Source organism: Podarcis erhardii, assembly GCF_964252035.2.
Source record: "Podarcis erhardii genome assembly, chromosome: 14".
Taxonomy (NCBI): domain Eukaryota; kingdom Metazoa; phylum Chordata; class Lepidosauria; order Squamata; family Lacertidae; genus Podarcis; species Podarcis erhardii.
In genome coordinates this window covers 37118092-37179039 of record NC_138503.1, presented here as the reverse complement: position 1 = coordinate 37179039, position 60948 = coordinate 37118092, and the positions used below count along the sequence as shown (strand labels likewise).

Below are 60948 nucleotides of genomic sequence, written 5' to 3'. Positions count from 1 at the left end.
GGCATCAGCAAGATGAGTGCAGCAAGCTGAGTGCTTGCTCCATCCTGCCTGTGACCGGAGTGGAATTGGCAAACTGCCCCCCTGAGGCCAACAACAATGCTCACACCAGAGCAAGACCCAGGGAAAAGCAGACACAAGAAAGAGGACATTCATGAGAACTCTCAGCAAATTAAGTAAAAGTGTGAGAGAAATTAGAACGATTTATGATCTCCATCCTGCAATGAGCATGCACATACGAAGATATTTCATTTCCATCGGGATGGTTCTTCTGTGCAGTATTGGAGTCTTGTTCAGAAACATGGAGTGTGTGGCTTTCCGAGTGTGTTTCTTAGGCCCACTGTGCATACACAAGACCACATGCATACAGAACAGGGCTCTATAACTAGGCACAAGTGTCACGGCTAAAGGTTGTCTCTGTTATGGCTTAAGAATATACACAGTGGCTATGTGGCAACATCAAATTCAATGCACATCTGTCAACATAAAGCAGGGAAATACAAATAATGGCCTCTCTCCGATGGGAGTCCATATCGTGAAAGAGAGACATGGAGGTGCTGCAAGGTGCACCCATGCTACTAAATGGGCCTCAATCACGTCACATCAAATCGCAAGGATGGGCAACACTGTGTATTTGGCTGTTGCTACATGAGGCTGGCAGCACACCAAATGAGTCCGGATCCACAGCTAAGCAAGGGCCAGCCAGCTTCATGTTTGAAGGGGTCCCCTAGTGCCCCATCCTTGGCAGTGTCTCGAGGCCAGGGCCTGCTCCACTGGCCTTGCCAAAACCACCTTAATTCCCCACTCAGGGCATTGCTGTTTGCCTGAGGATGAAGTATGGAAGCACCGGCATGAATCGTGCCCTGGGTATGTCGTCACTGTCTGTCCTGAGTAGAGAGTAATGTTAATGCTAAAGTGTGTGTGTGTGTGTGTGTGTGTGTGTGTGTGTGTGTGTGTGTCACACAGCTGGAGGCTAGTGGTTGTGCTATTAAGATTGGCAGGTACCACCTGCTATGAGGCATGGTGGAAACAGAAATGCCAATGGGTAGGAGGAAGACATGTTGGAAATCAAGGACTGGTGGTGAAATGAACATTAAAGCTTTGACTTAAAAAAAGGTTTTAAAAAACAGGAATGTTTTTGGCCATCATAGAGCCTTGAGAGGTACACCGATTATTGCTTTGTACTGTGGCACGTAGAAATGGCTCTTCAGTTGAAACTTAATGGCAAGGCAGTGAGTACTTTGGGCCTTCATCTTACAGAAACACACTGACCTAAAACTGTTCAGAAAGAATCTGCCCCAGGGACTTTCAATGGAGCTGACTTGAAAAGTGAAGTATGCTTCCAGTTCCTTGTCTAGGAATAATTTCCTTCACGTCAAGTTGCCTGAAATACAATAAAATCCAGCTCCCAAATTAAGCAACAGATAAGAGGCTATCCTGCGTGCACTTCCACCAGCTTCTATTAGGGTGCTCAAAGCAGATTTGCCTCCAATATAGAATTCAACGTCCAATAAACTGGTTTAAACCTTTTTTAAAAATCACCAAGTACATGGATCCATCATCTGCTTACTAATTGTTCTAAGCCTCACTAGGGCCAAATTACAGTGGTGCCCTGCAAGACGAATGCCTCGCAAGACGAAAAACTCGCTAGACGAAAGGGTTTTCCGTCTTTTGAGGTGCTTCGCAAGATGAATTTCCCTATGGGCTTGCTTTGCAAGACGAAAACGTCTTGCGAGTTCTTGCGATTTCCCCCCTTTTTCCCCTTTTTCTAAGCCGCTAAGCCGCTAATAGCCGCTTAGCCACTAAGCCGCTAATAGCCGCTAAGCTGCTAATAGCGCTAAGCCGCTAAGCCGCTAATAGGGGTGCTTCGCAAGACGAAAAAACCGCTAGACGAAGAGACTCGCGGAACGAATTAATTTCGTCTTGCGAGGCACCACTGTATGTAATAGGGAGCTCAGAATGATCAAATACTAGATAATAAAGATCTTCTGCGGTTTCTGGTATAAAAAAGCATGGCAAATGTGTATTCTCTACTAAATATTTATATATCAAAGTTTTCGGGCAGTCTACATTTGTCCTAGAATTATCCTACAGGCGGTGTAATACAGGCGGTGACCATTTTAGACATGTCCAACTGATGAACGATCGCCTACGCACAGGTCCTTGGACCCAGAAGAAGGCAGAACGGGGGCGGGGTGGAACAGGCTTATATGCGTTCCGCCAACATGTGCGGGGGCAGGGAACGGAACCCTTGCACAAAATGGTCACTGCCTGTAATGATTCCCACCCTACCCCCTTTTAATGGACATATCACAATACGCTTGTAGAAGTGCTGTGACAAGCTGAGTGGGGCTACTTTTGAAAACAACAACCATGTCATATAATCTATAAAAGAAAGCAAAAGTCTGGGATGAGTAAAACTAAATGTCGTGACCTGGGAGCATATTTACATAATTTCCAATGCATTTTTTTCCAATTTTGCATAATCTGCTATGGGTTTCTAGTCACTTGCCAGGGGCAGGGGAGGCAAGGAACTCTGTAATTAACTATGGGCCAGACTAGACACAATGTTTGTCATGTAGTTTGACATTGTATAGCTGATTCCTTTTCAACAAAGAGCTGGTGTGGGTGGGAAATGGATCAGGAGTATGCCAGGGAGAGCATGTAACCCCTTGCCCACAGAATTCCCCCCACCTGCTATCTTCAATGGGAATAAAGCCCTATTAGCACCCATGAGAACTTTCTTCCTTTTGCAAATAGCAGATGTATATGGGCTCCATTCTAATCAGGATGGCAGAGGGTTAAAGATGCCATGGTCCTGATTCAGCTTGTCCATCTCTCACATCCCACCATGGCAGGTATTTGTCAAAGAGAAATCAATCACATAAGCTACATGATACATTTCAGAGCTAGCTTGCCCATTAATTCATAATACTTTAAGAACAAAGTCCTCCTGGATGAGGACATGGCTCCAACCAGACCAGCATCCTCCTGTCTCTGACAGTGGCTGGCCAAATACTTTTGGGAACCCTGCAAGCAGGGTATAAAAACATTGGCTCTCCCCAGGTGCTTGTCCCCCAACAGGAATTGATTGGAGCTGGGCAGACTCTCCAGACCACTGGAGGTCTTACTGGGCCACCCCTCTGGCTCCCAAGCTTGTGACAGGTGTTACCCATGCATCTTTACCCACATCATCACAATCACATGGGCTAGACACTTGTATGTCAGGAGTGGGGGGGAAGTGAAGCTGAAATTATCAAGAAGTGGAATTGTGTGTCAGATACCACACACTGGGCTCCTGCAGAAATGGCAGCTTACCATAAGAAAACAAACAAACGAAAACAGATTTCCTCTCGGCTGTCACGTTAATCTGGCCACCTGATACTTCCAGGCTGGCAATTTCTAACTCGGGATTAGATAATGTTTTGTTGAGTGGTGGTGGGGAGAAGGAATTCCCTCAATCCAGAGGAAAAGGGGAGCCCATTCCTGAAATGAATCCCTCCCTCCTTGGAAACTGACCGCCCAACACATTCCTGGCAAAATGAAGCATCCATCGGGTACCACTCGGCAGCTGCTGTTTCCAAGGTGTCTTTTGCCAGGAGTAACAGCCCTGCCTCTCCAGTGTTCCTTTCTGGCTCAAGCATTTGCAGTCCACCTCAGCTGCTGCGAATCAGTCCTGCTTCTCTCCTTTATGCTTCCAAGGGTAGATCAGCTCCCCAACAAGCAGCTTCTTGCACAAAGAGCCCCAGGAGTCCTTGGGGTAGCAGCTGTATGTTGGGAGCTTGTACAGCTGCACCACGCGGCCGTAGGTCAGAGGGTTTATCTGCCGGGAGAGAAGGAGCAAGAGGGACAGTTGCAGCGGCTGTACCTGGACAAGGCTGAGTCATGCGCACAGGGTGAGCGGTGTGCCTGTGTGGATTTGTGCGTGCAACTCCTTTCCTGCGTAAAGAGTTGCTCCTCTCAAATTAAAGCTTCACGCCTGACCGTTTGGTGATCTATTTCACACTCTTGGAAACAGGAGCGCAGAAGCTCAGCATAATGTGAGATCACAACTGACATGAGAATACCAAAGAAATGGCACTCTAAGTGTTTTTTCTGACATGGCTGTTGTTGGAAGACAGAATTAGGAGAGTGGAGTTCTTAACAATCTCTAAGCCACTGGAAATGGCTAGAGGATTCATAATTTGAGTTGACAGCACAAGGCTATTCTATATTCACTGCAAGTCTCACACTACATGTTATAGTAAGGGCTCTGGCCCTGATCCAGCAAGACACTTAAACACAAGCTTAGCTCAGCATCTTAGGGGGACTGAAGCCAGTTCAGACTGGACAGGATCCAGAGTGCTACAACTGATACCTTCCTTGCTGGGCTAAATGTTTTACAGAAAACTGAAGAGGAGTCCTGTGCACTCTCACAGAAGGGAAATTTGGGGAGCAGATCAATATGAAAGAGCAAAATGTTGTTCTAAAAAGCAGGGAAAGTCCTAAGCACAGGCCATCAAGCAATGACATGATTTACCTGCATTAGTAGTCGAAGAGGTTTCCCAGCTTCCTGCTCCAGAACTCTGAACTTCACACCAGCTGAAAATACACAAGAGTAGGTAATGGAAAGATACAGTCTGTATTGGCCGATTGGTTCAGTAGTCAATATGGTGCCCTCCTGATCTTGTTGGGACTTCAGCGCCCATCACCCCTGACTATAGGCCAAGTTGGCTGGGGCTGATGGGAATTGGAGTCTAAGAACATCGAGAGGGCATTATTTATTTATGGCTTGCATTTATACTCCACCTTTTCTCTAAGGAGCTCCTCCTCATTTAATCCCCACAATCACCCTGTAAGGTAGGCTAAGCTGAGAGGCAGTGACTGGCCCAAGGTCACCAACTGAGCTTTATGGCTAAGTGGGGATTTGAACCCTGGTCTCTGAGGTCCTAGTCCAACACTCTAACCCCTACACTACACAGGCTCTCATGGCTCCTCTTGCAACAAGGCTTCTCTAAAAGATGCAGGAGAAGCCAAGCTAGGAAGATCACAGGGAAAGTTGAATGTACTAGGGAAGAAGTCCAATTTTTCCATTCACTTTGTTCAGGGTTCAAACAAGCTGGTGTTTGTTTAAATGCCCTTAGCATTTCTGAACTTCTTTCATGTACAACATGATGGCACCATAGCTCAATGGCAGAGCACCAACTTTGCATATGGAAGGTCCCAAGTTCAATCCACTCTTGGCACCCCCAGCTAACAGGATCAGGAAGCAGGTGATGTGAAAGCCCCCCCTCTTCATCTGAGACTCTGGAAAGCTGCTGCCAGCCTAAGTAGAGAATACTGAATTAGATGGGCAAAGAGTCTGACCTGGTAGAAGGCAGATTCCCAAGAAACAGTCCACTGGGTTTTGGTGATCTCCCTTCTAACCTGTTTGTCAGTGTGATCCTACTGATGTATGTGGCAGGAACACCAGAAAACCAGTGAATGCCCATAAGGTTTCTTAGCTGTTGGAAGTGATAGCATCTTGTTCGCGAAGCATAATGACAGGTGATAATTTGCCTGAACTCCCCACCAGCAACCAATTAAACACACAGCCTTCCCAGTACCATGCAAGCCTTATGCAAACCATTGTTATTGCAGCAGTGGTGAGTGTTTCTATGAAATTGAACCCTGCTTTAAAGTACACATGACCAGTCTTCAGATGCCTGTCACTTGCTTCTAAGCAAAAATTTCCAACCTCTGTCCGCGCTAATATGCAACTTCTGAAGTCTTGCCTTGACTACAGTATGGAGCTTACATGCAAGTCTGTAGGATCGGCAGAGCCGGAGAATGACTGAATAAAAGGGCAGTGAGTTGATGAGGTCCACTAGCAGATGGATTAAGCCTTGTACAATCACCACCAGTAGACGGAGCTAGGAGGAAAAAGGATTTTTTTTTAGTTCAATCTACGGCAGTACAATCACTGGACAAATCACTGCAGAAGGCAGGGAGACAAACAGCAGGTGAAGCCAGAGCCAAGGACAATTAATGGTATATTTGTCCCCCTCCCACTCCTACCTGCAGAATTCTCACAAGGGCAACGTTGAGACTAAGGAGGAGGAGGAGGAACTGCTGGTTCCTAGACTGGCAGCAAGCAGACATCTAAGAAGGCAAGCAGGTGGAAGCTGGCTGAAGACAGCAACCACTGATTGCAACAATTGACACAACTGTTTTAATTGAGTGCTACTCAGACACATTTTGAGGTGGACCAGCATATCAACTGACCAATCATCCCAGACTCTTTTCTGGCTCCTAGGAGAAGGGGAAGGAAAGTCCTCTTTCCCCTCCCAGTCTTGCATCCTGTCATCCAGCCAAGTGCTGTTTGGACCATACAAACCCAACTCCATTCCACTTCGGCCAGGAACTGTTCAGCCACCCTTCATAACTTTTGTATATCCCTTTGAGAGCATTCCTATATAAAAGCAACCAATGCATTTATAAGTAGCAACAAAATCAGCAGCAAACTTACCAAGGTAAAGACCAAATAGTACAGTGCAGTTGTGGGCAGAAGAAACAGCAAGATGGTAAACAGCAAAGTGCCGATGAATAGCTGGAGGAGGAAAAGGACACAAATCAATCCTATAGCAGCTGAAGCCAGCTATAAAAAGAGATCTAAGTTATGAGTCAGTAGCAATACAAGGCTGAAATACTCTGAGAGCAAAGAAGCCTTATCCTTCCTGTTTTCAGATACATTTCATTCTGGGCAACCTTCTGGGGCCACATGCCAGTGGAGGGCAGGGCCATAGGCAAAAGCAGGCAGAGTGGGGAAAGTAAATTATACCTTGTACCGCAAGCTATCTTCTATACACATTCATACACCAGCCAGGGAAGCGAGAGGCATTATCAGAACTCAAAGACACATTTCAGCCAGTGAAAATGTTTACAGGTTTGGCGTATGATGTCAGCAATATCTGCAGGTGTGGCAGTGATGGGCTGGACTGTTGTCTTACCTTGGTAATGGACTGGATGAGAGCCAATAAACTGAAGCTCAATCCAGATAAGTCTGAGGCACTGTTAGTGGGTGGTTCCCTAGACCAGATGGCTAGGAGATTGCCTGCTCTTGACAGGGTTACACTTCTTCTGAAGGTATGCAGTTTGGGGATACTTCTAGCTTTTTTGCTGTTGCTTGAGGCTCAGGTGGCCTTGGTGGCATGGAGTGCCTTCCATCAGTTTTGGCTGGTGGCCACTATCTGGACAGGCATAGCCTAATTACAGTGGTACCTCGGTTAAGAACTTAATTCATTCTGGAGGTCCATTCTTAACCTGAAACTGTTCTTAACCTGAGGTACCACTTTAGCTCATGGGGCCCCCTGCTGCTGCCACCACACGATTTCTGTTCTCATCCTGAAGCAAAGTTCTTAACCCGAGGTACTATTTCTGGATTAGCGGTGTCTGTAACCTGAAGCGTCTGTAACCCAAGGTACCACTGTACTGTTGTCCACAGTGGCGTAGCGTGGAGGGTGCAGGGGGGGCCGGCCGCACCGGGAGCAACATCGGGGGTTAGGGTTAGGGGGCGCAAATCCACGGGTTAGGGGGTGCAAATTACTTGTCTTGCCCCGGGTGCTGACAACCCACGCTACGCCACTGGTTGTCCGTGCTTTAGTAACCTCTTGGTTAGATTACTGCAATGCATTATATGTAGGGCTGCCTCTGAAGATGGTTCAGAAACTTCAGCTAGTGCAGAATTTGGCAGCCAGGTTGCTCACTGGGGCAAGATGGTTTGACCATATTACATGAATCCTGGCCCAAATGCACTGGCTGCCAATCAGTTTCCAGGCCCAATTCAAACTGCTGGTTTTGACCTTTAAAGCCTTAAAGAGCTCAGGGCTGCAATACATCCATATGAACCTATCTGGAGCCTGCAATCATAATCCGATGCCCTTCTTCATGTGCCTCCTCCACAAGAGGTTCGAAGGGTGGCAGCATGGGCCTGGGTCTTTTCTGCAGTGGCTCCCCGTTTGTGTTATGTTCTCCCCAGGGAGGTTCGGCTGGCACCTTCATTATACACCTTTAGGTGCCAGGCAAAAACATTCCTCTTCAACCAGGCCTTTGGCTGATTGACATCCAATGCCCTTTTAAATGTGTTGTGGGACGGGGAAATAGTGGTTTCTTTTTGGTCTTACTTTTATTATATATTTGTGTTTTTTATATTGTAATCTTATGTTGTGAACTGTCCTGAGATCTATGGATGAAGGGTGGTAGACAAATTTAACAAATAATGATAATGTTAACGATAACGATAACAAACACTTGGAGAGTGTGAAGCAGGGCCAGTAGGGCCTGGGGTTGGGCAGGGAATGTGTGGTCCCAGGGTCAGACAGAGAGGCTTGGAAGGGCACATTCAGCCCCTGAACCTGAGGTTCCTGAACTCTGATATAAAAGATCACCAGTTGACGAGAACAAGAAACAACTTGGTTTAAAGCATTTCCCTTGCCTCACACCCACCCCCCAGGAAGGACTGAACAGCAGTGACCTCCTTGGCCAACTCTAGACTGAGAAGAACCTGACAGCCCTCAGACAAAATTCAGCAGCACGCTCTGCTTAAGCAGATCTCCAAAGCTCAGAGAGACAACAGCAGAAGCTGGAAGGAATATTTGCATCTTGCAACCCCCACCCCCAGCAATCTCTTGTCTCCTGGCAGACAAAGGAATAAAACAGTGGTAAGGAAGTTCAGCCCTAGCTTCCTCACTTTTCTCGCTTTGTTTGAAAGCAGGGTTGGGGATTGCGGGGACCCAGCCTCCACACTGGTCATGCTGTTACCTTGACATTTTGTAAAAGGTAAGAAACGGATAGAGCCAGCCCCCACCCTACTTCAAAACATTATCCACATCCTGATGGGAATGTGTGGGCCCAACTCCATCTGATGTGAATTAAATGGAGCCTTTTAATAGAAACACAAAGCAGCAGGTAACTATGGCAACACTGTGGGGTATGGTTGTAATTATTTGGTGTCTTTTACTCAGATTGCTTCCCCCCCTCCCCACCCACCCTTATCACTCCAGCGCTCTGACTTGTATGGCACCAGGCATCTGCCAAAGGAGTCTCTCAGGGATTAGGCCCCCTTCGGCTATAATTGCCTGAGAGCCAGGCAGAAAATTGGCCAGCGGAGAACAGTGAGATTCAGGGTTGAGTGATACACAGGGAGGCCGTGTCTGACCATTGTATGGGCAAAGAGGAAGATTGGGACTGAATGTTCCTGATATGCACCAGCATCCACGGTGTTCAGAAACATGCACAAAAGGTTGAATTGCAGCTCTTTCTGCCAATACACCTACAGATGCACAGCCGGTGACAAACAGCAAACCATTGGAAATAATGCCAAATTAAGCCCTTTGCATACGCACCATGGTGGGGGGGGGGTGAGGGGGTGAGTGTGCACATGCAAATCCACATGGAAATACAGAACTATCTCCCTCCCAGACACCCTGAAAACCTTCACCTGGTCCAAGTCGTAGGAGCAGGAGTCCACTCGTTGCCTCAAGACGTTCCACTTCTTCCCACGGAACAAGCGCCACAGTGACGACAAGCCATAGATTTTGAGGCAGTAGAGCCTGGGTCCAGAGAGGGGGAAAGCACAAAATCGTGACTGACAGAAAATACCTCTGTCTACCCCCAAAGTACCTTTAGGGACTCTTACTTCAATAGGGATCTCCTCGGCCAGCTGTCTAACCATGAGGTTCATTCCTTCTTGTGAACCACCCTGAGATCTTTGGATGAAGGGCAGTATATGAATTAAATAAATAAATACATAAAATTCAAATGGCAGCTTTCTTTGTTCCTGGCTGGGCACTCCACTGCACATCTGGCAAGGCAGGATGTGTACTGGAGAAAGCCAGGTCTCTTTCTCCATCAGCTCATTTAAGGTGATAGTGAGGCCCAAAGACAGAGAGGCTGAGGCAGGGGACCAAACACAGCCTTTCAGGCCTCGCTATCCAGCCCTCACTAACCACGTTCTACGCCTTCCTTGAATGCTTCTACCTGGCTGGAATGAGTGTGAAAATGCTTTTTGCTCGCCCGGAGGGAGAGCTGAGCATGTGTGCAAACCTCTGACTTTGGTGTGGCTGGACACGTTGCCCACTGCATGACATGCCCTGTCCACCTTATGACATGCAGCCCCTGGAAGGTTGCCTACAAGTGAATTCTGGAAAAGGATCTTGGCTCTTGCGGTAAACGAGTATTCTGCGTCTACCGAACTTGTACCCTAGAACCTATCTTGGAATGCTCAGGAGTTGAGGGGGTGTTTCAATAGGCCAGTAGTCCCTGTGGAAAAGGTTTTCTGAAGATTGAAGTTTGAAAACTTAGTAGGCTTCAGAACAGGAACACGGGAAGCTGCTTCACACTGAGTCAAAGCACTGATCCATCGAGATCACTGTCTATAATGATTGCCAGCATCTCCCGGGGTTTTCAAAACAGAAGCTTTTCCCAGCCCTGCGGGAAGGTGCTGCCAGCGACAGAACCTGGAACTTTCTGCAGGCGAAGTAGATCTTTCTTTGCCCTACAATTTACTTCTCTCTCTCCTGCCTCTGATTTTCTAAAAAAGGAAGGAAGGAAGGAAATGAAGAAAGGAAAGGAAAGGAAAGGAGTAAAGATGGTGATGATGCTATTGGTACCACCCATTTTAAGCCAGAACATGAGCACCTTATAGGCCCGGCTCACCCAATTGAAGTCTTTTGCTGTATACGAGGCCCAGGCCTCCTGTGCATAACTGTTTTTAAAGCAGCCACTTCCCACTCCTTATAAGCCATCAGGACGGATCTCTGGCATCCAAGTTCACCTGAAGAGTTGCTAATTGGGTTCTGGGAACGAACCACCTAAAAGCCTCCTCCTTGGTGGAATCAGTTTTGCAAGTAAAACTCCTGCAAGTTTTGCAAAGCTTCTCCTGCACCAAATGCTCTCTGCAGCTCTGACAACCTTATACTCCCAGTCTCCCGCAGCCCAATAAAACGCTGCCCTTTTATTCCCCAGCATGGTATCCTTATGAGAACTTGCTTTGTTTCCCTGGGCTTCTTTTCTCCAATTGTCCTCCTTGTCTTTGGATACAAAAGATGCAGCAGAGAACATTTTGTTTGGAAAGGCTATGGTGAAAGTAACCCTGACATATTGGGTATGAAATGTGATATACGCTGTGCATACACATTCTCCCCGTTTTTTCCTGTTTGCAACAGTAAAGAGTGCAGCACCCTCTGGTGGGCCAGACAAGTGCAGAAGGCTAGGAAAAAAACGTATTTTACCTGGGACGCTGGAAAGATGCTACCAGTCAGAGGAGACACTACTTGCCTAGATGGACTCTGAAAAAGTTCGCTTCGTATGTTCTCTTCCAGCCCACCACAGTGAACGGTGACACAGCATGCTGACTATCCCACAGATATTCTTTGGTGCATAGTTCTTAACCAGTGGGTTACCAGTGGCCCCCCCAGATGCTGTTAGACTCCAGCTCCCATTAGCCCCAGCCAGGATGATGGAAACTAGTTCAGCAACTTCTGGAGAAGCACAGAGTCCCCCAACCCTGCTTTATAATAACTAAATTACTTGGGTATCATTGAGACTTCATAGCTCACACTCTTCAGAGTTCACATTACACCAACACCTGATACATTGTACAAGATGTTTTACAATCTTTGGCCTAGTTCAGATAACACAACAATCCTGATTCAATGAGCCATGATTTGTGGGACTAGGAACGAGCCTTGTGCCCACACTCTCTCTTGCGTGCCTTCATCCAACATTACTCCATTTTCTAAAAACACACTTTTCTGTGACCTTTGTATTAGGAAACTGCTGCTTGAGTGATCCTTACAAACTAGGAAACCAAACTATGGTCTGATAATCTGGTTTTGAGGAACCTCATTTTCCTGGCTTGCATGTACATGTAAACTGTGATTTAACAACCCAGCAAGTACTGAATTAAGATTAGTGATAGAAGGGAGAAAATGCATGGACACATGCTCATTCCTGATCTGACAAACCATGTTTTGTTGGATGGGGCCATTATGTCTGAATCAGGCCAATATCTGGTTCATATTTTTCACAGTTCAGAGTGATAATCAGTCTCCACATTGTAAAGTTGGAGAAGCTACCTGCCCAAAGGCCTCTCAATTATCTCTTGAATGGTGAGATATAATCTCAGGCCTTACATGCTGGTGAGTAATGAGTTCACAGTGGTTCTTAGCACATGGGCATATGCCTAGCTGCAGCAGATAAACCACACCCACCTGGCTCCATAGACATAAAAACAGTAGATGTGAAAGGTCATGAGTGCAATGATATCAGAGACGATGGAAAGGGCCACTGTCAGGCCTAGACAGGCTGATAAGCCAACATGCCAGAGGATCATCTCAATGAAAGGAGACATCAGATGGATATAACCTGAAAGAAAAGGAAAGAGCAACACTGAAAAGAATATCACTCCTGTTCATTGAGAGGCTTCTGAGACACAGAAGGAAACCAATGTAGCATCAAAATATCCCCACTACCACCACCTTCCTCAAAAGGCTAAGGACAAAACCCAAATGTCTCATATGCTCTCTTCTCCAAGGGGTGACCCCCTAAGGCAGTCTTCACCAACCAAGTGCTCTCCAGATGTTTGTGGGCTACAACTCCTGTAAATCCTGACCAATAGCCATGATGGCTGGGCTATTGGTCCAAAACATCTGGAGGACGCTGGGTTGTGAAAGATTGCCATGGAGGTTTGCATGGGTCTTAATATGTTCATTCAGAGCACAAATCCCAGTAAGGACACATTACCTTTTGCCTGACTCGCATGGCAGGTGCATTTCAGCCTGTCAACATAAAGGAAGTAGAGTGGTGCATAGTTGATGAACAGCACCCCTGCAACTGATTTAGTTAAGCACAGGACAAGGATGAAACAGATTTAGTCTTTGCCATTCCAGTGCCCTCCTGATACATTGGACTACAACTTCTGCATGATTTGCCTTGTATCTTGGGTCCTTCAAATGCTACCAGAACGTGGCAATTTTGCTGGCATCGCTAGTTAATTTGGGGAAATCTACTTCTCCAAAAGATCAATCTTTCTGCAATAAGGAAAGTGATGAGGAAACGCAATGGAAACAGTCTGACAGCACTTGCTCTGATGCAAAGTCATTTGCAAACAAATCAGGAAGAACGCTGGATATGACCTTACTTTAAAAGTGAAAGTAAAATCCTTTGCATTTGGAAAAGTTCACAAAATTCTTTCTCTCATTTTAAATCACAGGTAAAAGCAGGTGCACTTACTAATCCAAAGGTGAATGTGATAAAGGAAGAATCGCCCCAACACTTGGTCCAGAGCTCTGTTCATTTTCAAACCAGCTGGCACACCCATCAGCCACTGCAGAAGGTCCTGGAGCTGCTGGGCCACATGCTACCATAAAGGATAAAACAGCTGGGGTTAGCAGAAAGCTGTTCTGTTGTGTGTGCAACGTGCTCCCCGCAAAAAAGATGAGATCATCTGAAAGATTCTGTTACTCTTTCCTTTGTGGAAGGAAAAATAATATTTTCATGGTTGTACTGGAAACATTCAGCTTGTTTGGAGTACACAGTGAGATTTGTTGGTGGGAATGGATTTAATTTTTCCATGTTGTGGAGGGAAAAAGTTGTTTGATAGTATAAAATGAAGACCACATTTCCAGAAACTGGATCACCAGTTGGCGAGTCAGCAAAACATTCAGCAGCAGAGGAAAGCATCTGGTCTTCAGAAAAAGAACATTGCACAGTAAAGAACATCTTAGGAAGAGCTATGTGTGCAAATTAAGGCAAGCAGAATGGATACTTGGGTCAAGTCCATCAACATCAGTGGGCTTAAGAACACACCATTCAGTAGACTTGCAAAAGAGAGGGAAACAGGAAAGTTACCACCATGGGAATGAACGCCAGAGGGGACATGAAAGGGGCATTAGAAATAATTTATCAGGGCCTGACACGTCTCAAATGGTAGGAGTCTTACAAGAGAACAGAGGAAGAGCCCTGCTACATTAGACCAAAGGCCAATCTAGGCCAACATTCTGTTCTCACAGTGGCCAACCAGATGCCTATGGGAAGCCCATAAGCAGGACACACGTGCAATAGATCTCTCCTGCTTGTGATCCCAAGCAACTGGCATTCAGAAGCATATGGCCTCCCATAATGGAGTTAATATAGCCATAATGACTAGGAGCCATTGAGAACCTTCTCTTTAGTGAATTTGTTGAATCCTCTTTTAAAGCTTTCCATGTTGGCGGCCATCACTACATCCTCACATAGCAAATTTCATAATTTAACTATGCATGGGGTGAAGAAGGATTTCTTTTTGTTTTAGCTGACTTCTGAATGAAATTCAAGAAGAGAACAGACAATCCTGCATGCTATCTGACCTTTGAGGTATCATATTTCTTTCATCCTCAGTCTTGCAAATAGCCACATGCCTGGTTGCCTATAGTTGGTTAAAATGACCTCCAAACCGGGCAGGATTCCCCCCACCCCCAGTACTTGGTTTTCTATTTTCATTCCCATAATGACTAACACGAGGAAGTGTAGTAACGTATGAGGAATAAATACTTATTTTGCGCTTATTTTCAAGGCTGATAAATAAGATAATATATTGAACATGTCTCTCATATATATATTTGCCTTTTCTCAAGTGTACCTGATAAGACAGAGTCTCTTAAGATTCTTTGAAAATGCATGGAAGACTCGACTGGGAATCCCAGAGACCAACCTTTAGAAATCTGCTACCCTTTAGCACATTGTTTTACTTACAGCAAGTGTTCTATTTACAGTAAAGTACAGCTCATCCCTAAAGACATACTCCCAAGATAAGTAGTTCTGCTCTACTTATCAGCTGACCTAGAGACATTTATGAAGGGTATTCTGCAATTAATCTGGAGCCTCAATAGTGGCAGTTAAGGATTCTTTCCTCCGTTAAATATTTCATTGTCTTTAAACCTTCATCTGAAGCATCAGTGATGGATACAGCTAAGATGGACTTTTGTTTAAGTAGCAAGAACAATTATCTTGGGATGGGCTTAGCAGCCAAGTTTTATGTCTACACTGAAGGCCACTTGCTACACTACCCTTTGTGTTTCCAGAAGTGGCTGACATGTCGTTGCCATTAGCCGTTCGACTGCTCAGCACCTCTGGGTTTTGATGCTGCTTGAGTGGAGCTAGCTGGCAATACTTTACTGGAGTGGACCATCACACCTGAGGTGCCTGGGATGGAGTTGGGTATACAGCACCCATGTCTTCTTTTACAATTTATGGCCTTCACATAGCACAAAGTTAAACTGTGGCATTCGCTATTCCAAGAAGTAGTGATGGCCACAGACTTGGACTACTAGTTGCTAGGAATTTCAGGTGGAGAGAGTGCCTCTTGTGAGCTTCCCATAACGGATTTCTGGTTGGCCACCATGAGAACAGGATGCTAAACTAGATGGGCTGCTGGCCTGATCCAGCCTCATAATGCTTCCTGGAGAAAGAAAATCACATCTGTGCCTCCTACTATCCCCACACTGCACTATCACGTTGAAGTGACATTGGATCTGCTATGAAGATTCTCCACCCCACTCCTCAAACATGCAGCCTTGGTAGCACACTATCCTTTCAAACACCGTCCACAATATTCGAGTGCCACCCTGCTATTACCTACTGCAAAATTCAACAAGGGAAGAATCTGTGTGCTTCTGGCCACGAGACGGAAATGGCAGGAAGAGAATTGCAAAATGGCATGGAAAGCTCATGTATACTGAAAGAAAAGAAGAGACAAGCACAGGAAATCCTTTCAAGGTATTTAGTACTCAGGAGCACTCCTGTGCTGATGCTGTCAAGTGGCACAGCTGTTGTGAAGGCAGCAGAAGGCTGATGGCGCTGGTGGAGGAGAGCCTGGTATAGGGACTAGTGACAGGAGAGACTGAATGCTGCCAGTGGGAATGACTGAAGGCCAAGGAGCCTGGGAGGGCTGGATTTCGTGTTCTGATTCAAAATAAATGAACCGAGCATTTGGCTTCAGAACTCCAGTTTCTATGATTTATGAACTTGAGGTTATCTCCATGTTTGCCACACAGCATTTGGCATTCAAGATTCAGCCACAGGCTAGAGCAGTTTTCATTAATAACCAAACTGACTGTGCCATCTCCCTCGGTTTCGCTCCCATCTGAGGCCTGGCTGGCTAGGATCCAGGGCTGATCTGTGCCACCGCTGACTTCCACTGACTTGCTGTTCCAAAGGGAAGTGCAAGACACTTTAGAAACAGATCTCATATAATATTTACAGCATCCACCGGAATTAAAGATTTAAACATCCAAGATAGAGGAAAGCTATTTTGTGGCATGGCATGTGTTTGAATCTCTTGGTGCCTGCAGCTTTGCATGTCTGTCCACAGGATTGAAGATCCATAAAACTGTGGTTTTCAACTTAGCCTAGTATGAAACCCACAGTGCTTAACCATTTTGGAAAGGATCAGAGGTGGGGAACCCACAGCCTGAAATAGACTGTGTCTTTAGCTGCAGTCATTCATATTAAGGATGCCTGACAATGAAAGAATTCAGGGCTGGTCTGAAAAATGCTGGGGCCTGGGTTGGAATATCTCAAAAGTATCTTCTTACCCACTGGCTAACAAGGGGCACAACTCCCACCAGACCCAGCAAATATGGCAAATGGCTAGGAACAATGGGGGTTGTAGTTCAGCAACATCTGGAGGGCCAAAGGTCCCACACACCTACACTAGAAGGTCTGCCCACACAAGCTCCATTGAAGTGTACATGGGGGCTGTACTTCTTTTGGAGGCAGGTAATGCAAATCATATTCAGTCAACCCAAAGTCTAATCAGAGGGAGACTTGCCTTTGCAAGTTGCCAGCTTTTGGACAGCTCTTCAGAAAAGAGATGTAGGAGAAGCCTCATTAAATGTCTGACCCTCAGCCCTCATGTGGTCCTTGGCCTACTTTCATGCTGGTATTGAGAAAAACATTGGGGGGGGGGGAGGGAGGCAGAGAGGGAAGTGGAGGGACGGGACCTGCCCATCTTCAGTTTTGGCACAACCTATTTTGGGCTCTGTTCCTGCCCATTTTACACTCCGGTTCCACCCACTTTTAGTAGGCAGCCTTGAGAAATCACCACCAAGAGACTGCATCTCTCAATGACCAAAAAGAAAAAGATTTCCCACCCAAAGTCTAATCAGAGGGAGACTTGCCTTTGCAAGTTGCCAGCTTTTGGACAGCTCTTCAGAAAAGAGATGTAGGAGAAGCCTCGTTAAATGTCTGACCCTCAGCCCTCATGTGGTCCTTGGCCTACTTTCATGCTGGTATTGAGAAAAACATTGGGGGGGGGGGGAGGGAGGCAGAGAGGGAAGTGGAGGGACGGGACCTGCCCATCTTCAGTTTTGGTACAACCTATTTTGGGCTCTGTTCCTGCCCATTTTACACTCCGGTTCCACCCACTTTTAGTAGGCAGCCTTGAGAAATCACCACCAAGAGACTGCATCTCTCAATGACCAAAAAGAAAAAGATTTCCCACCCCTGCTTTTGCCACACAAAAATGGGCCATTGCCTAGTAATTTCTTTGTAAAGCAGCTATACTGCCAGATTCTGTAGGACTCTATTCCAGTCTGGGCTGAACGGTTCATTAAGAGAAAATGAGGGGAGACAGAAAAGCAAGAGAGCACTAGTCATTTCTTTCACCGAATTTCAGGGAAAGGGACACTTAAATTAGGTCCTTGTTTTCACATGAACCTTATTTCCTAGGCAACTTTGCTCCATTCAGTGGCTGAAAGCAAACTTGCACCATAAAGAGAGAGAGAGAGAGAGAGAGAGCAGGAGTTCCCAATGCACCATCAAATGCTCAGGACTCATTCCAGAACTGCTTCTGCTGGAGGAAACTGATGCCAGGAAAAGCACATCCTGCCAGGTTGAACCTGCAGTGCAGGCAGTTGATTGCCTCCATGTGTGGCATCATTGGGAAAGGAGGAGAGAGGCAGAAGGGTCTCTCAGCAAGGTGATTAATACTCAAGTGTGTGTTTTGTGCTTTGTAGGGTTGCTATAAAATAGACACGGATAACTGTCTTCTCTAGAAACTGTAGAAGGTAGAAACAAATTACAACCACAGGAAGAGTGGGGGTGGGGGTAGGGTGTCCTAAAAATACAGATCCCAAGTGTCAAAAGACCAGGGTAAAGGGATGAAGAGGTGTGTCTTCAGCATACAACGAAAGCCGTATAATGAAAGTGCCAGACACACCTTGGCAAGTGACCCATTCCCATATTGGAGCTGATGTCATTTTTAGTTAATCCTTACAGTGCTGGCCTCAGGGGTATGAGGCTCAGCCAAAAACTTACATCAGCCATTGGAACAAGGGCATTGGCAAGATGACCAATTCGATTCTTCTGGTACAGCCAGGACATCAGTAGTATCCCAAGAGTCATGTCAATCAGAAGAGAAAGAAATATGTTGGCTTTTCTGAAACCAGGGTAGAAATAAATAAATTCAGGTTCAAGGCAAGAGAGGAATGGCTAGATTATTGGCAATCCATACTCTTTCTCTTAATATTGTTATTGTACTTAATGCTGTTATTGTAAACCAAATTGGAATTAGTTCCTACTAAAAGGCTGTATATAAATGCTTTTAATTAATTAATTGCCTATAGAACACAAACTATAGTTTAAAATTTCCAAACAGGCAGATAAAACCATGGCTTAGAGCTGCTTCTTTACTTACACCTCCAGGTGCTTCTGGAGGTTAAACAACAAAAGCGGCAATGCTTGTCAATTCAGACATTACACCAAGCCACAGTACTAACCATGGTTTGAAGTGGGTTTGCAAACCATGCTTTCTGGTTCTTGGGACTGTCAGCTGATCCAAATGATGGTTTCCCAGTTCAGACTTTACACTAACTCAGCCTCCACCAACCTGGCGATTTCATGATGTTTTGGAGTACAATGCCCATCAGCTTCCTATGGCTGTGCCGGCTGGGGCTGGTGGGAACCGTAGTCTAAAATGTATAGAGGGCACCAGGTTGGCAAAGGCTGTATTGACTCAAGCTCTGACAGCCCAGCATCACTCAGCACTGAGGCAGGCACAGGGGTCAATTCTGATAAACCTATTTGCACACCACCATTATGAGGAAAGACTGCAGCTCACTGGTAGACTGGTAGAGTATTCACCTTGCATGCGGAAGGACCCTGGAGAGCTGCTGTCAGTCAGTGTACATAATACTAAGCTACATGGACATAATGGGTTTGACTCAATACAAGGTATCAGATGTTCCAACAGCTGCGTTATGCCAGCAGATCCTGTATGCATCTGGTAGAGTGGTCCACAGGACTGGATCGGTTCATTCAGTAAAGGTAAAAATATAATTTTTGGATTGGTTTTTCGGAGCTAAGAAGATTCAAAAAACCCAAAGTGATTCAACCAAAAACAACAACAGCAAAAGTCAAATAAAAATATAAGGCATACAATGTAGTCGTTGGGTCATGAAATGCTGGATGTTCTCAAGGGGGTATCTGAGGTCACTGCAGCTGGGGAAGGAGCAGAAGGTAGGCGCTGGTACAAATATTCCCAACAGCTGCGTCAGTGCTTGCCAGGCTTGTTTCCTGGGCAACCTCTTTTTTTGCTAGACAGGAATGGAAGTTGTGTGGGTGGGAATACGGGGGCACACATAAAAATATGCTCTAATCTAAAACTCTCAGGTGCAGCTGTATGGACCATAAGCATCATGGAACAGAAACGCATTTCCAGAAAAAGAGCAAAGCAAACAGACAGCAATTATATTTTGGGCAACACCTCACTTATAAAAACCCCCACAAAGTCAGCCCTAAGCATTTCTGTGCTATAGTTAATCAACATATCCCACAGTTTTTAGCTTCAGGGAGCTCTTTCCAAATTGAGCAAGGCCATGACAAAGAGTGGTGGCTGGTCAATCAGGGTACATGGTACACCCTCACTCTGTCTTTAGCCAGCCTCTACCTGCCTGCCTTTACTTTGAACAGGCCCAGAGGGTGGCACTGCCTCTTCCTTCTTAACCTCAGCACTGCCACTGTAGAACTCTGCAGGGTGGAGGATGGGGACAAAACTAGAATTAGCTGGTTTTGCCTGCCATTGGCTCTGCCTCTGCCTCCTGTTGGCCACCCAACTTTCCATCCTACCAGTCCCAATGGCCACCAGATGACACAATGCTCCTGGCTTTTAAGATTTCAGTAGTTATTGCTTACAAATGTCCACATCTTTCTTGAATGCTGTAAGGGCTGGAAACAGGCTGGGTTTGTGAAGTTGGATTTGCCTACCAGCTTGTCACAGATCAGCATATACAAGAAGGAAAGAGAGAAAGAATATCTCACTGGGCTGTGCCAGGGTGCTTGGGCATGTTTGGAGTAGTTATTTGGTTCCTGGGCAATACTACTAATAGGAACTGTGAGAGTTTTTTTGTGAATCGCATAGTTTGTTTTGATGTATTTGGACACAGACCTGTTCACATCTACCAGGAGAATTCCCATCTCTAGGCCTTACCTCATTAGCTGAGTCTGATTTGGAGCCTTCCGCCTGCTACTGATAATTTGGAGGTGCTGCAGCCGGTGCCCCAGCTGCTCACAAGTTGACAGCTTGCTCCAGATGAAAGACAAGGGCCAAAACGTCAACACTCTAGATTTGAAAACAAAAAAAGGCAAAAATGTCAGCCAATGAAAATGATTGTACAAGATTCCCAGGACTCCCCATGCTTCTTCAGATGAAAACACCTGAAAATTCTGAAATGCTGCAGTGATCACATTATAATGCCTTTACATCCAGAACCCCTGTCTTCTCCACACCCCACAACCAGCCATTTGGGCCTCCATGGAAGGGGATCTCTCATGAATGAAAAAGCTCACATGCCACCAGATTGGATTTGCAGTGTTACACATTCCCATTGTTACCTGGTTGTCACACAAGTGCATCGGCTCAAAGGCATCAGTAATAACCATTAAGCTCGTAAAAGCCCAGCAGAATTCACGGTGGGCAGCCCTTGAGGCCTTTTCAGCTACCCTTCACAAAAGGTTTGTCAGGTTCAAAGCCTCGGAGCTCATCTCTGTCTGCCCCACCCTGGACAGCTGAGGTGCATCCCCAGTAAATGCAGCGCAGGGCAATTCCCCGCTCACATTCCCCGAATTATTCTGCACTTTGCTGCAGCCCACCACCTTGGAGCGAAATGAACGCACATCCGTTCAATTGGCCTGCCTGGTAACAACATCTGAAGTGACAGAGGAAAGAAAGTGTCGCTTGTTGATTGCTCTAAAAGACCCAATGGGTGGTGGCAGCCTAGGGCTAAGTGCTCTTCTTGGCGACATAAATAGGGAGACATACAAAGTCATGTTGGAAAACATAATTTCCTTTTAATATTTCCTTTTATTTCAGAATTACAGTCTGCAGGACCTTATTTTACCACAAGGGAATTCCAAAGCACAAAGTAGAAACAGAAGTATGGAAAATGTTATGCGTGGGGTTTTTTGGGGGTTTTTTTTTACATTTTTAAATCTAATATCTATCAACCTTCAATCAGTTTAATTATATAGGACACTGTTAAACTTAATGATGAATAATGTGGAATTAGCAACCATTTGAATATGACACCAGATTATTCAGAATGGTATAATCCTAAACAGACTACGAGGAGCTCTAAAGTGCTTTTCAGATAATGTTTTTGCTAGTGGCATGCTGCACTGTAGAAAAACCGTAAGTGTCTCTTTTTTTTGCGGGGGTGACTAACCCATTTCCACCTGAGAACACAACTAGGCCTTCTGAATTATTTAATCCAGGATTAAGATTTCTGTTCAATATTTTAAATGCAGAGCAGAAAGACCAGCAGGATTTACCTAGAAACTCTTCAACCCATGTTGTTTTTCATGGAGAATGTGATTACATTTGTAAAAAAACATATCTCCTTATCAAACAGCTTCACAAAGGATTGTGATAATATATTTCTTCTGTTTTATTCCTTATCGGCATTAGTTTCTGCAACACTTATATAAAACCAGTTCACATCCTGCAACACATTAAATAAATATGATAGCTCATGGAATTCTCCTTTATGTTTCAGTGACCAAAAAAGGCTTATTTGGCCTGGATATTATTCCAGAAAATTCATACAATTTTCTGGTAATACAAAAAGTAAAAAAGGAGTAAATTCTGTATAACAGCAATACAGTGGTACCTCGGGTTACAGATGCTTCAGGTTATAGACTCCACTAACCCAGAAATAGTACCTCGGGTTAAGAACTTTGCTTCAGGATGACAACAGAAATCATGCAGCGGCGGCGCGGCGGCAGCAGGAGGCCCCGTTAGCTAAAGTGGTGCTTCAGGTTAAGAACAGTTTCAGGTTAAGAACAGACCTCTAGAACGAATTAAGTTCTTAACCCAAGGTACCACTGTATCACAAAGTATCACAAAATAGTGTGCAAGCATTTCAGTTCTCCCGAACTCTTATCTATCTATCTTCATTATAACTAGCCTGAAAGAGGGTTCTGGAAAACTTTTTTTAAAAAAAGTATACTATTTTGTTATATTTTGTTTACTTAATAAAGGTATTGCTCCAACATAGATTTTGCAATTTGGTGGGAAATTGATAGAGAACCACATTTGCAGTTTAGGGGTGGAAGTCTACTCTCTCGTCCTTCTCTCTGACACTATAAAATAATGAATGCCCATCGATCTGTTCTTTGAATTTTATCCAATGTCAGTCATACCCAGAGTATGCCACAAGGTGGTGCTAAAGAGCAGGATATAGTTCAATGTAGTATTGTGGGAAAACTCCTGTGAGATAGATTTCTATACTTATATTGGCATCCATTTATAGTGTGGTTTCATTTAATTTTCCAAGCAAAAGCTGAAAATTTCCGCTTCAATTGAAAAGCTGCATTACAAGTATCATATAGGAATGGTGTCTATACTATTTATGGCACACCCTGTTTCAGTGACTATACTGTCTTAAACTGTTTTTAATTTTTAATTGTTGTAATCCACCCTGGGACATGCTAATGAAGGGCAGGTCATGAAATAAATAAATAATAGGCCAGCAAAGTTGTGTGTGCAGTCCAATATCCTCTCTTGTGACTTGCAGCCTGCTCTCCAACCTCTTGCGTAGGTAAGGGGCTTCCCGTTGACCCAAATAAGGTAGACAGGAGGCTCCCCAGAGAGTAAGCAGGGATCCAAGGGGTCCCAGCCAATTACAGACCACTTGATTCCTGCAGCTCCATGATCTGACCTTCAACTAATGCTCCACTGAACTGCTAGAAACTGGTCACATCCAGAACTGCTGCAATTGCTTTAGATCTACCCAGCGCTTTTTTTCTTTAAAAAAAATGTTTCGGTGTACTCTCATTTTGACTCAAAAAAATCACCATTTTATAGTTCAAATTGGGGAAAATAAATACAGTAAATGGACAAAAGTAAAAAGATTCACAAAATGTTTAGGGGTATGCATATTCCCGCGTAGCCCCAGAAAAAAAAGCACTGGCTCTACCTATTACCTCTGGTAGCAGAGATTCATCTGCATGCACAAAACCTCCATTCCTGCCCCAGTGTTCCCCCCAGGCATTTGAAGACATGCTGAAAGCTACAAGTTTTACACATCAGGCAGAAAGTATGAAAAAGCTGGCTATAATATTTCATGACAGTATTAGTCGGTTGGAAACCTGTTGAGGAGTTCTACTCTCTATAGCCTGAGGCAACACTTGCTGCAATGGTTTGCTCATGAATGCTTTAGGTAACTAGTATCCAAATGGAATTAATCAAAGCTGCCCTTTGCCAGCTTGGAAACAATACTTCAATCCCCCGGTTTTGGCAGCACAACCTGATCTCACTTGAAAGCCTGCTGAGCTTTACAGGGGAGAGCTTTTAAACTTCACATCCATTCAGAATTACACTTGGCCACCCTCCAGAGGCCTTCCCATTGAAAACAGGGGAAGAATACAACATCAATGGCATTTCAACAGGGCTGGGGATTGGGGCAGCCATCTTCCGGCCATCTTCCCCCTCCTTAGCCTCCGTGTTGCCCCTTGTTGAACTCAGCAAGAGAAGGGACAAATGTAGAACTAGTTAGCTCTGCCTATCACTGACCGTGGCTTCACCTCCTGTTGGCCTCCCTACCTTCCGATCTTCCAGTTCTAACAGGCACCAGCTGCCACTGAAGTCTACACTTTACACAACAACCACTTTCACAGCAGGGACATCTACAGAAAACAGGTCAAATGTGATCCATGTTCAGAAGCCAGGGAGCTCCAGCCCAATCAAGACTACCTGGGGCATGTATACTGGTGTTAAGGACACACTTCTTTCATCGACAGTTCTGACATGTGGCATGAAACGCAGGTGTTGTTGCCAGCGAATCAGTAAACGTGAAACAGTGTTTCACAGCAGTTTCACAGCGCTACTGGATCCAGCTCTGTCACTGCAGGCTCAGGTAGCCTCAGTGGCTAGAAATGCCATTTACCAGCTGCAACTGGTTTGACAGCTATGGCCATTCCTGGACCAGGAGAGCCTGTTGTTCATGTACTGGTTACTTCAAGATTACTGCAATGTGCTCCATGTATGGCTTCCCTTGCACTTGATCTGGAAGCTGCAGTTAGTGCAGAATGCTGCAGCACGATTGCTGATGGGAGTGAGGCCTTGTCAGCATATGACACCTGTGCTCAGAGGTCTGCTCTGCTTGATGATCTGCTACTGGGACGAGTTCAAGGTGTTACTATTAGTATATATAGCCCTTAACAACTTGGGACCAGTTTACCTACGAGATTGCCTTACCCCATATGTGCCCACTCGACTGCTTCAAGTGGCAGAATTGGCACTTTGCGTTGAAATAAAAGTATTGTTGAAATAAATAACTAAACATTGTAGATTAGTTTTGGTTTTTAATCCATTTTAAAGCAATTTCACCACTATACATTCCTAAACCCTAAACAACTTTACTGCTGTACATGTGTAATTCCTAAACATCTTGGGCCCAAAGTACGTTAAGGATAGCCTGATTCCTTATGCTCCACCTTGATCACTGAGGCCTTCTGATGGGACACTTTTTGTGGTCCGACATGCCCCTGGGCTTTGGTTGGTACTTACCAGGGGCGGAGCCTTTAGCATGGGTGGCATGTATTGATCTGTATGTGTAAATTAAGATGGATGTATTGATGTTTATTGTATTGTTAATGTGAATTGATGCCCCCCCATTTTATTTTCCTTTATAAATTTATGCACATATGAGTTTTCTGACAATATGAAGTCTGAAAACCACTGCACTAGGAAACTGCCCAGAAAAACATAATTTTGCATATAAAAATATTACACAGACATTTTTAAAAACCCAACTTTCTGATTTAAGCTATGCATAAACTGTATTTGATTTTGTTCCTATTCACCCCACATGACATACCTGCTTTTGCAGACTCCACACACAAGTGAAAGTAGGAAAGTTATCAGCATACATGCAGGAACAGAGGCCTGTTTCAGCAACTCCACAATAATACTGGCTTCTACTCCTTCTGACTGCCAGTGAGTGAGCTTGACAGGCCCCTCGTCATACCTGTCCTTCATGAATAGTAACTTGCTCTTTGCAACCGTGTCAAACACGGCAACTAATTTGGAAGCCTCCACTGTCTTCTGATCAGAAGAAACAACCTGGTCCTGTGCAGGGTGAAGCTGCGACAGCATCACTTTACGCTGGTCATAATAAACCAAGATATTTTCATCTTCCTCATTGCCATTAGAGTCTTTCCAAGAGGCGGAACAGCTCCAAAACTTGCTTCCTTTCTCCTTGCTGAGTTGGATCCAGGGGTCGTGTGAAAAAATGGTGCCAAGGTCTTCAAGGAACCTGTCCAAACTCTCTTCCTTTGCTTGCTTGGTTTTAGTCCATGAGCCCAGCACAGACAGCTTGACTTGTGTTGCATGTTGCATTTCAGAGAGATACTGCTTTACCTGACCAGGAATGAAAGGGAAGTGGATCACAGCCAGGATAACAGCGGAGTTCTGTTCTGGGATCCATCGTCCAACCAGCAGGCCACTTTCAGCTGCCGAGCAGCAAATGGGGAAGAATATCTTAAGCACCATGATCTGGAAGCTTGGAAATCAGAAAGCCTGGAAATAAAAAGCACACACGTAAATAATACTTAATACTGCTGGGTAGAAGCACAAGGGGCAAACCAAGAGAGTGGTAATGTTAACTAAAGTTAAGAAACAGTGCTAGTGTCATTTGAAGATGGCAGAAGAACGGCAGGTACCTGGCCAGGTTTTGTAAAAACCAAAAGGTTTAAAAACAACTCTAAAAATGTAGTCAAAGCAACCAAATGAAACTCTATAGCCAGCATAGGAATTTCCCTCCAGACATTTATGCTAACCATCATAAGAACTGCCACAGTGTATCAGATTAATCATCCAAATTTGAAATCCAGTTGTGAGTTATACTTCAAAATAAGAAGTGTGTTTTTCATATAGGAAAACATTTCATTTGATATGTCTAGTCAAACACTGGCTTCACTCCAAAAATGTATGTACAGTGGTACCTCGGGTTACAAACACCTCGGGTTACAAACACTTCGGGTTACAGACTCCGCTAACCCGGAAGTAGTACCTTGGGTTAAGAACTCTGCCCCAGAATGAAAACAGAAATCACATGGCAGTGGTATGGCAGCAGCTGGAGGCCCCATTAGCTAAAGTGGTACCTCAGGTTAAGAACAGTTTCAGGTTAAGAACGGACCTCTGGAACAAAGTTTGTAACCAGAGATACTACTGTACTTATATTCTCATGTACATCCTCAGATTGAGAACAATGAGGATCTACTCTAAGCCCCGTTCCTGATGCACTGTGCTCATCATAACACAGTGCTAGAGCATCTACCTTGCACGCAGAAGGTCCCAGATTCAATCCTTGGTGTCTCCAAGTAGGGCTGGGAACGCCCATGCTGTAACTGGTCAGAGTAGACAACACTCAGCTTGGTCGCCCAATGATCTGGCTTGGTGTAAGGCACTTTCCTATGTTCCTATGCATCCATGCTCATGTCATTAAACTTCATTAGGTCAGTACTGACAAACCTATTGACAACTTGTGGCTAAGGTTGTCAGCATTTTCTTGGGCAGGGTTGCTATGCCTTTAGCAGCCACGCAACGCAAAAACTTAGCCAGTAAAGCTGTTCTCACCGCTTACATCCATGCCAGGAAAATGTTGCACCTGCTAACTTTCTGCATTATCAGGCACAGCTATTAATTGTGCCTTGTATATAGGTTTTGCCACTCACCCTTCGCCTGTGCTTTGAACAGCAGCTTGATGCATACGCGTTTAAAATGTGAAGGTTTTCCTACCACTTAGTTTCATGCTGCTAATTGGTTCAATTCTACCTTAAAGGCACAAGAACCAGGCCAGTAACAAAGGGAATGAGTCCATGTATATCCTATGTGAGACTCTATATAAAGTAGTGCAGACTCCTCAGATGAAAGCCACTAAGGCAGGCATATATTGCATTATTTGGTTTTTTTAAATCACTCTGAAATCTAAGGTGACATCAACGTCTCAGTTTTTATACACAGAAATGAAAAATTGACCCTGGAACTAACTGACACTGTCGCTTTAAATAACTCAGCAGTATCAAACAGAAACACCATTAGCAGCAAAGGCGGGGGCAAGCCCAGAGTTAACAACATCCGGAAAACATTGTCCTTCTCTGTCCTTCAGCAAAGCAAAAAAACTCCAACCACCCCTCGGGCAGTATGCTCTGTGATGGGTCCAGTGATTGGAAAGGAAACCTTACTGTCTGTTTATGGAATATATACTGAAAGGGAGAGATACAGAAAATAGATGTCCCTGCTAAAACTTTCCAATTGATCTATGGTAATATCTGTGATTCTGACATTTTGCTCTGGAAAAGAAATGCAATTTATTTGCATTCTGAATGCTTCTATTCACCCTGGCTGATCTACTCAGAGACACCACCACCGCTACCAGCCTGTCAAATGATGATGCAGGAGGCAATGTCTGTTCATGGATGAATTCCCAATCCCTTGAGGCAGAAAAGGGATGTCTGCTTGGTACATGTCCCGTTACTTGTAATGTGGAGAGGACCACTGTTACTGGTACTAAGGGCCAATTCCTCTCCAGTCCTTTCACTTATATAAGGGTTGAGGAACCACTAAAGGATGTGTGCAGCCAGGACGATCTTGGGTGCACAGCTGCAGGCAGAGAGTGCACCTCGCAACAAGAATAAACAACAAAATGCATAGTGTTGCAATTCCCCTCCAGTGGACTGTAAAAGAAGCATTCAATGGCCTCTGAAATACTTGTGTGCGCGTGTTGGCTGGAGGGACAAGCTGGAGCTTCCAAGAAAGCAGGATCTTTTTTTGGGGGGGGGTCTACACATTATATTGGCAAACAAAAGTTGGGTAGATCACAGGGGCAGAGAGGGTATTTGTAGAAAATGAAAGGCAGGCAGAAAGGCAGGCTTAATCTTTTCCATACCACTAGGTCTTCACTATAAAAGCCCTTTCTCTGCCCATATTTTTCCATCAGAAAAGGATCCAGAAATTGGGGGGAGGGGGCTTGGGCTTAAAAGCTGTTGGTCTTGGAGAATTTGTGTGTGGGGAGGAGGGAATCAGTGGGTGAGGGGATGGTAAGGATTTGTCACCTGTCCTACAAATGTTCCAACTTGGGACACTTTAAAACTCTTCCTTCTCAGGCAGCCTGGCCCTTGCCTTCAACAGTGAATACAGTGGTACCTCGGGTTAAGTACTTAATTCGTTCCGGAGGTCCGTACTTAACCTGAAACTGTTCTTAACCTGAAGCACCACTTTAGCTAATGGGGCCTCCTCCTGCCGCCGCGCCGCTGGAGCCCAATTTCTGTTCTCATCCTGAAGCAAAGTTCTTAACCTGAAGCACTATTTCTAGGTTAGCAGAGTGTGTAACCTAAAGCATATGTAACCTGAAGCGTATGTAACCCGAGGTACCACTGTATGTGGATAGAGCTAGCTGTCAACTGGCCCAATCCCTACTTTGAAAGCTCTCCACAAGCAGCAGAGGTGCTTTTTACTTGTGTGTTGACCCTGATTGTCCCCCCACCCCCGTTGATCAATGCCCCACAATACAAAAAAGAACCCGAGTAGAAGGGCAAGTTTTGTTGGGCCTTCATCAGGATAGGTAAAGGTAAAGGGACCCCTGACCATTAGGTCCAGCCGTGACGGACTCTGGGGTTGCGGCTCTCATCTTGCTTTATTGGCCAAGGGAGCTGGCGTACAGCTTCTGGGTCATGTGGCCAGCATGACTAAGCCGCTTCTGGCGAACCCGAGCAGCACACAGAAATGCTGTTTACCTTCCCACTGGAGCAGTACCTATTTATCTACTTGCACTTTGACATGCTTTCGAACTGCTAGGTTGGCAGGAGCAGGGACCGAGCAATGGGAGCTCACCCCGTCGCGGGGATTCGAACCGCCGACCTTCCAATTGGCGAGTCCTAGGCTCTGTGGTTTAACCCGCAGCGCCACCCGTGCTCATCAGGATAGAATTTCATAATTCCAAGGAAGCCCAGCCAGATGGGCAGGGTATAAATAATAAATCATCATCATCATCATGCCACAGGCAAAGTGATTCTAATCATTAGGGGAAGGGCTCAGGGGTAGAACACCTGCTTTACAGGCAGAAGATCTTGGTTCAACCCTTGGCAGGTAGGGTTGAGAATATCCCCGAGAGAGCAAAACAGACCACTGGAACTAACTGACACTGTCACTTTAAATAACTCAACAGTATCAAACAGAAACAGAGGCCATCCAAATGCAGCATTACCCTATCATGAACACTTTAGAGTGTTCAAGGCACTTCATATTATTACAGCAACCCTGTAATGTAAGTCAATATCACTATATTCTTTTGCCAATGGGTTGCTTGGACTGAAAGGCTTTTTGGTGAGTTTGTGGCACAGATTTGTAGCTCACATAAGCACTGACACAAAATTCAAATAAGAGAGGGTTACAGTTTACAAGTGTTGCAAAGGTACGCAGCTATCTGAGATGATGTGGAGGACTGGTCACATTTCACTGTAATATAATATTGGGCCCAGGTGCTTTTCTGTCACATGAAACCCAGGCAACATAAAAAGCTCCCTGACAATGATATACACTGAATTAAAGGCAGAAAACAGGTATCTTCCTTTCTTTCACTCTAGCAGTCTAAACATAGCAGGGTCAGGTAATGCCACAATCATGTTGGTAAAATCAGAATCTGGCACTCATAGGTTCAAGCTGCTGGAGTATAAGGGAAGATAAAATCAGAAGCATGATGCAGAGCAGTAAAAAACCCTGTTGTGTTTCTCTAGAAAAGAACACCAGATCCTAATGAACTGCCAGTACCTACAAAGAAGGAAGGGATCCCAAAGTTGCAAAAAGGTTTAAGGGAGGTAAATGTGTTTCCAAGGCTCTGTTTTACATTTGAGTTTTGTTCAGTGTTATTTGGTTGTATTTGTACTTGTTTCAGAAAACAGTAAGAGAGCCTGATGGATCAGGCCAAAAGCCCATCTAGCCCAGCATCCTGTTCTTGCAGTGGCCAACCAGATGCCTATAGGAAGCCCAAAAGCAGGACGTGAAGGCAACAGCACTCTTCCCATTTGTGACTGCCAGCAACTGGCTTTCACGGGCAAATTGCCTCCGATAGAGGAGCTATAACATTATCAGCAAGGTTAGTTGCCATTGATATAGCCTTCTCCTCCATTAATTTGTCTAACCCTCTTTTAAAGGATCTCAAGCTGGTGGCCATAACTAATTCTTGTCAGAACAAATTCTGTAGTTTATGCACAATGATGTGAAGCTCTTTCTTTTTTCTGTCCTGAATGTTACGAGAGAGAGCACAACATTCATTCCATCAATTTTCTCTACACCATGCAGAATTTTATACATCTCCATCATGTCTCCTCTTATTCACCTTTTCTCTACACTAAAAAACCCAAAATATAATTTTAGAAATAAAAAAGGCTTAAGTAGTCCCAATATAGAGGATAGCATATGCACCTTGATTTGCAATTAAATAGGAATTTTCAGCATACAGAGTTTGCATGGTGCAATCTTGACTTTCTCCCAAGAGATAACCTAAGGTGGCATGCACAGGGTTTTCAGGCGGTATCCCACTCAGACACCAATCAATACCAGAATTACATAGCCTCAGCAAGGCTAAGCATTTTATGCCTCAAACCAGATGCTAGAGCCAGTATGGATGGAATATAGGGAACTATGAGTATTATTAAACAGAGAGACTCAGGTTCCAATACCCTCTCAGCCACAAAGCTCACTGGGTGACCTTGAGCCAGTCACTCACTCTTTCCACCTGGCTTGCCTCACAAGACTGTCATGAGGATAAGGGGAAGAAAGAGAATGATACCGCTCTGAACCTTGTGGAAGAAGCGCACAATAAAGGTGTAATTAATAAATAAATAAGCCTATGTGCCTTGCTCCAGCCTGTAGGATTCCCCCCGTCCCTTCCATTACTACTCCACTATACAGAAGCCACAATTCTCAGTCACCTCGGGTTTGGGAAACGCAGCAATATGCACAGTATAACTCAGCTAGCCACGCACAACCCACACAAGCCTTAGTAGCCCAATTACGGTGACCAACTAGCCAGGAGGGGGAAACCTGCCTGCCCGGCTCTTATGCCTTTAACAGAGGCTTATTCTGCAGGAATGAGCAGGTGAAATTTGGGGGGAGGCATAGAGATAACATACTAGCACCCGCTATTGGCCGCAGAGCAACCCTGTCATTGGGTCAGTTCAGCAGCTGGCAAGCCTGGTCCCAATTCCATCCCACCATGCCACGCCGCGCTTCCCCCTCCCCCTTTTTGCATCCTTTTCTCTCCCAAGCCATCAGAACTCCCTGCCGCTCGCCGACGACACTTACTTCCTCCCGCCACTCCTTCCAGCAGGCATAAAAGAAAAGAAAGAGCCCGCTCCTCTTGACATTCAAGCCACTTCCGGGTGCTACAGGCCGGTTGCTAGGAGACGCGGTCCGTTCCTAAGAGCATTCCGTAAAGTCCTTGCCTAATTGCGTTCCGGACGGACCCCCCGGTCTCCTGAAGTGACGTTCTGTTTGATTGAGTTCATTGTTTTAAAAGGGGCAGCAGATTCCTGAGGTTTTCGGTAAGAAATTCTACCAACTCATTTTAAAACAATTTCTTTCGTCCCATTTAGCGGCCTGGTTTTTATGCCAGCTCTCTCTTTTTTTTCCCTACGAACATTTTCAGTATCCTCAGCTGTTGAGGAGGGAAATCTTTTCTAAGGCTTTACAAGCCACACGCTTTCAGAGCTGTTTACAATAAAACAGCAGAATAAGAAAAGAAATCCACTTAAAGATATCAGGTGATGCCAAAATGGAAGCAGATTCTGATACTAAGGCAGTATACCCCAAGCTAGCAGAGCAAAAGCAAAGTATTTTATATCTGACATGAATTTGGCCTATGGTGTCATACTGACCTGGTCAAGCCTAAAGTATCCCAGAAGGTAGAACAGGTTTCTAAACAGTAGAATACTCTTTGCTGCTCCCAAGAGTAACTTTCAGTAATTTCCTCTACAAAACTGGGGAAGGCATGCAAAATTCAGCCGTTGTATACCACACCCCTGGGTGGAACCCATTCTTTCCCTCCAATTCAATGTCTGCATCTCCCTTCTTTTTGATAAGCTTTGTCTCTTCTGTTAATTCTGAGAACTGTAGCTTATGCCTTCACACTTCTGGTGGAAGCTGATAGCACTAGAAATTTGTTCTGTGCCTTCCTGTATGTCTTATTTGCAACCATCCACAATAAGCAACTTCACCCATGTGAGTGAGGGATGTGGGTGTTTATCACATTCATTGTATTGTTTTTGTTACCTGTTTTTGAAAACAAATTCCTACGAGGTCATTAGTCCAAAGGCCGAGCCTTTCCTGCCCAGTGGCCAACCGTATGCCTGTGGAAAGCTCACAAGCAGGACTCAAGGGCCATGTAGCTCTTCTGCTGGGTTCTCCCAGCAACTGGCAGTCAGCAGCTGGATATACTAAATTAAGGAGAAAAGTCTGGATTTTAGGTTAGTGCATTTGGAATAATAGGGTGGTCATGTGTGCAACTTTAGAGCTCTCTCTTTGCAGACATTCTCTGTTGAAATAGAGGAAGATGTTAGTAAGCAAAATGCTGACAAAGCAACACATGCATGGATCATTTAAACATTTTCTGCCCTTATTTCCCTATTGCTTCATCGTATTTGCATTTATCAACGTGTCCCTTTACATTCCTCGCAAATGAAGCTAGTCACAATTTAAAATATGAAATGTAGACAGCATATATTTTTGCTCTGAAAATAAACCCCAAATTGCCTCCCAGTTAATATGGTGCAATATGTGGCATCCATGAATAAAAACAAAATAAATAAGACAAGAAACAGTGGGGAGTCTTTGACCTCTTTTATTACTTTGACCTTCTGAATATCCTTTTATGGTCTGTGATCAGATAATTTTATTATAATTTACTCTAGTTTTTAACATTACCAGTGACAAATATAATTCAGGTAATCTTACTTTTCATGAAAACATACATAAGAGAAAGCTTTCTCTTTAATAATAATGGCATGTCTGTGGCTCCTAAAAGGTTTTGGCTCTTTAGAAGAACCAGGTTCCTTCCTCAAGGGCTTTACTGGGCCAGCCCTACCATTGGGCAGGGTGTGACAGTCACTGTTAGATGCCAGAGGCAATGGCTGGTGTTGGAGGACAGAACTATACGGGCTTCACAGCCTGCCCTGTAGCCCCTAAGCTAGCTTCAGATGTGGTAGTACAGCCTTCACCAACCAAGTGCCCTCCAGCTGCTTTGAACTACAACTCCCATGTTATCTAGGGCTAGCCACAATGGCTATGTTCTACCCCTGCTGTCAGTGGCAGTATGCCTCTGAATACTATTATGATTCTATTATGTCAGGAGTGCTCTGATGGTGTTTCCTGCTTGGCAGGGGGTTGGACTCGATGGCCCTTGTGGTCTCTTCCAACTCTATGATTCTATGATTCTACTACTTGTTGGGAATTGGAGGTGGGCAATTTAAAATCATTTTAAAACAAATTGCAGTCAAGAGAATAGCACAGGCCCTAAAACTATATATATCACACGTCAAAGGCCAGGAAGAAGGCCAATATGCCTTTGGCATACTGAAAGTGCCAGTCGCATCTCTGTGGTGAAGAAATTCCAAAATGTAGGGGCTGCCACAGAGAATGCCCTCTCCAGGCCACCTTGAACTTCTGAGGGTTCTGGAACTACCAAAAGGGCCCCCTCTGCCAGTCATAACATCCAAGATATGGATCAGATATTAGGATCTACGTTGTTTCGCTTGAGTCCGCCATGTGACAAAGGTGTAGTTTGAGTGCTAGAAAAACTTGGATAACTGACTGTACTGTCAGATGAGGTAGTGCGGCAGAAGTCAATGCAGAAGATGCCTGAAGGTGAATGTTGGAATAATCCTACTCTGCTCTCCCTCTAGGTGTTAGGTTTGGACTGTCACTGGGTATACAAAGATAGTCAGAGTTGTAATGGGGTCTCACACGGTACTTGAAGACTTTGACATAGTTATCTCCACTATCGGCAACTAACAGCAACCCCTGGGTGGAACAAGCTATTCCCATTGGTCTCTGCAGACCTTTAGATACCAGGCAGATGGGAGACCCACTCCTGGGAAACAAGTGGACTTTCTGGTGCTGTTCATCAGCCACAATGATGTTGCCTTCTCTATCAGCGCAGACCCCGGAGGGATTGCCAAAGCAGTGGCCATATTTGCTGCTGATGGAAGAGACCAGTTTGTGGTTGCTACTGAAGAGCTTGACATCACCACATTCTTCACTCACCACAAACCCTCCTTCTGGGGCCAAGCACACGTAGCGTGGCCCACGCAGGTTGGAGACAGAGTGGGTGCTTTGCACCTTGAAAGCACGGTCAAGGGCAAAGCTATGAACTTTTCCTTCCGTGTAGTCGGCCACCAGAATCTTTCCAGATGTATCCACTCCAATTCCCCTGGGGGAACAAAACTTCCCAATTCTTAGCCATTCTCCCTTGGAGAACTTGGAGTGGTTGTTGAAGATGCAGACAGTCCCATTGACCAGGTCTGTAATTGCCACCATCCCTGCCCTGGTCACGGTCACGTCCTCTGGCAAAAAAGTCTCATTTTTCTTCCATTCCACACATGGTATGGACTGAAAGGTTTGGCCTGAGCGGTTGAGGAAGTGGACCCTTGGTGCATTTTCACTAGTCATGTAGATAAGCCCATCGAGTGAGCAGTGAATTCCACACACACCTCCATAATGGTTGCCGTTGGGGTTTGGGATCTGCTGCACCAGTTCATCTTGCCGGTAGTAAAGGGAGTTTTTGATATTGTCCAGGTCATGGCAGATAACCTTGGCTTTCTCGGCTAGCTGGTGCACTTGGTGTTCTGTCACCATGCCTGTACCAGGGTGGCTGTTCAGGAGAGGGCTGGCTTTCTGAAATGTGGCATCTGATTTAACTTGGAGGGCATAAACAGTCCTCAGAAGTTTCTCCTTCCGTTGTGTGTCTTCCAAGGTATAATCCATCCTTTCCCCTTTTCAAAAAGACAAACCACAAACAGTTTTCAAAAATATAATGCAGTTTTGTATGTTGCTATTATGAATATATGCATTTTTATGCACACAGTACCCTAGTGCTTGGATGGAGAACAGTATTGCAAAATTTGAAGAAGTGCAAATCTCAAAGGATGGTGCTGTTTCAGTCTTTGTTTAAGTGTTTAAGTGTGGTTTAAGCAGCCTCACCTTTAAATGTGAACTGAATCATATTTCTCCCCCATGCCCCTACCCTTTGCATACTTTTAACCCTGCCACTCCCCCAAACTGTGAAAAAGTCCAGGATTCTTTTTATTTTTGTATACACTACATGCTTAAATCACCTTAGAAGCTCATTGTTTCCCTCAAATAATTCTGGACACCATAGTTGGTTAAGGATTTGCTGGGAATTGCAACTCTGCAAGGGGCAAACTACAGTGCCCAAAATTATTTGAGGGAAAGAATGGGCTTTGAATGGATTTTAAAAGCATAGTGTGTACACAACCCTAAATTTCCAGTATGTGATTAAATCCCTCCCACAGAATAATGATAGACTGGAGGTGACATAAAAAACCCTTTTGGATCTACTGCAAATCACCATCCATCTTCCAATGGATCCAACTCTATCTAATACCACCTTTTGAGCTAACATCAAGCTTTTGGGTGGTGCTGTGGGTTAAACCACAGAGCCTAGGGCTTGCTGATCAGAAGGTCAGCGGTTCGAATCCCCACGATGGGGTGAGCTCTCGTTGTTTGGTCCCTGTTCCTGCCAACCTAGCAGTTTGAAAGCATGAAGTGAAAGTAGATAAATAGGTACTGCTCCAGCGGGAAGGTAAACGGTGTTTCCGTGTGCTGCTCTGGTTCGCCAGAAGCAGCTTAGTCTTGCTGGCCACAAGACCCAGAAGCTGTTTGCCGGCTCCCTCAGCCAATAAAACGAGATGAGTGCCACAACCCCAGAGTTGTCCATGACTGGACCTAATGGTCAGGGGTCCCTTTACCTTAACTTACTTCTACTCTGGGGAAAACAGTTTTGAGCAATCCTGGGGTGATGGACTTGCTGAGCAGTGCAGGGTATTATCTGTCACCCAGGTACCTAGACCATTAGCCCAAACTGTCGGTCTACAGACTCTAATAGTAAATAGTCTTAGCTGAAGTAGGGAAGAAAGTTTAGGACTACTTACCTGTGATCAAAGTTGCCCAGGCTGTTCTCTTTTTCCCCTGGTTTGCAAACTGCTCTATAGAGAGACCTAGAGTATTATCCTGTTTCCTTCAAATATACCACTGAGATAAGTTTCCCAGGGCTCTGTTGTTAGTGACAGGAATTTGCTGCCCAATACTTGTGTCAATAGGATTGTTTTGCCAGGGTAAACACAAAGGCACTCAAGTTAAAATAGACAGGAGCCCAGGAGCAGCCCATCCTGTTTTGCCACCTAAGGCAAAACAGGAATGTGCTGCCCCTGCCCTGCAACCAAAGCCTTACTTATCACGGTTGTGGGGCTGTGGCTTCTGACTTCTGGTAAGATCCTGCAAGAGGCCCAGGAACCCGGAAGCCACTCACTGTGACCCAACGTGTATTTTGCACAAGCAAGAGTTGCAAATGCTTCTCCTTTCCTCTCAATTCAGCATCCCCCGAGTTGCTGGGTCTGCACGTTTTGAGTTGGGCCTATTTCTTCAACAGTGGTGAAATGAATTAAATAACTGAAGTTGACAAGTAAATAGGCCTGTCTCAGCTGGACAGTGGGAAGGCTGTGGGAGGCTTAAAAAAAAAAAAGCATCTCCCACGGCAACGGACTCTGACCTTTTGTTGTTGCTTTAAACGCTGAGATAAACAAACATACCAACTAGGCCTCTGGCGCCCATTCACCTTTCTGAGGCTGAAGGCCTGTCAAGGCATGTTTGAAAGCCACCCCCAAGCCTCTAGCGACACCTCAGCCATGGGTTTGTTCATGCTTAGGCTCTCCTTGCCTCCAGTGGGAAGCACAAAATGGTCCCCCGTCACCTCCATTTCTTATCTACCGCCTGTAAGGCAGGGTGTGTGCGAATCCATTTATTAATTATATTTTTGTCCCAGCTTCACGCTCACAACAACAGCCTTGTGAAGTTGCTTAGGCTGAGAGAGAAATAATGATTGCCATCCGATCAACCAGTGAGCTTTGTTGTTGCTGTGTCGGAGCTTTGGACCCTAGTCTATATTGCGTTTGAGAGCATAAGGAGACACAGCCATTGGGGCTAGTAGCCACTGATAGCCTTATTCTCCATGAATTTTCCTAATCTGCTTTTAAAGCCATCCAAGATGGGAGCCCTCACTACACTACCAACAAGGCTGTTGAAATAATTGCTGAGATAACATACAAGGAAGCACTTGAAATTATGTAAAGAAGGAGTGGCTAACCTTTGGCCTCCCAGATGATGCTGGGCTACAACTCCCATTGGCCCTGACCACTGGCCAAAAACATCTGGAGGGCCACAGTTTGCACACTTCTGCTGTACCTGCTACATTACATTGGCTTTCATAAAGCTGATCTGTACATGGTCCCCATGAGCAGAAGTAGTGTCTTGGGGTATAAGCTGAGGACTGTGAACGGGCAGAGAAGCTGAGGCATGGAGAATGAAGGAGGTGCATGGAAAAGCTCCTGTGGTGCCTTCAGGGCAGGGCAGGAGGGGGCTGAAATTCAAGGTCCCTCTCAGGCAAATGAGCAAGAGGGCACCCAAATGCTTGCCACATTTTAAAGCAATACTCATTTGCATTTAAATGTGGAATATGAATTATCCCAGTAGGTATTGGATGTGAATTGATTTTATGTATGCACTGTTGATGTTTTAAACTGTTTATACAAATGTGTGTTAAAAATAAACACAATTGTTTTAACTGTTTTTATATATGCCATATTGCAAATCATTTTGGGATGCCTCTGGGCAAACCGTAAAACAACAACAACAACAACAACAACAACAACAACAATGCCCTCCTCCACATGACCATACACAATTAAAATAAACTGAATTAAATCCAGAATCTAAAATTACCAAACTGCTCCACTGTGCAGTTCATTGGTAGCAGAGCACCCGCTTGGCTTGTAAGACGTCCGCAGCATCCCGCAGTAGGTCTGGGGAAAGTGCCTGAGATCCTGGAGAGGGTGACTGGTCAGTCCATAGATGCTTCAGTTAGCCAAAGGCCTGGGAGAAGAGGAATGTTTTCGCCTGGTGTGTAATGAAGGTGGCAGGTAAGCCTTCCTGGGGAGAGCAAGATGAACTAATAGTCTGACTCTGTCCACGGTAGCTTCCTTTGCTCCTAGTAGACAGGAACCTGAAGAGAGGGTTGCATGCTTGTGTTATAGGAAAATCCTTGGGCTCACTTGGATTACCAGACACCAGCCAGGAGGCCTGGTCTTTATTCAAATGACTGTTGCAACAGGACGTCCACGCATTGCATGGGAGAAGCAGGAAGACGGCCAGAACAAAGGATGGCTCCCACTTTTATCAGTTTTACAAAGATACCCACAACACCCCTAAAATTACATCATGCATACATCACAAATTGGGAGGGTCTGGTGACAGAAACCTGAGCATCAGGTTTGCCCCCATCCTTCCCTTGACCTCCACCTTATACCCATTAAGTAAGACAAAAGAAATATTTACAAGTTCCTGGTTTTCCGGCCAAGTTATCATACTTTTTTGTCCTGACCAAGAACCTAATCCATTCCTGGATGGTTCGCTATTGTCCACGGGATGACTATCTGTCTGCCACCCATTTACCAGGATGCCAGTGATTATCTCCTATGCAAGAGGCTGCTGTGTACCTGATCCCAGGTTTCGGGGATTATGGCTGTCTTTTACCAGTTTCCTAAGTGTCGGTAGCCATCTTTTCCCTGAGCAGAACGACGTTGGAAATTGTGTGGTGTCATGCGTTATGTGGTGCTTTGAGGAGACATTGTGTGCACCCTGCATGCTAGAGGGGCAACCCCCCCCAATCATTCTAAAAAAATCCTGTAACACTTGATTCAACAGGAACAGACTTGAGAGGGAGAAAAGAAAAATGAAAAAGTAGAGGATGCAGTAGCAGGGGGAACTTGTTGCCCTCAAAATGTTGGATGCCCAGTTCCAATGAGTCCCACCCAGTATGGCTAATGGTCAGGGATGGTGGATATTGAAGTTCAGCGGTATGGAGGTGCCACCGGTTCCCCTCCCGTGGTCTAATGAGAAGGAGGACTCTGAAGAAACCTCACAGTGCTTAGGATTTTCATTCTTACCATAGGGTGCTACCAGAAGAGGGCTTCATACTGTAAATGGGTCATTCAGGTATCACAGAAGGGTGGTGGGTGGCGACAGTGTTGTTGTTTTTAATTAAGAAAATCAAATTTATTTTCCTGGAGTTGGTAAATCTGGATTAAATGGGGTAGGGAGAATAAAGGCTGACACTTTTATGTCACTAAGATCATGTGAATGCAGAAAGGAAAGGAGAAGAGAAGAGAAGATGTGCTTGAGAAACATCATTCCATTATAAACACAGGCCTGGAAGCACCTCCTAATTTCTAAATACAAAGGTTTTGTTGCAGTTTCAATGATGACCACTAGAAGGATCCATCAGTCCAACTAATAAATGAGAGAACGTAATGTAATGCAATACACTATTGAGTGTATTGAGTGCAGGATGGGGGGGTTGGTGGGGGAACTTGCAAACCTTCATTGCAATGCATATTTTAAAATGAGAAATCCAGCACAAAGCAAAATGGGGATATACAAAGAGGGTAGACATAAATTAGGTTATGCATTAATGCATTTAATTTGGAGATAAGGAGGAAGCCTATCACTATCTGAGGAATGGTATTTGGAATAGTCATCGCAGGGTAATCCATGGAGAAAGAAATGGATTATTTTTTTAACGTGGAATAAATTTATGAGTGGTTTTCTCAAATCATTTTTAATTCAATTTTTCAGTTCTCCCTCATTTGAGCATCATAGGGCTTTGTGGTGGTTTAAATATAATAATAAAAATCCTGACATTTTAGGAACAGGATTGTTTCCACACTAGAGTCTGTTAGCACTGCTGAGGCATGACTTTTCCACAACCAGCCAGGGGCAGAGCTAATATGGATGTTTTGCACTGCACGTAATATAGTGCAATATTATCCACCTTTGTCCCACCCCTGTGGCCATAAGTCTTCAGTAATGTTTACTCAGGGCAGGGGACCCCGGTCCAGCAAATGGCCCACCATCTCTTTGAGGCAAACAGTGTGCTTCAAACGTGCTTTAAAGGTATGCAGCACTTTGTATACAGCCTAGAGAACATCTTTCATCCCAACAGCCAGGGTGGTTCATATCCCTATGCAGCCATCAAGTTTCCTAGGTGACTTTGGCCAGTACCTCTCTCACAGACTAAACCTACCTTATGAGGTTGTTGTGAAGATAAAATGGGTGGTGGTGGTGGTGGTGAGAACCATGTATGGCGCCTTAAGCTCCTTGGAAGAAGTGTAGGAGAGAAGTGTAAAAAAATGAGTTCTATACTGCAGGGGGAGAGAGGTTAATCCAGCCTTGGTCTTTTCTCCCTCCTGCACCTGCTCTGAGGTACCTCCAGATAATCAGTTTTTTGTGAGAGGGATTCGGTCACATACTGTAAATTTAGGTTTGTGCAATTAAAGTGGATTAAAGCACTCTCTTGCAACAAATCCACTTTTTAAAGGTTGTTTTGTGGTTAGGAAAGTGCTGAAGAAAGTGTGGAACAACAAGTAAATTGATGGAAAGATGTATAACCTCTACACAAATTCAGGATGCGCACGCCTTGTCTTATAATCGTACCCCCCAATGGATCAGAACAAATGCTGAATAAAGAACAGACACTGTATAACCTCCACATAAACTTTGAGCAAGCAGTTCAGGATGAATGCTCAATAAACAATGGTCGGGGGGAGCCCAAGGTTTTCCTCTGCCTTTGCCCTTCTCATTTGACCCATTTGTCCACCACAGAGACCCAAATGCAAACATGAGACAGGTGCTCTTGTTGGTATGGGAGACTGGGACAAGGCAAGCTTCCTTCTTCGTTCACCTGAGACCAACTCAGATGCCTATCAGCTGGGCTGTACCATAAAGGAGAAGTAATGGCTGACTATCAGATTTCCTTAGGTTGACCAAATAACCATGTAATGTGGCTGGCACTGGAGCAAGCATGGTGTCCTCAGGGTATGATCTGAGCCACGATAAGTCTTGCAAGTCGCTCAACTCCTATCCAATTATCTAAACACAAAGGTAAACACTTTGCTTTTTGAACTTGAAATCTGATCGCCTCGCTCCACGCTCTCTCCTCCAGTTCATTAGCAGGAAAGGTTCTTCCTCCTCCATTGTTTCATTTGCCCAGCAGCTATGTTGTTGCTGTTCTCAGAAAACCTTTTTTTTTAGTATTCATATCAGTATTACTATTGTTACTAGTTAAGAGCAAGGAGTCCAGGCGTGGAGGTGCTTTGCTGTTCCACATCTTCTTACTGACTTACCGGGTGACCTTGGTAAAGTTGTCTTGTGTTGGAGCCTGTGGGCCTCTCCTCCGGACACTTTTTGTGTGTGTATTCTGCAAACGCCATTGTGTGATCAATTGCACCATGTGTTGATGGCCACCTTATATAGTGATTATTATTCTTTAAAGCCAAGGGAGGTATCTACCCTGCCATGAATTGTGTGGATACAATAGAGCAGGGGAACTGCCATGAGATCTAATTTTAATTTTAATTTCTGTGGCAGGAGGGTACTTTTTTTGCCAAGATTGTGGCCAAGGAGGGAAAGCTGAACCATGCCCCCACTACTCTGCTACTTTTGTTCAGTAGGAAGAGGCATCAACAGGGTTCAAGGACACCTTCTGGGCAAAAGTACTCAAAGCAGGAACAGTGAGAGTCCCGAGGACCAGACAGAGAGACCTGAAGGGTCCCAGCTGGCCCCAAACCTGAGGTTCTCCATCCCACATGTAACATGTGCTTATGCCCTTCAAGAACAACAAAAGAATGAGATCCGACAAATGCAGCATGTGTAGCCTTACTGGTCACATGCAGTCAGGACAAGGTAGATCTTCTGGCCCGATTATCAGCTTTAAGCACCATGTGATTTTAAGACAATGATCAGTGGATCAGTCAGGTGCTGCTGCTATTTGGACTTGGAGTGAATCCAGGCTCTTTGCAGTAAACCAACAAAGGGCCAATGATTCAGAGAAAAGAGGCGATTGCCATCACCGGTTTAGGAAATACAGTGGTACCTCGGGTTACAGACACTTCAGGTTATAGACACTTCAGGTTACAGACTCCACTAACCTAGAAATAGTACCTCGGGTTAAGAACTTTACATCAGGATGAGAACAGAAATTGCGTGGTGGCCGCACAACAGTAGCGGGAGGCCCCATTAGCTAAAGTGGTACCTCAGGTTAAGAACAGTTTCAGGTTAAGAACGGACCTCCAGAACAAATTAAGTTCTTAACCCAAGGTACCACTGTAGTTAAAGGTAGATACAGTGGTGCCTCGCAAGACGAAATTAATCCGTTCCGTGAGGCTCTTCGTATAGCGATTTTTTCGTCTTGCGAAGCAAGCCCATTGACAGCTTAGCGGATTAGTGCTATTAGCGGTTTAGTGGCTTTTAGCGGATCAGCCGATAAGCGGCTTATCAGCGGATCAGCTGATAAGCGGCTTAGGGCTTAGGAAAAGGGGGGGGGGAGGGAAAAAACCCGCAGGAACTTGCAAGACATTTTCGTCTTGCGAAGCAAGCCCATAGGGAAATTCGTTTTGCGAAGTGCCTCCAAAATGGAAAACCCTTTCGTCTAGCGGGTTTTCCGTCTTGCGAGGCGTTCGTCTTGCGGGGCACCACTGTAGCTGTGTTGGTCTGCCGTAGTCGAAACAAAATAAAAAAATTCCTTCCAGTAGCACCTTAGAGACCAACTAAGTTTGTTATTGGTATGAGCTCACGGAAGCTCATACCAATAACAAACTTAGTTGGTCTCTAAGTGCTACTGGAAGGAATTTTTTTATTTTGTTTCGGTTTAGGAAAGACAGTAAAATTAATCTTAACCAGTGTTCTGCAGGGCTTAGGGTGAGAATGTGTTTCTAATAATGAGGCTTAGCCAAATATTAGACAAGTCTATTACCAAAGCTTTAACAGCTAAATGGCTACCATAGTGAAGGAACGTCCAAACATTTCAATGTGTTGGGAGTCCAACTGGGAGCTATTGGAGGGTGCTCTCACTCAGGCTTCCACCCAGCCAATTCTCTTTCGGGAGATTCCAGTCCCCAGTTGTCCATTCTGAACAGTCACTTAGCAATTTTGTGCCCACTAGTCACATCTGGTCTTCATTCAACTGTTTTCAGGGTTCCCCCTTAAGTAACAGAGACCAGCTCCATCAGTCATACTTGAACTTCTCTTTACAAGGACTACTATTGAACTTTTAAGAATTGGTAACCAGGTTTGCTCCCCCCACCCCCCCCATTTGTGTCATGCTGTTCAGGTGGTAAACCTGCAGGCAGTGACTGCCCATCTTGTTTTAATTGGCTGGTTGTAAGCTGTTCAGGTACAAGCTGGGTACAAATGCTCTAAATAAATTATATATATGGCCTGCTAATACCTCTCTCATGGGTGATGCTGTTTAGGCAACCCAAGCAAGACATAAACATAAGAAGGAGAGGGAATGATCCATGTTACTTCATTGCAGAGACTGCCTCTGCAACAATAACCCTAGCAAAGAGATCAGGCTATTCACTTCCACTCATTTTTTAAAATTTAATTTATTTATTTTTTACATTCTTTAGACCTGTGGACAATAAATAACACATAATACTCTTTATCCCACCCCCACCCCCCACCCCAGTGACATCCCTCCCCACAGCACCATACACTATAAATAAATAAATATAGCATGTATCATTTATTCACCAGTGTTTTGCCATTGACTTATGCACGAAGTGCAGTGGGGTGTTGCCCCAGCATTGGTGTTTGAGTGACTGTTGCATTTCATGGGTGATTGTGGTGGTGGTGGATGCTGTGATAGGAAGTGTGGGCAAACAAGACAATGTTGTGGCAAACTCTGGACGTGCCTCCTCTCACCCCAGCGTTTGGATGTTCACAGCTTAGCTTTTCAAATCGCGGAAATGTCCTCCTACATTAACATCGCTAGTAGAGCACTTTGCTGAAAGACAGTGTGGCCTCATCTGCACCACACGTTTAATAACAGTATTATAACACTTAAAACAGCCATGGCTTCAAAGAATCCTGAGAACTGTAGTTTCTGAAGTGTGCTGAGAGTTGTTAGGCGATTCCTTGTTCCCTTCAAAGAGCTGCAATTCTCAGAGTGGTTTAACAATCAATCCCTCTTTCCAGTAAACATTGGGAATTGTAGCTCTTTGAGGGGATATGGAATTGCCTAACAACTCTCAGCACCTTTAACAGACTACAGTTCCCAGGATTATTAGAGGGAAGTGGTTGTGCTTTAAATGTGAAGTGCAGATGGGGCCTATGTCATCCACTGTCAGCTTCCAGATTTTGTTGGAGGGCAATGGGGTGAGGGACCCCCAGCCTATGAGCATCATCAAGCCTCCCGCAAGCCATGTTCAGCTGCTCTCACCTGATGTCACATATTATGTCAGGTGTGAAGCAGGCAAAGGTGCAGCTTGGATGAACAAGTGCCTGCAAAGCCCCTTGCAAGCGTTTCTGAAGCACCAGCTATCATCTGATTGGGGAGTGCTTTTTTTGCAAAGCACACCATCAAAAATAGGTTACCTGGTGTCATTTTGATACCAGGTGATTGGCAGATGGGCAGTCCTACCTGCCTGTCAAATTTAGCCTCTGTGTCTGTAGACCTAAGGATCTAGCCCACAGGCTGAATGTAGCTTCTCATTCCTGGATTACACCTGGGATGCTGGAAGCTGGCCACAGGTTCCCCAACCCTGACCCATGTGATAACATTCAGCACACATTAAACTACTTCTGGGCTCTTGGCTTGGCATCCTTTCCTGCAGCTGTGATCCCTTATTTCTGTGCATTAGGTCAGAGAATATGGCAGGTCTTGCCTTTAGAAAGGCATTCCTAGCAAATGGTTGGACAGACAGACAGACAGACAGACAGACAGACACACACACACACACACACACACACACACACACAGAGCCCTGCTGTATTGGAAGAATGGTTCCTATTGTCCAGCATCCATGTCTTACAGTGGACAACCAAATGCCTCTGGAAAACCTAAAAGCAGGACTTAATAGTTATTGCTCCCTCACAGTGGGCATTCAGTGGTATACTACCACTGACTCCAGAGTCCAGAGGTTCTGTGTAGCCACCATGGAGCTAGGAGCTGAAAGTTGTTTGAGAAAGTTGCCCATGGTGCACATGTTTTTATCACTCTCCAAAACCTGCAAACCTCCTTTTTCGTGTCCAGAAGTGGAGGCCACAGCCCTGTAGCAAAGTGTCTGCTTGGTGTATGGAAGTCAGCAGGTTCAGTCCCTGGAAGCCACAGGTAGTAAGTAACCTTTTCCTATGGTTAATTTGATGATGAGGCTTTTGAGTTTTATCTGTGAGTTTTCCCCGACCTTCCTGCTTCTATGGTACAGCAAAAGCATTTTTATTTTTAGTGCCTGCCTTTACCATACTGTATTTATGGTTCCGATGAATGTTAAGCTGGCTTGGTGAATCTTTGAATGGTGAAGGCAGCAAAACAAAAATCCATTAAATTCATTAATTTGACATGTCTCGAAAAGACAATGGACTGAGATCTTGGAGAGCTGCTGTCAATCAAACCAGATAGTGCTTGGTCAGATGGGATAATGGTCCAGCTTGATGTAAGGCCACTTTTTGTGTATTTGTGTATCCCTGATATGATGTGCAAATGTCATCTCCCTCATGCTGCTACCAGCTCTCTAGAAACAAAAGAACAAAAAACCCAACCCTGTTGCCTACCTTGGATGAAGTTGCCAGCAGAGTGCATCCAGACTGTTGCTATTTTAGGGTGGGATTCAATCACATGCCAGCATATTCAGGATGTGCCATTATAGCTGATTGGGAGCTCATGCACAACAAACCTGCTTCCTCAAAGAATCAAGCTTATGTGTGATAAGGAAAGTGACCAGAAAGTGTGAAATGATACTTGCTTTTGTTGCAATGTCATCTAGCCTCCCTGTAAACAAATCAGGATGAATATTCAGTAAACAGGTCATCTGGAAATACCCACTGTGGATACAGCCTTGAATACAGTTCTGTTCCATAATAGTCTCTGCTGACAATTGAACCACATCGTTAGCTTGTGTTGTGTAAGTATGGTGTTCTTGTTTGTTTTGTTTTAAAGAAACGAAATGAAAGCAAAACTAGCAAACAGCTTCTGGCATTCTAGTGATGTAAACAACACTTCCGGCAAACTAACACATTATGGTAAACTCATATTCTTCTGTATGTAGGTAGCCGTGTAGGTCTGACGCAGTCAAAATAAATTAAAAAATTGTCCAGTAGCACCTTAGAGTCCAACTAAGTTTGTTCTGGGTATAAGCTTTTGTGTGCATGCACACTTTTTCAGATAAGTATCTGAAAGACAATACTGGACAATTTTTTAATTCATATTCTTCTGTGTGTAGAATAACTGCAATGTGTGCAGAATCCCTTATGGAGTAAGACACCATGCTGATGCCTTCACTGTCTTCACATGGTGTTCACTGCCTCCTCAGAACCATGGGCTAGGCCAAGAAAACTCCCTTCCCTCCTGAAATCTCAAAATGCTGCCATCTCCCAGGGCACTGTGCAGAGATAGAAAACCTGTGACCTTCCAGATGTTGCTGGACCCCCAACAATCAGAGTCCTGGACTCCTTCGGGAGGTTGTGGATTCTCCTTCACTGGAGGTTTTTAAGCAGAGGTTGGATGGCCATCTATCATGGATGCATTGCAGGGGGTTGGACTCGATAACCCTTGGAAGGCCCTCCCAACTCTTATGATTCTAATAACAATGGAAGGCCACAAGTCCCCATCCACCATCCCTATCATAGGACTGCATAAAGACAAGCGGTAATTTTGAACACTGTCACTTCTTTAAGCAGATGGGAGGGCTGGGGAATTGTGATGGGATCCTTTGCTTCCTTGCGCCCTGTCTAAACTACAAGCTTGTGTCAGTTCTATACCAGTTTCAGTGGCTTGGTTTCCAGCAAAGAATCCCTGGAAAGTGTTGCTTGGTGTGAATTCTATTGGAGCTAAAATTCAGGGATGCTGAATCTATAACCTTCCAGATATTTTTGGGCTACCGTTCCCGTCATCCCTACCCATCAGTCATGCTGGCTGGGGTTGATGAGAGCTGGTGTCCAACAACATTGGAGGAACTCCAATTTCCCAATCCCGTGTAACTCCTTTCATAAAACTATAGGGACAGGACAGGGAATGATGCTTAAACCAGTTTAACAATTGAAGCTGTGACGTAGAAAGATAACCACTTATCTGAATATTGTCAGGAAAGGGAAGCTTTTAAAATTCACATGAAGAAAAGAATTGTGCTTTTTAGTTGTGCTAGCAATGCTGGTGACAAGCTTCCCCAACATTTTCCAGTACTAAACCAGTAAGTAAGTACACACAAAACAGTGCCATACCACATTAAACAGTCACAGCTTCCCCCAAAGATTCCTGGAAACTTTAGATTGTTAAGGGTGCTGAGAATTGCTGAGATCCCTATTCCCTTCACAGGGTTATATTTCCCAGAGTGGTTTAACAGTCAATCCCTTTCCCCAAGGAACTATGGGAGTTGTAGCTCTGTGAGGGGAATAGGGATCTCCTAAGTAAGCTCCCTACAAACTCTGTGGAACCCAATCCATATGACTGCTTAATAAACAGGTAATCTGGAAGCGAGCCTTATCAGAAAATGTATCTCGCTTAGCTGATAAGGGAGGAAATGGGGCAGATCCCCTTCTTACACATGTCCTTGCAAAAGGCGTTGATCTCATTTGCTCCCCAACCATCTCCAGGTCTGCAGTTTGGGGACATAATGAGAGGAGGACTTACAGGTGTGGATGGGACTTTCCAAATGCAGCTCCATTTCATAAATATCTGAAAAGGGGATGCTATATGATCCACCTGGACTCCATGGCAGAAAGTTCAAGAGGCCATTGTGATGGGTAGGGCACCTTCCAGACCTCAAAGCCTTTTTCGACTGTTTGTTGGAGTTGGCGGGAAGAGTGTGAAAAGGGAGTTTTGTGGGCAGGGGACATGTCGAAGCGCTCTGGGCAAGTGCAGACAGAGAGGATCACGGGTCTGTGTTTATAGGACTGTGGATGCACACCCTGTCTGTCTCGTTTGGCAGACCACACGACAGGGAGCGTGGGATGGCTCGACACCCCATTGTTGGGATGTCTTCGGTCACAGGAAGTGGTGGGCCTTGGTTGGGGTTGGGTCTCCCATCTGTGCACAGCAGGACACTGGAGTCTGCCTCACACTTGGTGGTACGGCTGTAATAGGGCTCCATCACATGCCTGAGTTCTAGTGGGACAGTAAGTGGGAGCACCTCGGCTTTGATGACGGCTCCCAGGTGGGTGTCTGAAGAGGAGCTTCTCCGGAGAGCCTCTGAATGACTCATTTTGATCAACAGGTCAATGGTTTTGTTCTCTGTCTCAACAAGACGATCAGATGCCTCATCCTCTTCGCTAGCTTCACCCACCACCAAGCATCTATTGATGGAACCTGGATCTTTGTCATAGACCTTCCCAACACCAAGGGCATCCTTGGGTTCCTTCTTGTCCTGGTATCCTTTCTCCAAACCTTTTGACGACCTTTTCACCGAGAGATCCAAAGGGCCCTCACTGGGCTTGGCTGCCTTCTCCAGCGCTTGATGGATATGGAACAGTTCCTGCCGGATTTTGATTAGCTGGTCCCTTAGCTGCTTCTGTGCTGGGCTGTCCTCTTTGGCCAGGTCTGAGAGCTTCTTCTCCACATCCTGATACTCCTCTAAAGTTTTGGACAAGTCACCAATGAGCACTGTTGTTGCCTCTGGGTCTCTCAGGTCAACAGTTGCAGCTTCTGCTTTGCTTGGCTTGAGAAGTAGGTGGTCCGAAGGTGTAATTATGGGGGATAAAATGTCAGAGCCCCCAATCTTTTCCTGGTCCTCAGGTGGGCAGGCATGGAGTTCTACGTGCCAATGGTCCAGAGACTTTGAGGGTTGCATAGGGGCAGCTCTCAAACTGCTAAAGGTAGAGGGACAAAAAACAGACAGGGTGGAAGAGAACTGTTAATGAAGCAGGGCAAAAAAACAGAACATCTAAGGTAAAATAAGATCTCTCTGGTTTGGTTGAATGAGTTTGCAAGGGGCACTTCCAGATTGTAACTATTCTTGGGTGGGAATCAAGTTGAAAAATTTAAATTGATTTGCCATTACTCTTTGTTTTGTGTTTTTTTCTGAAAGAGCACATTTTTTTTGTACCATTGCCACTTTTATTGTACAATATTTACATTCTGAAGTGTCTTCCAATTCTGAGCTACAATTGCTTCTGCAACCGAGAGTAAATGGACTCAATAGCTCTTTATGATTAATGTCTAAATTTCTATCCAGAAACACAGTGTTGGAGATGGATGTTGGTCCAGTGTTGGTGTCCTGGCATACCACCTTCCCAGACTCTTGCACCTGGGGCAGTCCTACCACATGTACTGACCAAACCTCACCCTCTCCAACATATAGGAGAAGCCTTAGGGTTCAGCAAGGATAACTTCCTTGGTGCCAAATACCACTTTGGTAATATTTTCAATGACAGCTCCCTAGTAGCAGATGTTGTTTTGTATAGTGGCTTAGCCACAGGGTATTGCAACTTTTCATTTCCATGTATTCTTCAACAACCCTACCACCACCATTGCAATGAACATTTCTTATAAGGGCAGCGAGAGGAACATCATATAAGATTACATGATCTTGGCTATTTAACTAGCAATCTTTCTGATTTGTGTGCAGGGAGATTAGATTACGTTGCATCAAAGCAAGTATCACCCCACACCTACCAGTGCAGCTTCCCAGTCACTTTCCTTATTGTAATCTTTGGGGACGTGGGTTTGTTCTGCAAGAGCTCCCAAGCAACTCCCAATCAGCTTTAATGGCATCATCTTCATTTGCCAGTATGTGATTGATTCCTAGCCAAATACCACAGCAGCCTGAAGACATGCCCACAGACTTTTTGTGATAAGGAAAGTGACAGAAAAATGTACTGGACAGCAGGGAGATAAAAATGGCTCAACTTCATCTAACATGCTCAGAAATAAATTGAGATGAATGCTCAGTAAATGGCTGGTGCCATCCAACCTCCCATCAGACCCTGTGCAAACAAATCGAGATGAATGCTCAAGGAACAGGCTGTCTGGAAGTAACCAATGTGTCTGGTGGGCGGGAAGATACATGGTTGCCCGTTGCAAAACAGAGTAGGCAGTAACAGCCTGAATGGCCAAAGTGGCCTGACTGCATCATGTGTTCCAAACAACTCTAAGCTTTGCTTTAACAAGTCTCTGGTCTGTGTGCCCATCACTCAGCATCAGGCCTGGACTCTGCAGCAGCCTGTTAAAATAAAGGTCCCTAGCTTGATAACCCCGGATGTAACCTAATCTCATTCCCCACTTTATATTTGTATGTATACATATTGAGGAATATTCATTTTAAAAAAGTAAAGAAAAATTGCTTGCAAAGCTATAGAGCAGGAGTGGGAACCTAATTCAGCTCAGGGGCCACATTCACTTCCAAGCAACTTTCCAGAGGCCACATGCCCATTTGCGACCAGAGGCAAAAGTGAGTGGAGCAATGGAAGTGAATGTTATCTTTGTACACTGGGCTTCTTTTACATATACACACACCTGCCTCTCCTCCAGCCGTGCAATCAGAGTTCAAGGAAACATCCCAGCCAGGCAAAAAGGCTCAAGGATGGTATGAAGTAGGGCTGCTGAGGGGTGTGGCCTGGAGAGAGGGGGTGTGACAGGAGAATCCTAAGAGCCAGACAGAGAGGCTTGGTGGGCTGCATTTGGCCCCTGAGTCTGAGATTCCCCATTCCTGCCACACAGGATATCTTATGAAGCATGTATTAGGGATGGAGGCTATGTAGCGCATCATACCTGGCCTGGTATGTGACTTTTGCAGGAGTCAGTACATCAGGGCCTACAAAATCAAGGCCGTTCCCTGCAAATTTCCTCTTCAGGTTGCTGTGGTTGGTCCCTCCACTATCCAAGCAAGTGGCCATGGGTAGTTCTGCCTTCCTGACACTATTGGGGAGAAGGGCGGCCCCCTCTTTTAAACCCGCAATGCTCCGGTAGGCGTCAGGGACTGGCTTTCTGCACAGGCTGTTGACACCCAGGAAAGAACCGCTCTCCTTCTCACGGAGCAGCCATTTCTCCTCTTCAGCTTGGAGCAGCAATGCTTTGTGGCTTGTTTCTGGAGGAGGCGGCTCTTCCCGGAACCCTTTCACCCAAGGATGGCCGGTCTTCAGCACTGGCACCTTTAACAGGCCAGCTTTGGGGGGCTCTGTGGGGGTTTTGGCCTGGGGAGGAGCAGGCATGGCAGCTGCAGGCTGTTGCTGGGCCTCAGGCTTGGCGGCGGCCATCTTGTTTTCTGCTGAACCAAAAGAATGCTCGAAGAGGAGCGGGTAGTAGAAGCGGGGCAGGAAGGCCGACCTCTCGGGGTTCTGCAGGGGCTGGAAATGAGCAGAATGGGGGTGCATCAGCTGGGCAGTGGAGGCCAGGAAAGGCAGCTGGGTCAGGTGGGAGTGTGGCGTGGTGCTGCTGGTCACAGAAGGGCTGAGATAAGAGAAGAGGTTGGGATTCAATGGATAGTTGATCCCCAGCAAAGAGAGGTTGAGGCTCTGGGGTTCATGGTATTCACCGTATGCCGGAGGAGGATAACAGGGGATGATGTTGCCATCAGGAGACAGCGTTGGGACCTCGCCGGCGCCTCTCCTTTGCCCATTGGCTACTAGCTTCCATTGTTCCATCAGGACCCCGCCAGTCCCAGGACACTTTTTGGGCACTTTGCAATGCTTTGGTTTGGCTTCTAACTCCAGAGGGGAAGGCGGTTCTTTCCCCTTCACTACGTGCTTCTTCAAGGAGAAGACGTCCGTGATGATGAAGTCCGGTGTGGGGTCTTTGCAAGGCTTATCCCTCTTATTTTTAAACCGGAAGAGCAAAGTGTTCATGTCAGGCTCTGCCGAGTCCTCCCTAGCAGGGCTGGCCTCTTTCGCCTTCTCCTTCTTCTCCCCGGAGTCCATGTCCTGCAGCAGCCCAGACAGCTCCTCCTCTTCCTCCTCCTCCTCCTCTTGGAACTGGTTGGTTTCATCACTCATCCTTTCCGAGGCCAAGTCTTCAGTCCCTGCAAGTTTGTCTCCGCCACTCTCTCTGTCCGCTGCCTGCTTGTGGTTTGTGGTTCCACTGGCCCCTGAGGTGCGCATTTCAGGCTCATCAGGCCTCCCGCGAGTCCGCGAAGCCTCTGTAGCATGCAGGAGCCGGAGATCCGGGTGGAGGAGGTTGCCCTTCTTATAGGGCCAGTCCGACTCGATGAGCAGCGAGAGGGAGTTTTTGCACAGGCTGTACTTCATGTGGTTGTAAAGGTGGGATTTCTCCATGCAGGTGAAAGGGCATTGGAAGCACTTGTAGTTATAGGGCTTCCCCCATGGCCTGGGAATGTAGTGGGGTTTCTTGGGCTTGCGTTCTTTGTGCTTGTAGACCGAGGCCAGCTTACAGCCCGCTTCTTCCTTTGACATGGCTGCCCCCAACAACCCAGATCTCAAGTTATGGGGTGTGGGGCTCAAGGCATCCACGCCCGACGGCTCACCTTGCTGGAACCACAGCACAATCTGGAAAGAGAGAGAGCACGAAGATGCATTAATAGACAATGAGCAAAAATGTATAAATTTAAATCAAATAAGTGTTGGAAATGTAAAGAGAAAGGAGGTTTTTTTTATTATATGTGGTGGTCTTGTAGTAAGGTTAAAGCTTACTGGGAAATGATATATAATGAAATGAAAAGGATGTTTAAAATAATCTTTGTTAAAAAAAGCCCAGAAGTTTTTCTTTTGGTAATTATAGGGACAGAACTACGTAAAATGTATGGAAACTTATTCATGTACGCGACTACAGCAGCAAGAATGTTACTCGCCCAAACATGGAAAGAATCAGAAGTCCCAGCAAAGGAAGAATGGATACAAAAACGTACGGAATATGCAGAAATGGTGAAACTTACCAGAAGAATAAGAAATCAATATAACAAACTTTTTATAAAAGAATGGAAATGGTTTATTGAATATTTACAGATAAATTGTAAACGGATAATATCATTGGCAGGATTATTGTAATAACCTGCAGTTTTATGAGAGTATATATTTGAAGCAGATGAATAAATGAGCAAATTAAGTTAATTTGGATATGCAGATGATATTAAAAATAAATTCACTGGAAAATGTGGGCTTTAGCTCAGCAGAAGAACATTTGTACTGCACACAGAAGGTCCAGGTTCAATCCCCAGCATCTCCCAGTAGGGCTGGGAATGTTCCCAGTATGAAACCCCAGAGAGCCACTGCCAGTCAGTGTAGACAAAACTGACCTAGATGGACCAATGGTCTGACTCTGTATAAGACACCTTCCTGTGTTCCTGTCATCTCACACACCCTAGTAATGTTTCACATTAAAAGGTGCATGATGCAGCATCTGTGTGTATGGAGTACAGTGGCATCGCCCACTTTTCTTACTTATTTCATATATATATATGGTCATATCCAACTCAGTCCTATTTCCTGTTCCTCAGAGATTGATTCATGCACAGCCTGAAATCGTAGCTGGGGAACTGGACTCCTCTCTCCTCTGCAAACACAGTTTGCAGGTCAGATGCTCAGAAACATTTGCTCTTCATGTGCCTGAGGCAGCCTCAGAAATATTCACAGGCAGACCAGGACTGGTTATTCAGTTCTGGCACACTTCTGCTGTTCCCCTTCTGTGCTAGACTGAAAAATCCCCCAGTGCACTCTCCCTGGGAAGGGGGGGGGGCAGCAGGAATTTGTGCTGAAGCACAACCACTATGGAGAGAACAGAATATTGGACTAGATCAGCCTTTGGTCTCAACCAGCAGAGCCATCCTTATCACATAGGAACTGCGCCTGGAGAGACTTCTAATGAATCGTAGTTAGCATTGACTGGGGCTGCTTGCTCCATTTTGGCACACTCCCACTGTCCTCTCCCTTCTGTGCTAAATGGAAATGTTTGAAGCGCTTCATATTTGCTGCCTGTTAGTCTTATAACAGCCCTGTAAGGTAGGGGAATAAATTAGATTTAGTTCTCCTCGGAAGGTCCGATTGATATTTTCTGAAATAATTTTAAAACCAAAGCACAGCCACCTTTCGACATTCACACTTTACTAAACTTTGCACTGCAGTTCTCCAGCCACACAGTGGGTACAAAAATGCACTTTCATGGGTAAAATATGCATAAAAATGCACTAATTGAAAATAACCAGAGAGGGGATATTTTGCAAGAATGTGCATATTTGGGAAGAATTGCATACAAACTCATGCATGTTGTGAGAGATCTGAGTCAGATGCTGATGAATTTTCACGCCGTAAAAACAACAACAACATGCAAACTGATGTGAAAACGTGGACAGCATTGTGTTTTTATTATACAATGAGTGAAAGAGAGAAGGATAGGGAGGGAGAACTTGAAAGAAACCAAAATTGGCAGATTTGCCCCTCTCGAAAAGTAGGACAATGTTATTAGCGCATAGCAGATGAAGTTATTTGTGTGTTTGGATGTGTATATGAGAGAAATTTGAGCTGCCATTCTGGGTTTGTGGGGAGTTAAAATTTGCCCTTCTGTCTTTTCTGACTAAAAAGCTGCGGGTTTTTTAAAATCTGTTTTGGAAAAACTTGCAGGCACCAACACAACTTTTCCTAATGGGCAAGTAGCTGTTTGGGAAGGGAACTTATATTGGGAAAGTGGCACTGGAGGAACTGGTTAAATGCCCTCTTCTGTCAGTGCTGTGGTCCTAATCTGAATCCTCCCCACCCCAGTTGCTTTTTACAAAAAAACAAACCCCAAAACCAGAAAGCGGGGAGATCGGATCATAGATCTCCTCTAGTTTGGTAGCCAGAGATTACAGCTTGCCCTAAAACAGGCATGGGACTGATTTTTCAGCCCGAAGACCACAAAAACGGGTGGCACAATCAATATAAATGTTACCTTTATACAGTAGGCTAGTTTCTACACATTCATGGGGTAGTGTGCTGCCTAGGCTGATTTTGAACTCTCAGTAACAGTTCACAGCCCCTTTTCAAGGCTATCTGTGGCCTCTCAGTGCCGGGCAAGGTTTTGCAGAGTAAATTTATGCACAGTACAAAGTAGAACCATTTTAGCAAGCTGCAACAGGGAGGTTCTGGGGTGTGACCCCCAGCCCCAATCCTGACCTCTGGTGTCTTGATTTTTCACTGGCAAAATTTTGGAGGCTTTGCACATCAGAGAGTGTCAGTTTGATCACATACACTGGATAAAGATGAGGAAGGGAGGGGCCAGGGGCATTTGGGCAGGCTTGCTGTCTGCAGGGGTCTTTCTACTGCTACCTGTAGCTTTGGGAACAAGGCTCTGGGGCTCTGAGAGACAGGTGTTTGGAAGCCTGCTTGGCAGAGCCTTTCCCGCACTAGCAGATATTCTTGGTCTGTTGAATTCCTCTACCTGCCACAACGCATTATTTCCGCTGGGCTGAGGAGACACAGCATTATGGGGATTTGCCCGGGGGCCAGCGCCACGTCAAGAGATTTTGCACCTGTGCATGGGAATTGGTGGATCCCTTTGCCACAAGAAGCCTTGAGAAAAGGAGCCAGATGCAGGGCACGGAGTGAGGAAGGCCAAGCAAAGGGGAGAGAGGGGTTTTTTGGGGGGAGGGGAGGATAGAGGGTGGAAGCAAAGGAACAAGAGCACCCAAGAACAGAGAAACCAAAAGGGGAGGAGGAAGGAAATAAGCAATGAAGCAGCAAAAGAGGGGATTGTATTTTCTGGAACATCGGACACTCAAGCCCAGCTGGTCTGAGTATAAGGATGGAGGAGACATTTGGTTCTGTTTGCATTTAAAGGCAAACTTATTTCAGTACATGAAATGGAATGCAGTCATCCTTTGAAATTCAAACATCTCTGAATTTTGCAAGGCAGTTCTCCAACCAAGTAATGCATACAAAAATGCACATAAAGTGTGTATTCAAATGAAGATGTTAGTAAAAAAAATAACATACAAATGTGCCTGAAATTAGGGTAAATCGCTTGGGGGGAGGTAAGTGTATATTAGGCAAAACCACGTAGAAATTTTTTTGTTTAATTAGTGCTAAAAAGCTGGTGAATTTTCATATTTTTTTTAAAAAAAAATATGAAAACTGATGTGGAAATATAAAGAGCCGAACTTTTATCAGAAAAATGAGAAACTGAGAGAAACTGAAATGGTGAGTTTCATCCATCTCTACCTGAGAACACTGGTGCAGTTAAGTAATTTGAAACTCTGGATTTAATAGCCTCTCTCTCTCTCTCTTTCTCTCTCTCTCTCTTTCTGTGTGTGTGTGTGAGAGAGAGAGAGAGTGAGAGAGAGAGAGAGAAAGAGAGAGAGAGGTGGCAATGTCTATTACTTCAAATGGTCTCATGGGGTACAGGGTGAGGAATCTCTGTCAGCCCAAGGGTCTCATTCCCTCCTTAGCAACCTTCCAAGGGCCACATGCCAGAGGCAAAAGTGGGAGGGGCAATCAATGCAAATGTTACCTGTACAGTAGGCTCCCCACTATCCTCCACCCAGACAAGCAAGAGGCACCATCAGAGCTTAAGGGACACATCCCAGCCAGGCAAAAACAGCTGGAGTCTGAAGCAGGGCGAGTGAAGGTTATGGGCCGAGGGAGATGGGCCTGGGGAGAGGTCCCAGGGCCACATGCAGAGGCTTGGAGGGCTGCATTTGACCCTGGGCCTGCAGTTCCCCATGTCTGCTTTAGATGATAATACATATTACAGTGGTACCTCGGGTTACAGACGCTTCATGTTACAGATGCTTCAGGTTACAGACTCCGCTAACCCAGAAATAGTACCTCAGGTTAAGAACTTTGCTTCAGGATGAAAACAAAAATCATGCGGCGGCAAGGGGAGGCCCCATTAGCTAAAGCGGTACCTCAGGTTAAGAACAGTTTCAGGTTGAGAACAGACCTCCAGAACGAATTAAGTTCTTAACCCGAGGTACCACTGTACTTCACGTACTTCAAAATGTGACAATCCATCCCTGCAAGTCCTACTCTGTTAGCAGATTGTTGGAGCCTGCAAAGCGCTTTGCAGGCACCACTGACCACCTGATCAGTGGCGCCTGCAAACCCCCTTTTGACAAAGCCATGCCTTCACCTACCCCAGACCTGTTGTCATACATGATGCCAATTGTAGAGGGAGGTGGGTGTAGCTTTTCCTTGTGGGCCAAACAGAGAGGCCTGGCAGACCCAACAAGGCCTGTGGGCTGGAGGTTCCCCACAGCACAAGAAGACAATTCCCTGCCCCAAAGGGGCTGCAATCTAAAATTCTACATGGGGCAGCAAACGAGGGAGGGGAGGGCGACAGCGATCATGATAAATTCAAATACAACTTGAAATACAACTTCATTCAAATGTACATTTAGAAATCAGGATTTGTGTATGCTCTGACAAAAACAGCGGGGGGGGGGGGAGAGAGGTTGAGATTCAGAAACTGGAGTGCAGTTGGAGCACTGTGGAGGAAGGGGTGTGGCTCAGTAATAGAACACCTGCTTTGCTTGCAGAAGGTCCTGGGTTCAATCCCAGGCATCTCCTGGGATTGAACCCTGCCTGAAACCCCGGAGAGTTGCTGCCATTCAGTGTGGACAATACTGAGCTAGGTCTAGCTCAGCAGGGGCCAGCACCTGCCGTATGTTCCTGTGCTCATCTCAGCCTCCCTTTTATTGTTCTCTCTGCAACAGAGTGACATGGCGACCCCTCTGAAATCTGCTAATCCAGCAAAGATTGTTAGACAGCAGAAAATGTGTTCCAAGAGTGCTGATATTCCTGGCAGCCAGCAAGGTACGCCAGCAACCCATGCAAAAGGGAAGGTTCTGTAGCTATTCGCCAGAAATAGCTGATAGGGGTGTACTGTATGTCTCTGGGGGAAACCTGTTCTGCAGGAATGTGGGTAGTGTCCAGCCTCACTTGACCACCAGGCGTCACTAGTGGTTCAGCTGAGGCAGCTGCTTCTCAAGGGGTGAAAATTATCTTCCTTTATAAGGTTCAGAATCTGCCCCACAGCTTTTGCACAGTGTTTGGTTATAAAGCACTCTTCACCAGGCCAGCTGATAGGAGTTGAAATCCAACCCACTTGGAAGCTGGCAGAGGCTGTTACGATACCATCCCAAGATGATCAGAGTTGCTTTTGTCAATCCAGAAGGCAGGCATCAAGCCTGAGCTGTAGGAAATGGGGCAGACATTGCCCTGGTCAGAGCAGCAAATGGCGCTTCCCCCAAAACCAATTCATGTACATATTTCATATTTTAAGTTTGAGCTTCAGCACTTCAGCACCCAGGACAGAAAACTCCACAAGGACTTCTCCCCATCTTGTTTCTTATCTGATTAATAAGCGGAGTAACAATTTGCTCCATTTTATGAAACCCCAAATCAACTGCTGGGAAGATGCCTGTTTAACTGAGACATTTGGAATCCGAGGATACTCAAGGATACCTGGGCAGCACCCAGCAGCATTAAAACCACAGTGAATCATAAAAATGTAAAAGGAAAGGAAATAAAACAGTATCACAAGGATTTAAGAGACCAGAGTTCTAATCCCCACTTAGCCATGAAACTCACTGGGTGACCCTGGGCCAGACACTGCCTCTCAGGTTGTTGTGAGGATAAAATAATAATAATAATAATAATAATAATAATAATAATAATAATAATAATATAGTTATTATCAGCAGCACATCAAACGTTCCCAGTTCTAAATGGATCAGGATTTCCCAAAGCTACTCTCTTTTAAATTTTAAAAAATAATAAATTGAAGAATGAATAGTTGCATCTGTTTGGGACCTGAAAGTGAGGCACAGTGACCTAGAGAATATGGTTGGTGGGTTTACAAGTGTGCCCTTTATTTCTAGCTCGTAAATGTCAGATGGAAAACATGACATGAGATCGGGACTGTTTAGCAGATTCTCACATCTGCGTTCTGGTTTGCCATGTTTGAGCATCGCAACACTACCCAGGCTCACATTGCCCTATCTCTGCATCAGGAAAAGGGATGAGGTGAAATGGACTCATAGACTACCCACAAGGGAAGCTGTCAGTTCCAGGTATTTGTCACCATTACCCTTCTCCAGGTGACCAACTTCACTTGGGATGTTCTAGTTCTTGTGAAACAGAAACGGGCACCCCCAGGGACCAAGAGGAAAAGTGCAATAATGAGATCAGACAGCTGTGGAAATAGGGGTGGCGGCAGCAAAGATGCTGAACTCATAACACCTACAATTCCAGCAGGATCTTCAGCTCATTAATGGGAAGCTCTGCAGAGATGGAGCAAAGATTTAAGGGTTTATTCCTCAACCACTGAAACCAATCATTAATGCTATTTGTTTCCCTAGAAGCCTTCCAGATTTTTTTTAATTTAAAGAGGACTAGAAGCTTGTGGGTGCTTTTGTAATAGCTGCTTATATACAAGAGGAGCATGGGGTTGGGGCATGCCGGATTCAGCAGGCAGCACGAGTCAGTCCCCCCTCAAAGCTACCCCAAAGCTTCCCTACCTCCTTCCAGGGCCTTCTTGTCAGCCATTTGCAAAGATACAAACTTTATCTTTCCACAGGCCTTCTTTCCAAAAGGCCAAACACTCTCCCTCCAGCCTGAACAAAGCAGGTGAGGGGCATCTAATAGTCATCAGCTACCAATCACCAGTGCTGACTTAAGCCATCAACACACAGTAAGGAAACTTCTTTAGCTAACAGCTGTACAAAAAGCTCAGTGAGAAGTTGGCACGCTAATTCTATTCCTCACAAAAGCACACACCAATACAGTGGTACCTCGGGTTACAGACGCTTCAGGTTACAGACTCTGCTAACCCAGAAATAGTACCTTGGGTTAAGAACTTTGCTTCAGGATGAGAACAGAAATCACGCGGCAGCAGCGCAGTGGCAGTGGGAGGCCCCATTAGCTAAAGTGGTGCTTCAGGTTAAGAACAGTTTCAGGTTAAGAACGGACCTCCAGAACGAATTAAGTACTTAATCCGAGGTACCACTGTACATAATGCAAGTGGAACGATCAAATCTACAACACCAAAAAAAGGGAAAGCATCACCACCCTCCAAAAGAGGACACAGCTTTCCATAAAAGTTGCATGTGCTAAAAAAGAAGGTGCTCCTCTGCCTAAAAGTGGCATATGCTAATTTGAGCATTTAAAAAAACCCTCACCAATTTAAACAGAAA

At 45.2% G+C, this 60948-nt stretch overlaps 3 protein-coding genes across 4 annotated transcripts; all 3 read right to left on the bottom strand.

Annotated features, from left to right (window-relative positions):
* Positions 1 to 2023: 2023 nt before the first annotated feature.
* On the bottom strand, positions 2024 to 32508 carry PIGQ (phosphatidylinositol glycan anchor biosynthesis class Q). 2 transcript variants are annotated; one of them, XM_081839796.1, is made up of 11 exons: positions 32431 to 32508; positions 25371 to 26071; positions 20483 to 20614; positions 18313 to 18433; positions 13249 to 13375; positions 12228 to 12381; positions 9455 to 9566; positions 6485 to 6565; positions 5774 to 5888; positions 4517 to 4578; positions 2024 to 3820 (listed from the first exon to the last, which is right to left on the bottom strand). In XM_081839796.1, exons 2-11 carry the CDS (start codon positions 26042 to 26044, stop codon positions 3668 to 3670), a joined length of 1731 nt encoding a protein of 576 aa, XP_081695922.1. In that variant the 5' UTR covers positions 26045 to 26071; positions 32431 to 32508; the 3' UTR covers positions 2024 to 3667. The 2 variants fall into 2 exon arrangements, with proteins under 2 accessions (XP_081695922.1, XP_081695921.1); XM_081839795.1 differs by lacking the exon at positions 32431 to 32508 and adding an exon at positions 31859 to 31951.
* A 1828-nt stretch (positions 32509 to 34336) lies between these two features.
* Positions 34337 to 37934, bottom strand: NHLRC4 (NHL repeat containing 4). The gene is made up of 2 exons (XM_081839985.1): positions 36721 to 37934; positions 34337 to 35542 (listed from the first exon to the last, which is right to left on the bottom strand). Exon 2 carries the CDS (start codon positions 35531 to 35533, stop codon positions 34433 to 34435), a length of 1101 nt encoding a protein of 366 aa, XP_081696111.1. The 5' UTR covers positions 35534 to 35542; positions 36721 to 37934; the 3' UTR covers positions 34337 to 34432.
* Positions 37935 to 46818: 8884 nt separating this feature from the next.
* On the bottom strand, positions 46819 to 53570 carry PRR35 (proline rich 35). The gene is made up of 2 exons (XM_081839678.1): positions 51603 to 53570; positions 46819 to 49702 (listed from the first exon to the last, which is right to left on the bottom strand). The coding sequence occupies exons 1-2, from the start codon at positions 53237 to 53239 to the stop codon at positions 48769 to 48771; spliced, it is 2571 nt and encodes an 856-aa protein (XP_081695804.1). The 5' UTR covers positions 53240 to 53570; the 3' UTR covers positions 46819 to 48768.
* Between the last annotated feature and the right edge of the window lie 7378 nt (positions 53571 to 60948).

Bases quoted from the DNA above. Each gene is read 5' to 3' on its own strand.
- PIGQ (XM_081839796.1), bottom strand. From the start codon at position 26,044: ATGGTGCTTAAGATATTCTTCCCCATTTGCTGCTCGGCAGCTGAAAGT. The intron at 5,889-6,484 runs GTAAGTTTGCTG...TTTTCCTCCTAG, and splicing joins ACTATTTGGTCTTTACCTTG to CTCCGTCTACTGGTGGTGAT. The intron at 3,821-4,516 runs GTAAATCATGTC...CTCTCCCGGCAG, and splicing joins CTCTTCGACTACTAATGCAG to ATAAACCCTCTGACCTACGG.
- NHLRC4 (XM_081839985.1), bottom strand. From the start codon at position 35,533: ATGGATTATACCTTGGAAGACACACAACGGAAGGAGAAACTTCTGAGG.
- PRR35 (XM_081839678.1), bottom strand. From the start codon at position 53,239: ATGTCAAAGGAAGAAGCGGGCTGTAAGCTGGCCTCGGTCTACAAGCAC. The intron at 49,703-51,602 runs GTATGATGCGCT...CTCTACCTTTAG, and splicing joins AAAGTCACATACCAGGCCAG to CAGTTTGAGAGCTGCCCCTA.